Genomic DNA, 72,089 nt, shown 5'->3' with positions numbered 1-72,089 from the left:
CTTTTTTCTTCCTCATTTGAAGAATTTGAGATGCAGTAAGCAGAAAAAAATTCATAAGTAAGGACAAGGGCTATTTTAAGAAGTCAGATGTCATATCTGAATATTGAATTCCCTCGCACACATTGTATTTTTGTACTGAATATATTAGTCAACAAATCCCAGGGAAAATATACAATATTTGTCTTTTTGAAAATGGCTTATTTTGCTAAGCACAATGCTTTCTGTTTATTTCAATTTTTGTTTGAAACACAGGATTTCATTATTTTTTACACTTGCATAGTAGTATCCCATAATACATATATATATACACACACAGATATGTATATATATGTGTGTGTAATTTGTGCATATATGTGTGTATATATAATGAAATGAATACACATGCTATACGTATTTATATAGCATACTATATATAATATAATCTATGATATGGAATAAAAATATAAATACTATATATTGTACATATATGTATGTACAATATATATATATACACATATATGTCACATTTTTGTATCCATCATCAGTTAATGATCAGTGGAGTTGATTGAATATCTAAGTTAATGATAATTGAACCAAAACTGCATGGCGGTGAGAATAACACATTGGCTGATTTTATTTCATTTGAGTAGAGTTTAAGGAGTGAAATGCCTGAGGACATATAGTAGTCATATAGTCATATAGTAGATCCATTTTCAGACTTCTAAGGACTCTCTGTATTAACTTCCATATGCTTGCATTGATTCATATCCTCACAGTGTTTTAGGACACTTTTTCCTCACATCCTCCCAGTATTTTTATTTTGGATGATAGATATTCTGACTGGTGTGTGGTGAACATTTTGGTTTTAATTTCTCTTTCCCCAGCTTGCTGGTTATCCTGAACATTTCTTCATGTGTCTCTGAGCCATCTGCATTTCATCCATTAAAAATGCCTTTTCATTTCTTAACTGGATTGCTTGACTGTTTTTTTGTTGAATTTCTTTAGCGCTTTAAAGGTTCTGTATACCAGTCCTTTATGAGTCTCATAGTTTATAAAGATTTTTTCCCATTCTGTCACTTACCTCCTTGTCAAATGATGTCTTTGCTGTGCAGAAGCTTCTTAAGTGGATATAAGTTCATTTGCCTGTGTTTGTTTCTTTGCTTTTTGCCCTGTGCTTCCAAAATCTTTTCCAAAATGTCTTTTCCTATGTCAAATTTTTGCAGTTTCTTCAGTGTTTTTCTCTAGTAATTTGATTGTGTCTGCTCATATATTTAAATCTTGCACCCTTTGATATTGTAAGTCTCTCAACCAGAACATCACTGATGACAGCTGGCCTCAGAAATGGGCTCCAGTGTCCTAAACCTCCTGTGGTCCATGTCATGGTTCATTCACTTCCGCTAGCCCTCAACACTATGTGGCAAGACATGAGAGCTCACTTTAAGTTTGGTCATTAAAAGTTCCTACCATTGTGGGTGCACTTGGTTCTTAGTTGACCTGGTTGCCTTTGTCAATGTGCCAGTGATGAGGCAGTATGCACATACTGTAGTTCTTAGGTAACAGTTAAGAAGAGCATGAAAGCATCAGTCCTGATATTGAGTGTATGCATATCTTCAATGCAACACATGAGTGCACTGTGAGCACATGTATGTGGTTGTATGCATTGGGTGAGGAGTGCTGAGAGTGGAAGATAGAACACAGTAGCAAATAAAAGAAAAGAGTTCTAAGTTACATTTAGTCTCGTCCTTTGCACTGTTTCTGTAAGGCCTAGACAGGAAGACCAGGTCCCACCAAGGAAGGCAGACATCTGTAGCCCTCTTTCAACTCATCTATGGTTGTTGATAGTGTAAACTGCTGATCCCTACAAAACAAGTGCCTCTAACGCAAGACAATAAGAAGATTTGGTTGTGAAGGGCATTCAACAATCTTTGAAAGAATTCTGCTTAATCCTAATTTACACCACAACTTCTAAACTTTGTATTGGACTAGTTTGAAAAGCAGAGATCAGACAGACCTTATACAAACTTTGCCCATGAAGAGTCCAGTATTCCTCATTGAAGTGCTAGTTGAGGTTCCAGCCACTATGCTTTCAACCCAGCTTCCTGCTAAGGCACCTGGAAAGCCATGCATGGACTATGACACATGTGCCTTGGTCAGCCCTCACTCATGTGATATGCCACTTCCGTGTTTGGGTAGAATTATATCTGGCACTGCCGAAGTCCAGCTCCAGCTGAGTGCAGGACTCGAGAAAGGTGTGTGGCATAGGCATAGAGAAAATATATGGACCACTTCAATTCCAGGATCAAAATGGATGATGAGAGAAAGATGTCTGCTTCATTCATACAGAAGCAGTCACAAACTCTGGCCCAGACTGTTTGCATCACAGTCAAGTGGGTGTTTCCAAGGATACTTCTGCTGTTTGTTTCACTTGAAAGCAGCATGTTGTCCATCCTGACCCTGTGGTTAGGAAGTTCTCAACAGATGGTGCGTATCAATCAGAAACACATTCCTACTACAATCTGCATTCTACAACTTAATCTTGAATCAATTAAGGGAGGAAATGCATCACAGAAGGAGGGAGCTAAGGAACAAGGATGGTCAATGGGGGCAGCAGAGACAGAGACAGCATGAATTGTAAAAGGCCATTTTGCTAAGATGTTATCAGCAGCATCAACTTCCAAGCTGACATGGATAGTAAAGACCTACTCTGCAGAGGCAGACAATGCCTAAACAGATTACAGAAATCTCAGTGGGGTTGTCCGGTATCCATGCAAAGGGAGCTGAAAATGCCTTCAAGTGGATGCAGAGACATCCGCTGGGCCCTGCCATGCAGTGGGAAATTCCTTGCAGCCCTGCCTGCAATGGAACAGTGTTCTTCACACCTCATGTCTTCCATACTCATGGACTGACCTCGGTCCTTTGTCCCACCTGCAAGAACAGGTTCTCTTTAGGGGGAAAAAAAGGGGGCAGTGGATGAACACCCTAATGCTCATGAAGAATATGGCAACCCATCTGGTACGATAGCAGAAGGAGACAGAAAAAATTGGACAACTACACCAGCAAATGATGACAACAAAAATACATTGGAATGGAGACTTGAAGTTGACTAAGTGAGCTAATGAACATTCAGAGGGTTGCATCATCCTTGGATCAGTGAAATCGACAGCATTTCAGAACTATTCAAGCCACTTGGACAAAACTCTCAGAACATGAACTCATCGGGACCCTGAGCTGATATCAGGTAGTAGTTCCCCATTCCTGGGTACTTGGACACTTGGAAGGCCAAGTGTGGCTTCCCCTTGTACCTTTCCCTTTCCCCCAGAAACAATGAGAAGAAATTGCAATTTTGGAAACAATGATTTCACTCACTTTTCCCTAACCCTTGATCCTTCCCACCCAAATCAACCATGTAATCATCGTGAAAAATAAATAATAAAAAAATAAAATTCTGGAAAATCACTTTAATATACAAATATGAAATTTTCATAAAATATTAATCAAGTAAGAAAAAAAGAGTGCATTACTGAAAACGCTACATTCAAGTGCTTAATTAAAGAAATCAGAGTCTGGGAATTACACCTGTCCGCAGAGATAACTTGTTATCCACACAGACAGAACCATGGCCTGAATGTCTTCAATTCTGAGGTTTCTTGATAGAATTTTAATGTTTATGATGAGCATTTACACTAATCAGCTATGTTGTTAATTTTACTTTTGTACCTAAAACAGTGACAACTCCAACTTTTTCTTTTTCTGTAGAGAGCATAAACTTGGAGAAGACATATAGCTTTCAGAACTAGGATTGCTGAGTTAATGACCTCCGAAAGAAGAAAAATAAAATGTGTAAGGTCCAACCAAACAATACAAACTGCTGTCTGGTAGAGCTGAGCAAGACTCCGGGCTTTGTGGTGGACAGATCCATGATGCAAGTATTTTGTTAATTCCATTTATTCTCCTGTGATTGAAGCTACTCCAAATGTGCAGATATTTGTGTATGGTTACAGAGAATTGGCTGTGGAATACTGTGTGGATGAAGAACAGTAGAAGTTGTGGTGGGGACAAGATTGTGGAGACAGAGAGTGTAGGAGACAAATAGCTGACTAAACTAATCTAGGTAATACATTAATTTACTAAGTATTTTGCTAGAATCCTGAATCTCCAAGCTTTTCATAAAACAAGTATCTATCATGAACAATAGATTTCCCATACATCCTTCCATGTATATGCATATGATATCTACCCATACATATGACTTATACATAAGTGTGTATATATATAACATGTTTATACACAAAGTATTTCCATGTAATTTATGTATAATACACATTAACGTGTGAAATTTTCACACATCTCTCCTACTCTCAAAAGGGGAATAGGGAGCTCCTTTGGGCCCTTCATATATTGTTCAAAATAGACACAGTATCAGTAAGACCCTTGGTAGAAGACCTCCATCCTGTTTCACTTGATTGCTTTTGAATCTCAGAGGACCTGGAACTTGGCATATTTGGAATAACTTCTTAGTTGCCCAGGCAAGACAAATATTATTCAGTGCTTCACAACAAAGTATAGGCTCCTTAACATGCTCATCCCTATATCTTTCCTGATCGATGGTAAAGATAAATGAAAAGCAAAATGGACACACAATTTAAAAAGTGGAAGCATGTATTCGGATTGTTAATTTTAGGTATGAATTATACTCTCTGAAACTAAGAAGGACACATATTTGCATGTGGGCTTAGGAGATTATTGCTGCTTCTGTGAGTTTAGCTATGTCATGATAGGACCAACACTGTCCAGCATTAGCCATGTCATGATAGGACCAACATCTTCAGCGTTCATCTTCCACATTCCTCACTCTTAGGCTAATTTAATCTTTCTTTTGTGTCTACCTAGTCGGCCTGGTGGGTTAAGCCAACTTTTATGTATCTGGTTAGTCCCTTTTCTCCTTACCACATGACATTTTTCACTGGGCCAAATTTTTCTCTAGCTCTGGGACTTGCATGTGTTAATCCCATGAGCGCACTTTTACTATTCAAGAATTAGCTTAAATGTAGGTCTTCTCTTGCCTTTGTATCGCTAGCATTAGTGAATTCATTATTTTTTGCTTGGCATTCATCCCTGTGTAGGAGTGGGCATTGTGGTGCAGTGGGTTTAGCCTCCATCTGTGATCCTGGCATCCAACATTGGAGTGAAGATTCGATTCCTATCTGCTTTATTTTCAATCTAACTCCTGCTGATGTGTCTGAAATCACTCAGATTTGGGCTCCTAATATCAACATGGAAGGCCCAGAGAGTTTCTACCTTTAGCCTCACCAGCCGCTACAATTTTGGCCACTAGGTGGTGAAAAATCAGATTGAAAATCTCTCCGTGTCTGTCTCTCATTTGTCTCTCTTTTAAACTAAACCCTTAAAATTTTTGAATAAATATATTTTTAAAAATAATGTGTAAAATGGATTTGAACATACTTCTTTCATTATATTGTCAGCTCCAAGGGTTGGTGACACCTCTGTTTCTTTCATCCAGATGACCAAGGATTCAGAGTGACTTGTAGTGAGCTGCCCTGTAACATGGAAAGGCATATACACTCTGGGTAATAGGATGCAGATCAGAGCAAATACTATCAGGAAGCACACCACCATATGGAGAAGGCTGCAGGGTACCATGGCAATTACGCCATAAACAACCAAAGCTCACAGATGCCAGAGAAGGAAGGGGGAGCCTGGCAGGGAACCAAGAGTCAGTCTGGACACCTAGGCTATATGTCAAGTGTGTCTACACATGAAACAGCAGGAAAAAGAACGTATAGCACCTTTGAAGTCTGCAAAATTAGAAAAGTTCTCATTTTTTAAGCAAAAAAAAAAAAAAAAAAAAAAAAACCAGTCAGCTAAACTAACTCGGGTAATATATGAATTTACTAAGTATTTTGCTAGAGTTCTGAATCTCTAAGTTTTTCATATAAACAAGTGGGGGTTATGGGGAGTCGCCCCAACTAGGCTGCAGTTCCAACCAGTTTGCGTGAGGATCAAGTATGAAGTGGGCAGGATCGAACTGGACTACACCACCCATTGGTTCACGAGGAAGACAGGCCTGGAAACAGAACGAACCCAGCAATCCCAACGACCAGCATGAGCATAAGCTGATTGGTGTGATGGATGGTGTTGGACTGTGTACTATCAAACTTGCGCAAGAATCAGGCCTGGGATCATCTCAGATGAAATTTCTTTGGAGATCCCTCCAACTGAACTGCTGATCTCGGAACCCCAACCATGAAGAGACTGTCAGCCAGTGGATTCTGAATAGGGTTCATTGCGATTGGAACTGAGAGATTGGCAGCAATCCAGAATTGATGAACTATCAAAACTGTATAAGCAGGACCCTCAGAGCATGCCTCCCATTGGGGATCTGGGATGGGTGGGAGGTAGGGTGGGGCTTTTCCCTTTGTTTTTTTCCCTGACCCCAGATACAGGGAAAAATGATATTGATATGGAAAAAATGGTATTATCCACTTTCACCCTGTAGCCCTTGACACTTTGTTCCCTAATCAACTAAGTAAGATTAGTAAAAAAATAATTAAAAAAAATAAACAAGTATCTTTCACGAGCAACACAAAGATCAGCGGAGAGAGAGAGTGGTGAAAAATTTATTCATCAAAAATAAGAAGGCAGAATATACAGGATCTTTCATTGTAAGGAAAGAAATCAAACCGAGCATAGAAAAGTGGAAATGGATGGGAGTTGAAGGGAATTAACAAAGTGGAGATAAGAGGAACGTGCTTATTATTTAGACTAAAGTTCTCAAGGCTTTTGTTTAGGCTGTTTTTCCCATCTGATGTAATTTAGAGAGGGTTGGCTATTGGAACTCCCAAGTTATATTTTAGAGGTCACAGATTACAATGCTATACAAAAGGACATAGGGTAAACACTGATTACTGGAAACCCAGTTAAATACAATGAAGGGAATTAAAAAGGAAAATACGAAAAGCATAGAGAAAGAAACAGAACAAACAAGGCAACAGAAGCCATACCCAGTGTCTCCAAGTGTACACCACGTGTGCCCCTGGACACTCAGCACAAGACAAGAGTTAAGAGATAATTTTACTGACCACAGTTGTTGGGAAGGAACAAAAACCTTCATGAAGGCAAGAACGTATAATCAATCCATCAAAGAGCATTTTTATCCAAAATATGAAAACAAAGCTTGCTTGGGTACTTTCAGGTACACATGGAAAGCCACATAGCACAAATCAGCTTCAACATTAAATGATAAAAGAGCAAAATGTGAGACCTCATTTACCAGAGATCATCACTCAGTCACACCTGCAGCATAGGTGGGAGTGCACAGGTGCAGGCTGAGATGGCACAAGCATCGCTCCACACAAGCTGACCTGGTGGGATGTCCTGACTACAGACACAATGAATGGCAGTGTGAACAGCAACAGAGCAACAGATAGGATTGCTGTGAATTTTGCATCATGGCTCCAACAAAATGGTGGAATTACAGTTTTTGGTTGCATAACATTTGTGCTTTCCCATGAAATCCGCAAGTATGACTACTGAACTAATTGAGTATATTGAACAGATGCTCTGGTAAAATGTGTACACTTTGGCGGAAGTGTGTTATATCAAGAAAAGGGGCATCAATGCAATGTTATTGAGGTGACATTTAAACTGACATTTCTGGGAATGAGTGACATCTAAAAACTATTTCTGAAAGCATGAACATAGGAAATTAATTTGAAATCCAAAGGATTGATTCATGAGACAAAAATCTTAGGAAAATCTGGATGGTTGAGTAGAAATTTCCTGGGACAAAAATTAAGGAAGTACAAGTGAACACTTTGCAACATTTGTAATGCTACCGGTTACAACAAATTAGTTAACTTAATCTTCCCTTATACTACCACTAATATACCCATATGGATGCCACACCAACTCAGTTGTGCTGAATGAGATGGACTGTTTTGTCAGATAAAGATGTTATAATTTTCTAAGATTTATCTGTTTACTTGGAAACATTAGAGTGACAGAAACAGGAAGAGAGAGAAGGAAACCAGGGGCTATAGCCAGGTCTCCCTCTTAGTGACGGGAGCTCAAACCCTTGGGCCATCTTATAATCCTACTTCTAGACTATTAACAGAGAGCTAGCTTGGAAGTGGAGTGGCTGAGACATGAGGCAGCTTTCATATCAGATGCCAGCATCTGAGGCATTAGCTTTACCTGCTGTGCCACCATGTCACCCCCATAATGAAGTTGTTAATGACAATTAAGATTAAGTTCCTTATTAAATAAATCAGCACCAATGGCAAATATTCTTGCCCAAGATTTGGTATGTCCAGTCTCTTTGCTAAGATTCTACCTTCTAAATATGAAATTTTGAATCACAAGATCAAAAATAAATATTTGAGACTAAATTAGTGCAGAGAACTGGGGAAGTGCAAGTTCCTGACCGATTCACCATTGACAAAATTTTCTGCTTGTGTGACACATTTTTATCATTCTCTGCTAATATTGGTTCATCCCTTCCACATTTTTGGGGGGGGGTTTGATTAGTTGGGCTAATGGGAAATATATTTTGTTAGCTTTCTCAAAGAACCAGTTCTTTGATTTATTGATCTTTTTTTTTTTTTTTGGTTTCTATTTGATTTATTTCCTCCCATATTTTGGTTATTTCTTTCCTCCTGTCAATCTCGGGATTGCTTTGCTGTTTTTCTAGCTCCTTCAACTGTAAGGTTAGCTAATTACTTAGCTCTTTTTAAATTTCTTAACATAAATTTGGATTGAAATAAATACTGATTGAGATGAACTTTTCTCTTAGTACTACCTTGATCGTGTCCCCTAAATGTTGAAATGTTGTGTTAATGCCTTTATTTTTTCCAATATTTTTTATTTCTGATTTTATTTATTCCCCATCTCTTTGCTCATTTGATAACCTTGTGCAGCCAGAGTTAAGGTATTGCCCCCATCATGAAGCCAGCTCTAACACTATGCACCAGATGTGTCACAGTACATATCAGGGAAAACACAGGCAAGTGCATGTACCAACCTAAATTAAATCCAGATCACCAACCAAAAAAAGAATCTGGGATTTCAGCTTCCAAGCCACGTGAATTTTAGATATCACACTAGAGAGAGGACAGGACTGAAGGGAGACATCAGGCAGCCTCACCCATCCCAGGAGCATCCCTGCTCCCATTTCAGAGAGCTTTCCCTATGACTGCCTGTCTTCTCCTTCCTTCCTTTATCCATACATAGGGAATATATACATATTCCCCATCTCTTTCCTCTCTGATTGCAGACATTGATAGTTTTATAAAATGAGGTCTTAGACTTCTCTACTTTTTTGCTTAATTGAAGGATACATACATTAACATCGATATCAGTAGAAGGTTATTTTATAGACCTCCCCTAATACATGCACCATCATGTATGCCTGCACAGGACACCAGCACAATCTTCTACCACTTCCTACTTCTCAGGTTTATGACACTTTCATGGTCAAGGTGATGTCAATTAAAAGATCCCAATGAGCTTCAAGTTTTGAGCGAGATGAAAATATCTGCATTTTTACATTCTGAAACTTTCCCCAGTTGTGCTTGATTTAGTTGACGTCTGTGGATGTTTGCTATAGTTCAGATTCTGTCTCTATCCTCATTCGCCATCCTTACAGTCTATCCAGAAACTGATATGTATTCAGCATATGCCAAATGAGAGATTGCATCTTCAGCACAGTGAGATAACCTTGAGTTTGTATGAATTTCAAGGATCCAAATCTCAGGGCAACATGCAAACGAAAGAGAACCTCACCTTAAACAAACCATAGCCACAAGATTTTACCAAGAAAACAATCTGTATAGATGTTTTCTCTAAATAATTTTTTAGGAAAGCTCCTTTTTTTGGAAAAGTTTCAGTCATAAGATAAGCGAACACATACTGAATATAGCAATCCAGACCTGATTCCAAATAATGCACCATGCCTGAATTAGATAATGACACCTAATTAAAACATTAATTAAAACTAGTAATCCTTAACTAATTAGAGAATGAAAAAGTAGTATTCATATTTTTACTTTTAAACTACCTGAATTAATAGGTGTTCTTTGTGTATTTTAAAATTAAGTAAAATGGAAAATGGATATAAAAGGACATCTGTAAATACAAATGTTGCAATCAATCTTTGGTAATTGTTTCCAGAACCAGCTGGAGGAATCCTGTAGGAGTGCTGACCTCCTCACCCTGGAAAATTGCCAATCATGTAATCACTTTCTACTCACTCTCAAATCTTACTGCAGTTTAAATTAATCAAGTGTAGTTCTTCAACCTTTTCCCTGAACTTAATAGGAGTTTCAACGCACTTTCAGTCTCTGAGATTTCAGCTTAAAAACATAATACCCAAGAGAATGATTTAAATTGGAGCAGGAGTACAGGCAAAAGGTGAGAAATACACTGGCTGGAATTGTGAAGTTAGAAAGGTCCTTCGGTGAGTGTCCAAAAGGATGGGCTTTAGGGTCAAATTATTGCCAAGAACTTCCAAAATCCACATCTGATTAATTTCAAACACAGTTCCACTTGTATTCATTATGATGTACTATGAAAAACGTCTTCATTTGTTGGCTTATTTTCATTCTGTTGATCAAATAAAATCTTCCTCTGAGTATATATTTATCTGCTGGTTTATGCTGAAGACTCCCTCAACAAGCAGATGAAATGGAGGACAAAGTAGGCTCTCAGAGAACATCAGTGGATGGATTGAGGTCATTGAGTTCTTTGTGTGTTTTTGTGAAAGCACTCACTTCTTCTAGGGTTTCAACATATGTGAAATTACTTAGATTCAAAACTCCCACTAATTGCTTGATACATTCACATTCATCCTGGGAGAAAATCTTGTGTGATACACAAGTCTAGAGAGCCAATATTAGCTATGACTGATAATAAGCTTTCCAGACTGAATAACCAATATCTAACCTATTAGTTTCTACAAATACCTGCACAGAGACCATTAATGCTAAGAGTACATGTGGAAAAGAAAACTAAGAATGTCAGATTTCAATTCCAGCCTGAGGAAGACTGAGATGGTGACCATGTGTTCAAGGAAAGAGCAACTTTCTGTTTAAAAATTACTGTTTTGGAGTTCACACTCAAAGATTCCTTAAGGAAGGGACTATGGGGGAAAGACCTGGGGAAGAAGGGGGCCTGTATCAGGATAGTGCATATTTATTCCATGGTGAATTACATCTTTCTGCTCCAGTGTCTAATTTAGTTACATCAGAAGACTTCTTAAGGGTTTCCATGTTCTTAGCTGATGCTATAAGCATATTGAAGATTTCCTTTTAGTCAAAAATTCTACATGCAAGATGGAGGAAAGGGCTCAAACATACTAAAATCAGTGATTTCCCAGACAGTTACTGTAAAAGTCTTGCCTACCTTCCCAAGATTTGGCATAGGTTGACTAAAGGCTCCAAGGTCTTCATAGAAGATATAAAAGTGTGAAATTGCTGGTCAGCTATAAAGGAAATAAATGATTCCATTATTATGAAATGTAAGCAAACATCAACATGAAAGTTCTGGGCAATGTGCATGAGCCATCACCTATTAACAAATAGGAGGTTGATGACTTCTCTTTCTGACTCAAAAGAAATAGCCATATTATTGTCTGCCAAAGGATGCTTGATTGGGTAGTTGATGTGGCAGTGCAAGGCCTGCTGGTATTTCTACTATTCCTCTGTGTGCATTTGGGATTTGGTAATATCCACATTACACAGATTAAGACAAGAAACTACATTTCCCCTGTGTTGGTGGAAAAACTGTGAAAAGAAATAATTTAATTCCAAGTGAAGTTCAAGATGCTTTAAGTCCTTCCATATCATGGTATTCAGGGGGTTTCTACCAGTTTACTCAGTTAACTGGTGCAATACATGACCTCATGCTCCTACTTACAGATGGTATCAGTGCTGACTGCCTTAGATGGAATGAAACAGGGGGAGTTCATTTCAGTGGGAGAAGATACGTGACTGATTGGCCAGAGTGACCTAGATTATCCTATCTTTGAGCCCTGAAATAGGTTAAGGAAAAGAAAGAGAGACAAATCATTTTACAACAGACAAAGGGTCTTTCTGTCCTCTATGCAACTGTATCTACCTCATTCTGTTCTCTGAAAAGAGGACAAGATGAAGAAGTGGGTGGTTTGGTCTTAGAGCTAAGGACCACAAAGAAATGGAATCTAAGTTGCAAAGAAATCCAGTCACGTTTTCTTGTTTCAATCCTGAATTACATTGTACCACTAAGTTAAGCAAAGCTAAATGACATCTAAAACTCAAGGTCTCTATAGTAGAGCCTCTGGATGGGTGTGGTCACCCTCACCCAGTGCACCATGGATCACCTAGGGCTAGTGAAGGTTGAATGACTACCACCCTCGGTGATGCCTTCTCATATACTTCTCTAATCTTCTAAGGCATAAACAAACTGATTTGCTAAAATAATTAGAACTAGCAGGCTGCACTCTGATAACACCTCATTGTAATGCAATAGTTTCTGTATAGGTGAGAAAATTAGTATTCACTGTGAAAACAGGATTGATGCTTAGTTGTGTTTTAGTAGAATGACAAGTACTGTTAACAACATAGCTAGACACCAGGATGGTTAATATGCAGAACTGCCCAGGCCTTACCCAGATGGGTCCCAAACCTAGAAGTCTCTGGTAGCTGGCATTTGTCCCTGCCAGGACTCTGTTACAGACTCTACTTCAAGCTCCATTTGTATTTTTCTATCCAGCGGGATGGAGCCACTGGTTGCACATTGAACTTCATTCCCTCTTCTGCATTTGTACCCCACACAGATGTCCACTGCCTGACTCAGGAAGACTGTAACTTTCATCTCCTCTTGATCTCACTCTGCTTCTCTTCTGAGCTTATGAAAAACAGAAAGAGAATTTATGTCTGATGTTGTTTGACTTCTACTTTGTGAATATGGCTCTCTGTGGAAATACTTGGTGGTAGGATAAAGGAAATCATTTTAGCCAATTCTTGGAGTTACAAATTTACTGAAAATATTAGGCAACTGTATCCAACACATCTGATGGAGTATAAACACAGATGTCCTTTTCCTTGCCACCTATGAGATATGGCAATGGCTGGGAATGGCTGAAGGATTTCTCCTTCCCATAGCCTGAATCTGAGACTTGAAAATCATATGACTTCTTTCTCTGCACAGCAGTTTCTGACACATTTGCATTGATTTTTTCCCATAGTATAATATTCTGTTCAAGACTGATTGTTTTTCTTGCTTGTGGAATTTCTCTAGCACCATTTGTTAGGTTCCATTTCCTGTATGGAATTGCCTGTGACTGTTTGTCAACAATCAAGTAGATCCATTTGGCAAGTTCTATCTCTGAATTCTCCTCTGATCAACACTTCTGTCTGTCCCCACCACCAATAACTTGCATTCCTGATCACTCTTTCGTATGAGAAATGTTGTTTATTCCACTCTGCATTTTCAAAATTTAACATAGATTTTTGTCTTCCCAATATTAATTAGAATAATCATACACACACAAACACTTGCTTCAATTTTGAAAATAATTGTGTCAAATGTGTATCAATTTAGGAGAATCAGAGTGTTTTTTTATTGCCAAGTTGTCTAATCCAGTACAAAAATTATCTCTCCATTTATTTAGATCTTATATGATTGATTTATTCACTGTGCAACATTTTTTTGCATGTAAACCTTTAACTTGATTCTATATTTATACTCAACCAATATTTATTTAAGCAATTTAAAATACAATTTATATTTACTTGTGATGCTCATGTAATGTATTCTCTAAAGATTGATAAGACTTATTCAAATATTTAAAGGGAACATGATATGAAAACATCATGCTTGTGGAAGACTCCTCAAGTATAGAAAGCTTTTTTCCTGGTTATATATTTTGTATCTGGTTAATCCGCTTAATCTATTATTCATTTGAATACATATTTTTCCCATATATTTATGTTTTGGGGGAAGATAGATTTACAGAGTGAAGGAGAGACAGTGAGAAAGATCTTCCATCTGTTGGTTCTCTTCCCCAAGAGGCTGCAATTGTCAGGGCTCAGATGATCTGAAGCCAGGGCTCAGGAGCCAATTCCATGTCTCCCATGTGGGTGCAGGGAGCCATCCTCTACTGCTTTACCATGCTAGAAGCAGGAAGATGGATGGGAAATGGAGCATCTGGGACATAAACCAGCAGGCATATAGGATCTCAGTTGCATATAAAGCAAGAGTTAAGCCACTGAGCCCACAACAGGTCCCAGTTCACATTTTATTTTGCATAAAGTTGGAAGACTTTCTATATGTCATCTGATCTTAGTTGTTTTTTATTTGTATGTATTTATTTTCAAAATTGTTTATTTTGACCAGCTTTTCACATTCAACCTGATTTGTAGATATGCTTCTCCTCACTGCATTTCATTCTCCTTTGCTGTCTCTATCCATCTCTCTCATTGCTAGATTTCATAACATGTATTTAACTTACATTATAGGTAGAGGGCTTAATACAACCTGGAACAAGAAGTTTAGTAAACCAATCATTCTAGTTAACTTAGAATACAGACAATAGACCTAAAGAATAATTGGACATTAAATGACAATAAATTTTAAAGTAATCACAGTTCATTAAATCTTTGGTAATGTAATATTCTTATTCATTACTATGACAAAAGCATAATAAAAAGTATTACAAAGCTGTATTTGCAGGGACCAGCATTGAGAACTTAGTGGATAAACCTTTGCCGTTGTATGGGCCGGGATACCATCTGGGCACTGGTTCATGTTGCAGCTGCTCCACTTACCATCCAACTTCTTCCTGCTTATGGCCTGGGAAGTCAGTTGACAATGGCCCAAAGGCTCAGGATCCTGCACCTATGTGGGAGACCCAGAAGAAACTGTGGCTCGTTGTGGCTCCTAGTGTCAGATTGACTCAGCTCTGGCCATTGCGGCCACTTGGGGAGTGAAAGAGCGGATGGAAAATCTTTCTCTCCAGCTCTCATGTCTGAAAATATGCCCTTTAATAAAAGAAAATAAATCTTAAAGAAAAAAAATCCTCCATAAACACTGATACATAGGCTTGCTCTCTTGTTTTCTTCCTTTTTTCTTATTTATTTATTTATTTATTTATTTATTTATTTAAGTTTTAGCCCACACATATAAGGGAAAATATGCACTGTATGTCATTTTGAGTCCATTTTGCCAAAATAGGTATAATCTCATTCTTTTTTAAATAGGCAATTAATATTTTATTGTGCATATATACCACATGCTTTATTCATTAATCTGATGCTGTAATTTAAATTTTTTTCTGAATTTCAGCTGTTTACAGTGCCTCATAAAGATGGAGCATGTCCCACTCTGACTCATTGTGTTCTTAAGCGTGATGGAGCATGTACCACTCTGCCTGATTGTGCGCATGCCCAGTAGTGGGATTGCTGGATTACATGATAAATCTATTTCTAGATTTTAAAGAAGTCTCCACATGGTTAAACTCATTCCCATCCCCATCAATAAGATGTAATAACTCCCCATTCTAACAAACATTTGTTACTGTATATGTTTTGCATTATGAACAACCTAACAGGGGTGAGGTGTTATTTTATTGCATTGATTTTTCTCTTATGGTGTTTTCTTATTCTATCTCATTCTCTGTTTTTTGTTTGTTTGCTTGTTTGTTTTGTTTTGTTTGTTTCTGTGTATTTTGGGGGCGGATTAGGTAAAATTTCCAGTAACATTAAGTGAGGCTAGTGAAAGCCAGAATCCATCCTAGGCAAAGCAGTTCAAGCATAAGATCATCTGTAGACTTTCTACAAATAGTATGTATTAAGTCATATACGTTCTATTACTTCATTTTTGTATTCACTTCTTTTATCAACTAATGAAAGAGTTGGACACTCCAATTATGATTATTAATTTGTATATATATTTGTTCAGTTTTGTTTTATTTTTTAAAAGATTTATTTATTTATTTATTTATTTATTTATTTATTTATTTATTTATTATTGTAAAGGCAGATGTACAGAGAGAAAAAGAGACAGAAAGATCTTCCACCCACTGTTTCACTCCTCATGTAGCTGCAATGGCCAGAGCTGAGTCGGTCCAAAGCCAGGAACCAGGAGACTTCCCCAGGTCTGCTACCTGGATGCAAGATCCCAAGCCTTGGGCCACCCTCCACTCTTTCCCAGGTCAAAAACAGGGGGCTTGATGGTAAGTGGAGCAGCCAGGATACCAACCAGCACTTATGTTGGATCCAGGTGGATGCATAGCAAGGATTTATCCACTAGGCTATTGCATTACTATTTTATTTCATACTCAAATCGCTGCTCTATTGTTCATTGCAAACAAATTTAGGATTGTTTTTCAACTATTATTTTTAGTACCTGTCTATGATTGATATTTAATACTGTTAGATTGGATAGAGCAGAAATCATTCCACAACCTTGCAGAAATCAAGTGACATTCTTCTGCAGGAATGTTTACAATGCTGACTCACCATAACTTTATTTCAGTAAAGGGCACACCTGCCATGATGAGCACCCTGTGTTACTTACCACAAACATGTGCAAACCAAGGATCTGCTGCCTCTGCCTACATCTATGCCTGAAATGAAGGAAAATCCAGAGTTGTTTTCTGGCAGGGAATGATCTTACAGACTCCCCTCTGACACATAAAACCCTCTCCCTTAATCAAAAGTCTGTCTTCCTCAATCATCCCCAAACCTAACAAACACTAGTTATATTTAATATAGTTCTTGTTAAATTTGTTCTAAAATCTATCAGTTATGCTCATTTCATATTTCTTCCGTTTTCCTTTTATCTTATTTTTCTTGATCTTCTGGTGATGTTTAGACCTTTTATGGAATTCCATTTACTTTTTTGCAGTTGACTTTTCTAGCTTAACTTTGTCAGGTTTTTAATAGCATCTTTGAAGTAAACACGTAATATACTAGCTTCAACATATAGCTTATATATATATATATATATATATATATATATATATATATATAATTGAAAGAGACTTACAATGAGAAGAAAAAAAGATCTTCTATCCACTGTTTCACTCCCCATTTAGCTGCGATGGCCAGAGCTGAGCTCATCCAAAGCCAGGATCCAGGAGCTTCTTATGGGTCTCCCATGTGGGTGCAGGGTCCCAAGGCCTTGGGTCATCCTCCATGAATTTTCCTGCCCAGGAGCAGATAGCTGCATGCAAGCATTGTACACAGCTCCAGAAAGCTGTTGTAAATATTTATCTTATTCATTGTAATTATAATGATGTGGGCAAACCTAATATCCTACTGAACTTTCCCAATAGATATCTTGACTGGAGTGGAACAGATGTTCATATTATAACATATTTTTAAGTGCACATGTGAGTTTCAACTTTCTGAATATTAAATATGAGCAGTGTTTTCAAAGTATAGTAACTTAAAAAATGAGCAAGCCATTTGGTGTTTATGGCTTTTATTATCTTTCACATTTGAAAGCAAAATAATAAAATACAATAATTATTAAGTTAATATGTTTAACATATTTAATCAAATCAATTGTAACATTTCTATGCATTTATTAGACTTATTAAAAAACACTGAGTGCTAACTCAATAGAACAGTTTTCTGATCCATTTATATAAGAACACACTTGTGGGGCTCAAAGGGCGAATAGGTCACTAATTCAACAAGACGGTGACTAACAGTCAAGGTCACTATGTTACATGTGATGAGCAAGATGGCGGCAAATGGCAGAGCCCTGGGCATGAATCAGGGAGGGGATCAAGTTGTTTTAAAGAAAGACTGATTGGGGTCCCAGCACAGTGGCCTACCAGCTAAAGTCCTCGCCTTGAACACACTGGGATCCCATATAGTTGCCAGTTCTAATCCTGGCATCCCTGCTTCTCATCCAGCTCCCTGCTTATGGCCTAGGAAAGCAGTCGAGGATGGCCCAAAGCCTTGGGACCCTGTACCAACATGGGAGACCTGGAGAAAGTGCCTAACTCCTGGCTTCGGTTCAGCCTAGCTCTGGCTGTTGCAGTCACTTGGGGAGTGAATTATCGGACGGAAGATTTTCCTTTCTGTCTCTCCTCCTTTCTCCTCCTCTCTGTATATCTGACTTTCTAATAAAAATAAATAAATCTTAAATAATAATGATAATAAAGGCTGATTGACCAGGGCCATTTCTAACATGTCCCTGACCTTTGAGCGGAAGTTTCTGCAGCTGTGCTGATGACAATTCTCTCCTAGTTCTCCCCCCTGGAATTCCTGGAATTCCTGGCATGAGACTATGTGCTGTTTCTATAGAAGAGTTTGTATTTCCCAAATAAACCTGAACTGCTTAGATGCAATCCCTGCTGCATCAGTATGTCTCTCAGGCACCAGGACTCTGGATGGCTGGTACAGGCTCACCCCCTAAGAATTACGCTTTGATTCATCTATTTTATACACATATAATTATATAGGTTTGTATATGATTTGCTTTCAATTTTTAAGGAAAGTGTTACAAGCTTTATCATTTCTAAAGCTGTCATTTAGCATTTCTGTGGATTGATTTAATGTCCACTCTTTCCTGGATTGATTTAATGTCCACTTTGTTATGTATTCTTTAACAATCATTGCATTTCGATATGGTTACTGATACTATGGACAGGAGAAGGACAATAATGTGAGGTTCAGTGATACTCTTTTTAAAAAGAGTACTGCATGTTTCATCACATGTTTTGCTTGTGATGCTGTTCCTCATTGTACGGCTTGTCTACATCTCATATTCCCACAGAGCCTTTCTATGCAGAAAGTGGACCCCACATCAGAGTAGTTCTGGAAGTAATAGTTTCTGGTTGCTCATCCGTTAGGAGGCACATTGAGAATGAAGTCTTTGCCTGAAGAAGTGTTTGAGCACATTGGCATTGCATATTAAATGCACAGCTCAAAGAAAGAAGGGTCAGACTTGTATGGGTCAAGTGTGCACTATTCTTACACAGACAGAACAGTGGTGTGTGCTACTGTTAGAGTGCTAGTATAATGTTGGTATGTTAGAATGTTAGCATTAGGCAATGTTAGGCCCCTTCATGCCAAGAAGCTGCTGCTTTACTAGGTTGGGATGTGTCTGGACCATGGGAAAATTCTACTTTAGTGATAAATGTTGTTCCTCTGTGACCTTGTGAACAGTGTCACAAGTCTTATGTAATGAATGCACCCAGGTGCAGGAGGACAGTGGCACAATCATCAGGTCCCAGCAATAGGATGGGCCATAAAGATAATGTGTGTGGGAATGGAATGAGTTGTCTAGACCCAGCGACCTTAAAGGTAATGTGTGCGGGAATGGAGTGGACCATTTGAACCTGAACTTTACACTGATTGCTGTGTTTGAATGAAGTATGTGATGGCCGAAAGGGGGCCTATGTATTTGCTGGCCTTTTCTAGTTCAGGTCTGACCCCTCCTTGGCTGACCTTTGTGCCCCAAGATCGGTCTGACCCCAGCATGCTGGAACAATAAACTCTGCTTGCATTTGCATAATCAGTGAGGCTCTTTGCCGTTCATGGGAAACTGACAAAACCGAACACTAACACTGCGGACTAGAGAAAGAAAAAATACACACACAAGACTTTGGCTTTTCCAAATCACTCTTGTGAGTCTTTCTGAAAAGGAACACAACATATCCTCTAGATCCTTGTGCCCGATGTGGGTGCCAGTCACTGCGCTTGACTTTGCATAATTTGAAATAGAGATGGGGCAGCCAGCACATGTGCCATCAGTATAAGTTACACACCTCACTCTGAAGGCTTGAGTTGAAATGATCATTTTTTAACACTTTGGGCTAGATAAAAATATTTTTCTTAGTATCAAGTGGCTCAGCTTGTCACTCTTAATGTGTCTGGTAGAACATTTTGATTTGAAAACATAGCTTGCATTTTTATTTCACTGGATGATGATACTTTTGAGATTTTGAACAGGCATGAGAGCACCTGGATGTTCTGGTGAACAACACATTAAAATTTTATATAACGTGTGGTAATATTTGACTCTGAACTTTCTTTCAGTTCAAACCCTACCAAAATTCAGTGAGTCAATTTAATTGCATGGGAATTAGAACTGTTTGCGGGAGTGCTGAAATTGAGTGTGTAAGGATTTTTTTAGAATAGAGTTTGTTTTGTGAAATCTTAGCTCTAGACTATATATAGCAATTTGTATAATGTCAAAAGAAAAAAAAACTAAAACACAAAATTAAAGAAAAAGCAAATGAAAACTTTCCAGAAATTATAATATGTTCAAACATGGCAAATTATCATGTATTTAAAGGTAGAAAAAGAAAGTAAAAGTGAGAAAAGGAACTTTTACAATCCTTCCTAGAACCTAAATTTAATAATCATATAGCATTAAGTAGTAGGAACTATACCCGTAAAAACATACATACTCGTGATCAGAAAGATCATTTAGTCTTCAGGTCTGGGGTGCTGTGGTTAGCTTCATTTTATTTCTGAATGTAAACTTCCTCTGTCTCCAAAAGATGTCCAGACCTGAGCAACTGTGAGCCAAGTTTATGGGTCTGTTTCCAGCAACTCCGGGGGAAAATCATGGAATTTCACAATTCTACTGCAAAAGTATACACTTGTATTCTCATAAAAATACTGTGTAATGGAGACCAGAGTATCAGGAAAGAATTGCAGTATGCATTTCTCCTCCCAAATAAAAGTAGGTCCCCAATAAACCTGCTAAATATACATTGATAATGAGATGCTAGGCTCTCTACATTGCTTACACCTACAGTGTCATGACACATATAAAAAGCAGGACACTGAGATGCAACTAAAGCTGAAAGACTATATAACTAGCAAAGAGGGGACAGTGGGGGGGGGTGGGAAGGTGAAGGGAGGAAAGAGAAGGAAAGGATGGAAGCCTTATAACCTACAATTTGAAAAAAGAAAATAAGAATTAAAAATGGGCGGGGGGGTGGATGAACCTTTCAATTTGCAACCTAATGGTTCCAGCTGGAAACCACTATGCTTAAGTGAACTAAACATTGAAAAAGGAAAAATGTCATGTTCTCTCTGATATAACAGAATCAATATGAAAAGTATGTGTGTGTATTATATACACATAAGCATATATAACATGTGCATATATAATCCCATATTAATATATTAAGCAAATGCTTTCTATATTAATATACATGCATGACATAAGACTAGCACAGCAGGAAGTAAAGGAGCTATGCAGTATGCATCTCTATTTCCAAATGAAAGGAGGGCTCCCAATGAAATTTTACAATATTCCTTTTATTGTGATACCGGAGTTTCTACCTTTTGCTGTACTTCTCATGTCATGATACATTTAACTTACAAATTGTACAAAGATATTATACTATTGTGATAATACAGCAAAAATGGTGGGAGAAAAAGATGGGGAGGAAGGAAAGGTGGGGGAGGGAGGAATTCTTATACCTACAAAAATGTAGTGTGGAAAACAGTACAAATATTTTCAGAAGACTGTGATGATAGAGAAAGAAACTAGTGTACTTTGACATAATCTGAGGTTAACTTTAAATTTTTGTGATCTTAAACATCTATCAGACATAAATATAATCAATCATACTGGACAGTAAAACCAGGCATAAACATCTGTCAGCAAATTTAAACACAGTCTATCAACATTTATATACATGAACTAAGACACAAAATATGACTTTAATATTTTTTCATTTACATGAGTGTTTAATGTAAGTCAATTAAAATATAGTTGTCAAGGAATTCTTAATATGTAGACTCAACGCAACATGGACACACATATTTGTAACAAATATTTAGGCAACATATCACACAAAAAAAAGCAGTGTGTGACAGCTTTCTTTACATTACTTTTCTTTTTTATTTACTTATTATTTTACTACAATTAATCAATTAGAACTATTTCGTGACAGTGACTTAACTGTGATTTTTGATGAAAAACCTGATAAGTAATTTTAAAATTTCACATATCAACGTCTCAGTTGGAATCTGCAAATGAGAAAATACAACTTGAAAAATCACAACACAAAACAGCTTTACTCCCTGAGAAAGAATTGAATATTTGCGATATAAAGAAAACTACATCTGAACTTCAGAGCCCTTCACTAGCACTCTATTTGAAAGGTATTTTATTGGTATTACTGTAAATCTCGTATCCCTTATCACTTCTGTAGGATGGTATAACTGGCTTTAAGAGATACTGCCAACCTCATTCATTGGAACCTAATACCTACATACGTCATGTAGTATTTCCATGTTGGCTGTCAGTCACAGGACCATAACTATAGGCTGCCCTAATCATTGTTGGATGACATCTAAGTTCCCCATGTTTAATTCTCCCTCAGAATGCTCATCCAACCCAAAGAGTCCTTATGAAAGGCCTGGGATAAGAGTCTCAGGATCTTCCCTCCCACCCACTAGTACTGGAATAACTAAGGAAGGTATGAACGGCAGCAGGATGCCCAGTGTGCAGCCAGTTCAACAGACCAGTCCTAGGAGCCCACTGACCGCCAAAAGGAACATCTCCTTGCAGCAACAAAGTGTTTTATGCAGCTGATGCCACAGCGGGCGCACAGGAGACAGTGCCCAACTGGATTCTCAGCAGCTTCTGGGATGTCCCTGTGCTCCCAACCGCAGAGCCAGTTCACCAAGAGCAGCCTGGTGGATGCCAGCAGAGGCTGCTTGCCCAGTGAGAGAACCACACTGCCTGGAGACTACACAGTTACCTCAGGCTGGCTTGCCATTTTGTTACCAGCCAAAATTAGACCCTGACTGCTCCCAGCTGAACAGCCAATTCACCAGAGATGACAGCTGAAGCAAGCAGACACTGGTATTTATTTAAGAAGCCAACATCTATCTGCTAAGGAAGCAACAGACCTCTTTGCTTCCAAACATGGCTGTTCCCAAGCAGCCTGGCTTCTTAGAGAAACCTGTTCTTTCCCCAGCTCTCTTCCTGGGGATCTGGCTGTCCAGTGGTGAGCAAACAAGATCTCAATGTGATGTGCAATTCTCAGGTACTCTGATATAACTTGTAGAATTCCAAACAGTGGCTTAACTCCTGGACCAAATGTCTGCTGCTGTTAGTAGAAAAGTTTTAACAGCTTTACTGATACCTCTGTACTCAGAGAGAAATCCTAATATCTGGAAGATATTTTCCATTATTGCATGCATTTATTATTTCAGGACTAAAGAGGTCATTTAATTGAAACTGTAAGATCAAAAAAGATGTAGGAGGACGCAGAACTTCAGGGAACCCTGTGGGAACCTTCCCATTTTGTTTGGGAAGCCAAGGTGCGCACCTAAGGCACCTCAATCGGCTTGCCACTTGCTGCAGTAAACTGATAGAATGATGAGTGGCCCCAGGAATTCCACACACTGTACCTCACAAAAACTCACTATAGATATTTGAAGTGTATTTTGTTCACAATAATCACAATGACCCCTAGATCTGGCATTCTCTTAATATTATCAAGAAATTTCTTAAAACACTGACAAAAACTGTAGGGGTCCATGACACATGAGTGCCTGCACTATCAATTTCAGTAAATCCTCATCCATTTCACATTCCTGGCACTTCACAAATTCTCACACTTAAAGTTTCCACAAGAATGATAAAATGTGATACACTACATCCAAAAACTGAAAAACAAGAATCACATGATAGTATCAATAGATGCAGAAAAAGCTTTCGACAAAATCCAACACCACTTCCTACTAAAAACCCTAACCAAGGTAGGCATAGATGGAAAAATCCACAACATAATTAAAGCCATATATGAAAAACCCAACGCCAGCATCATACTGAATGGAGAAAAGCTGGAACCCTTCCCACTGAGATCTGGAACACGAGAGGGATGTCCACTTTCTCCACTGCTATTCAACATAGTCCTAGAGGTACTCGCTGAGGCCATAAGACAAGAAAAAGAAATCAGAGGAATCCAAATGGGAAACGAAGAAGTCAAACTCTCACTATATGCAGATGATATGATTCTTTATGTAGAAGAGCCAAGAGACTCAATACAGAGACTGCTAGAACTTGCACGAGAGTTTGGTAGAGTGGCAGGGTACAAAATTAATGAACAAAAATCAACAGCCATAGTGTATGCGAACAGCCCCAAGATGGAAAAAGACTTAACCAGCAAGATACCATTCAAAATAACAGAGAAAAGTATGAAATATCTGGGAATAAATCTAACCAAAAATGTAGGAGACTTATTCGAAGAAAACTACAAACTACTTAAAAAACAAATTGAACAAGACCTCAAAAGATGGAGTAACATCCCATGCTCCTGGATAGGTAAAATCAATATCATTAAAATGTCTATACTGCCAAAAGCAATATATACATTCAACGCAATCCCAATCAAATTGCCCAAAACATTCTTCATGGAACTGGAAACAATGATCCAAAAGTTCATCTGGAAGCACAAAAAACCACGGATAGCTAGAACTATCCTGAAGAACAGGAAGTTAGCAGGGGGAATCACAGTTCCGGACCTCTGGACATACTATAGGGCAGTGGTTATCAAAACAGCGTGGTACTGGCACAAAGATAGAGAGGAAGATCAATGGAGCAGAATAGAAACGCCAGAAGGAAACCCACACAGATACAGCCAAATAATCTTTGACAAAAAGACAAACGACAATCCAGGCAAATGGAAGGTCTGTTCAATAAATGCTGTTGGGACAACTGGTTAATAGCCTGCAGAAACAAAAAAATAGATCCACATCTCTCACCATACACTAAGATCAGATCTAAATGGATAACAGATCTAAACCTACATCCAGAAACCTTCAAACTTTTGGAAGAAAATGTTGGAAACACACTGGAACACTTAGGGGTAGGCCCTCACTTCCTAAAAAAGACTCCAAATGCAGTAGAAATCGAGACCAAAATAAACAATTGGGACCTCATCAAACTAAGAAGCTTCTGTACAGCTAGAGAAACAATCAACAAAGTAAAAAGGCAACCCACAGAATGGGAGAAGATCTTTGCACACGACATAGGTGATAGAGGGTTGATCTCCAGAATATACAAAGAGCTACAAAACAACCAAAATGTCAAAACAAACAAGCCACTCAAGAAATGGGCACGGGAAATGGGCAAACACTTCACAAAGGAACAAACCCAAATGGCAAATAAACATATGAAAAAATGCTCAAGTTCCCTGGCAATAAGGGAAATCCAAATTAAAACATCAATGAGGTACCACCTAACGCCAGTAAGACTGGCCCACATGAATAAAAGCACCAACGACACTTGTTGGCGAGGTTGCGGGGAAAAGGGATCCCTACTCCACTGCTGGTGGGGCTGCAGGCTGGTACAGCCTCTATGGAAATCAGTATGGAGAATATTCAAACAACTCAAATTCAACATACCGTATGATCCAGCAATAGCACTCCTAGGAATATATCCAGAACAATTGTTTTATGAGAAACCAACATGCACTCCTATGCTCATAGCAGCACAATCAGTAATTGCAAAAACATGGAAGCAACCAAAATGCCCATCAACAGAGGATTGGATAAGAAAGCTATGGTTCATCTACTCCATGGAACACTACTCAGCTATTAAAAAAAACAAAATGCAGTTCTTTGTGGCCAAATGGGCCAAACTGGAAACCATAATGCTAAGGGAAATGAGCCAATCCCAAAAGGTTAAATACCACATGTTTGCCTTAATTTAAGATGATATGATGTTATGTATAACATGTTATGTTTTGAATGTTATATGTTGTGTATAAACTAAATTGAAGTATAGGTGAGGTGGTCACAGAAGGTGGCTGGGAACTCGCATTTACTTTCAACATGTTGGTTACTCATTACTATGTCAATTAATTCCATAATGATGTAAATTTTCGCTGATGGTATGATGGAGCTTTCAATTGACTGGGATAATACTCTGCTAGCTCTGTCTTCAGACCAGAGAGTGTATACCTAAGAAGCCGTTGAACTTGACTGGACAATAAGATGCTGGACTCTATGTTTGGTGTATGCTTGCAATGGGGGAATCTCAACTGAACTTGAGCAACAAGGTGGAGGAATCCACCATGGTGGGAGGGTTTGGGCAGGGGTGGGAGAACCCAAGTATCTATGTAACTGTGTCACATAATACAATGTAATTAATGAAGTTAAATAAAAAAAAAAAAAAAGCAGTAATAAGACCCAAAGTAACTCACATGAGTCTCCAGTTCCCCTCAGCACCTGGTAAGCTTATGAATCAAACATCGGTTTCGAATTACCAGTTCCTCCCCATCTGACACAAGTCCACCAAGGGTAAGTCCTTCAAGTTTCTCAGGAAACTCTAAACTTTCTCAGATCAGGGCTTTCAGGGAGTCTCTCTTCACCCCTCTGTAATCGCACTGCACATTACTCTGGCAATAAATGTGCTAAATAAACTTTTTTTTTTTAAGATTTATTCATTTTATTACAGCCAGATATTCACAGAGGAGGAGAGACAGAGAGGAAAATCTTCCGTCCGATGATTCACTCCCCAAGTGAGCCGCAACGGGCTGATGCTTGCCGATCCGATACTGGGAACCTGGAATCTCTTCCAGGTCTCCCACACGGGTGCAGGGTCCCAATGCATTGGGCCGTCCTCAATTGCTTTCCCAGGCCACAAGCAGGGAGCTGGATGGGAAGTGGAGCTTCCCGGGATTAGAACCAGGGCCCACATGGGATCCCGGGGCTTTCAAGGTGAGAGCTTTAGCTGCTAGGCCATGCCGCCGGGCCCTAAATAAACATTTTAAACTGTGGAGCCATCAGGGCAGAAAAGGAGTCATACAGTCCCTTGTCTGTAAAGTATTCTTCATTCTGGACAAGTGGGGCTTCTCGGTAGTAAGTTGAGGTTTTCCTCTCCAAAGCTGAAAGGAAAGGTGAACAGAACCCCTCCCCCATCATGCTCAGGCTTGGCCCCCAACGTTCACACAGCACAGCTCCACCCGCCTCTCCCAGCCTGGCCCTGCTGACCTGCAGGAAGGAGCAGGCTGTGCTCAGGGACCCACATGAGCAGGGGGACTGACGTGAGGAGCGTCCTTCTCATGGGGCGCCTGCAGGGGGAACCTCCAGCTGGTTCAGGCAGCAGGAAGGGTCAGGTCCCCACAGCCCCGCCCCACAGCACCGGCCCCGCCCCACAGAGATGGTCCCGCTCCACAGCACTGGCCCCGCCCCCACAACCCAGACTCCGCCCATAGCACTGGCCCTGCCCCACAACCCTTGCCTGACCCTAGAGAGATGACCCGCCCACAGCACAGGCCCCGCCTGTCCCGAAGCCCGCAGCAGGTAATGCCTGTCTGTGCAGGCTGTAGCATGGCGGCGGTGGGCGGAGCCACGTGAGCAGCAGCCAATCCCCGCGAAGAGCGACCGTGGGGCCTTGTGCTGCATTGAGCAAGTGCAGGAGCAGAGGCAGGCGCGACCCCGCAGGGTGGGCCTTGATACTCCTGTGCCCCACAGCTTCCTAAAGGCAGAGCTCAGCTTTAACTATGTTTTCATTGAGATGGATGACAGAACTAAGGTGGGATACAGGTGGAGATAAGCTAAGGGAACTGGAGTCCAAACCTGAGTCCAACCCATTGCTTTTACTGGAAAGTAGCATAACTCTCATCTTGCCTAATTTTTTTTTTCCTTATTCAATTCCGTAGAGGACTTCTTCACTTAAAAATAAATAAATAAATATATATATAAATATATAAAAATAAATATATATAATAAATATATAAATATATAAAAATAAATATATATATAAATATTTATTTATTTATAAGGCAAAGAGAGAGAGACACACAGAAAAGATCTTCATCCAATGATTCATTCCCCAAGCAGTTGCAGTGGCCAGAGAGGGCCAATACGAAGCTAGGAGCCAGGAGTTTCTTCCAGGTCCCCCACGTGGGTGCAGGGTCCCAAATCTTTGGGCCATCATCTACAGCTTTCTCAGAGCACAGCAGGGTGATATATGGGAAGTGGGGCAGCCAGGTCAATACCTTAACACTAGTCCTAAACCTAACCCTATCAAATGTAAGATCTAATCCTAATTCTAGCCATAACCCTAACACTAATTCTAGCAAATGTAAAGTCTAACCTAACCCTTACACTAACCCTAGCAAAGGTAAAGCCTAAACCTAACCCTAGCAAAGGTAAAGCCCAACCCCTAAACCTAACCTAAACGCTAGCAAATGTAAGGTCTAACCCTAACCCTAACCATATAGTTTAGGGTTACTTGGCTATGGGGTCAGGCCCAATGTCTTCACATTTAAAATATTTCCACATGTAAAAAGTAAGTTTAAATCATTATACATTTAGTGTTTGACATTTAGTGTTTAGAATATTTCTTGATCAAATTCAGCAAATAAGCTAATGATCCACATAGCTGCCAAGGAAACAAAGTTAGTTGGAATTTATACTCACTCATAATAAGTCCCTTGAGGACGGCATGCATGCTGTGACCAGAGGTACTCTCTCTTTTATCATGTGATATACTGGGTTCACCTGTCACACTAGAACGTGAATCTGTGATGGTGAACTCAGGTGATTGGTCAGGGGTTATACTAGGTGGGTTTCCATTGCGGAGTAAGAGAGAGGTAATGAGGGACAGAGAGGGAGAGGGAATATATCTGACCTGTTAGATTGCCTGTGAAAGAAATAAAGCTAAGTTTGTTTGCATAGTTAAGTAGAATTTCCACCTATAGTGTCAAGGTGTGAATTTAAAGTTAGTTTCCAATGGCAATAATTGACATGTACAGTGAATGTGTTATTTGACGTTTATTTTTGATTGTAATGTGATGTATTTCTGCTTTTTGTTCTGGCAGTCACACTAATTTATGTTACCAGAAAAGCTTAATGTAGAAATAAAAGGCCATGAAGCAGTTGTTGACAGAAAAGTTTATTTGTGAATGGACCAGGTGAGCAGGGAAGGACGGGGAAGCATCTCTGAGAGAAAACTGGGAGGTGGGGTGCTTCTTGAATGGGGGAGGGAGAGAGAGACATCAAAGGTTTGAGGAAGAGTCTTGGGCTTTTAAGCCTTCTCTGACCCCTCCTTGGATGGGAAACTACAGGTAAAATGTTCCCCATTGGTGGTTTCTTAACTAGTTAGGAAATGGTGTTCAATGCTTGTGTTGCCCAACCGAAGGTGTGGCCAAGATTTAAGCAGGCCTGGATGGTCTCAATTTAGTTATAAATTAATGTCAAACACTTCTTTGGTTATTAATGAGAGTCATGAACATGCTTCTCTCTTGCATGTTTTTCTTTAGTATTATTTTCATTTCACATTTCAAGCTGAGTCTACCAGAGTATAATATTTATAACTTAAACAACTTTGAAAATTGAGTTCTGGTGATAGAGTTGGCTGAAACATAGTGTTTGTAATAAGTGAATTTTTATGATCCTTGATGAATAGTTTGTCATGTAATTAATCACTGACTTAAAATACTTTATGTGATAGTATGGCTAAGTCTTTAAGAAGGGAAACTGCCAAAGACATTGAAAACTTTGTATTTGAGAAAGTAAAAGGTTAACTAAGATTGAAGAATATCGTTGATTTTTGAGTCATGAAGGTGTAATAAAATCATATCTATTGCCATATTGACATTTTAAAAATTGGAAAAAAATGCAGGCAAAGTTTTATGAGTCCCTAATTCTACAATCTTTCAGTGGTTTAGTGTGTAACAAATTGAATGCAATGTTAATGGAACAGACAAGTCTGACAGTATTTATCTACATAACCATGTATATTTTTATATTTTTAACATGTTTTCATTCAGTTGGAAGGGTTACAGAGGGCAAGAGAAATGGAAAATGAGATATATGTACATGTATATATATATATATATATATATAGAGAGAGAGAGAGAGAGAGAGAGAGAGAGAGAGAGGATGAGGAGTGTGAGAGACCTGTTGGATCACTATCCAAACAACCACATTATTCAGGGCTAAAACAGGCTGAAACAAGGACCTGGGAGGGCAAGGGTCCAAATAATTGGATCATCAACCGCCGGCTCCCACAAATGAGCAGGGAGCTGTTTCCAAACTGGAGCAACCAGGATTTGAACATGCTCTTCTATAAGGGATGCTGGTATTCCAAGCAGCAGCTTAACCTGTTCTGCCACAGCACGCCCTGATGCTTCTTATTCATTTTGCGGGACTTCAAGTGTAACTATAACAAAGCAAAACATGTAATGCTATTGTTCAGAAAATTTTCATATATATATATATATAAAACAGTTATTAACAATAATGCACTAATACTCAGGAATATAATTTAAATGACATAAAAAATGAAATAAATCTCAATAATATAACTTTAATTACTCAAAAATAGCAAAATTGAATAGAATGCAAAAAATTGAAATGATAATGAACACTAATAAAACTATCAGTCCACAGAAAAAGAGAATTTAAACAATGTCTAAAAATTTAAAAAGTAACTATTACTATTATGGACATAACTGATACTCAAAAAGCTAACAATAAAGCATAAATATTACAGATGCAGTTGTCCTGACAAATTCTCCATTAGGATCTTACATGCCTCTGAAGCTAAACTCCAGAAAGAGACCACAGCCCCTGGGGAGCCATAGTTAAAAGCAGGGGCATAGGATCCAGCTGAGGTTTGTGACGTCCTTGGAGTTAACAATTTTCAAGTGCTCCTAAAGAGTTACATAACTGATTTCTAAGTTTATCTGCTTCTACAGGTACAAGACTGTGGGGGGTGGGTGAGCAGGGACACCTAGCTCCATTGGGGCCCTCTAAAATGTGCAGTCTGATGGCGTGAGCAGAGACACCCACTTAACAAGGATTTAAATGCACAAAAATTAGGGGACAGCTAGGGAGTCACACATTTCCTCCCTCACTAGATCTTGCATCTATTTCCTTAATAACAATATTTGCCAAGAGTATGTCACGTACAGATGATAAAAACACATGACATGGGCCCAGGACGATAGCGTAGTGGTTAAGGTCCTCTTCTTGCACGCAGGGGATGCCATATCGGCACCAGTTCTAATCCCTGCAGCCACACTTCCCATCTAGCGCCTTGCTTGTGGCCTGGGAAAACAGTTGAGGAGGGCCCAAAACTTTGGGACCCTGCACCCGCATGGGAGACCTGGAAGTTCCTGGCTTCTGGCTTTGGATTGGCTCAGCTCCAGCCGTTGCGGCTGCTTGGGGAGTGAAGCATTGGATGGAAGATCTTCCTCTCTGTCCTCCTCTCTGTATATCTGACTTTCCAATAAAAATACGTAAATCTAAAAAAATAAGCAAAAAGAAATGACAGCTCATTGAGGTTCTTTATTTCATTGCTCAGTCGTGCCTCAAAATTTAGCTACACCTCAGCGTAATTTTGGAGAGCATAATATCAAATGCTGAATGTCAATCAATACCCCAGCCACTTTAATAATTCTTTAGAGACGTGTGGGAAAGTACTTTTGCTAATGTAACACCTAATTTGTTTCTTGTAAACTATTACTATGCAAATCTGAAAGTAAAAGTGAATTTTTTTTTCCTGAGAATTAAGACATGTTTTGTTTTCTTGGTGATGTTTTTATTCTGGTTAATTAGCTTTATTCCAGTGAGCATTAATTGCTATATTTCTGCATCACTAATTTGACATTTTGGTATTGAGCCAGGTTTATTATCTTGAAGCTTCTCACCGTAATCTTTATTGAAGCTCAGACTATTCCACTGCTGGAGTAAGCAAGGCCATCTAGAAATGACAAGATTGAGGTTTTCTGTGACTTCTAGGAGAAAGTGATTATTTATTTGCTTCAAATCTGCTACTGTGATACAGTTTGTTCAGTAATATTTACTAAGCTATGATGTGTCACTTAAGGAAATCTTGAGATGAATGAGCAAGGCACTCTGTAGGAAATAATAGTTTATAAATGGAAAACTACTTGAAGGCAAATAAAAAATAATATTACAGAAAAAGGAGCTAATAGAAAAGTAACATCTCTTTGAATATTTTTCTTTTCATGTATCTGAAATGCAGAGAGAGAACAGGCAGACAGTCTGTCATCCACCATTTCATTGCCTGTATTCCCACATTCATTGAGGCTCGGTTAGTCTGAAGCTAAGAACCAAGTTCTCAACCAGAGACTCCCACAAGGCAACCAATAATCCAACTAGTTGATTCATCACCCTGCTTCCCACGGCGCACATCCACAGTGACTTAAAAACAGGGGCAGAGCTCAGACCCCAAAGCAGACATTCCAGCATAGGATGTGAGCATCTCAAGCCACATCTTTACTGTTGAATCCAATGCCTGCTCTTAAGAACAACAATTCCATAGACTTCTACATAAACAATTTGTCATGTTAAACTTGAAAATTCAATTCCTTGGGAGATGAGCTTCACATCTTCTTCATTTCTTGAAGTCTTCCCGCTGGGGCCCAGGCGCTGTAGCTTAGTGGCTAATGTTGTTGCCTTGCATTTACCTGGATCCCATATGGGCACTTCCCATCCATCTAACTGCTTGTGACCTAGGAAAGTACCTGAGGACAGCCCAAGGCTTTTGGACCTTGTACACATGTGGGACAACCAGAGAAAAAGCTCCAGGCCCCTGGCTCCTGTCTGGATTTGCTCAGCTCCAGTCATTACATCCAGTTAGGGAGTGAGCCAGCAGGTGAAAGATTTTTGTCTCTCCTTCTCTGTGTATATCTGTCTTTCCAATAAAAATAAATCTTAAAAAATGCATTATAGAAAATATAGTTTTAAAATATTAATTAAAATGCTTGATATTAAAAAACTAAAAATTTTCAAGAATGTTTGCACCAAAACAAGTTCATTTTTAAATATTTATATTTGTTTTATTTACTTGAAATGCATGGAGATAGAGGTTGAAAAGAGAGAGAGAGCGAGAGAGAGAGACAGAGAAAGACAGAGACCTTCTATCCACTTGCTTAATTCTCTAATGACTGCAATAGCATGGCTGCTCTAGGAACCAGGAGGCCCATCTGGGTTTCCCATGTAGCCAGAAGAGTTGCACTCACTTGGATCATCTTCAGCTTCATTCCAGGCACACTAACAGGGAGCTGGTTTATAAGCTGAGCAGTCAAGACTACAACGTGTGTTGCTGTCATCCTAGTTCGGTGTCACATGGCTGGGTCCCACACTTACACTTTAATTCCTTTTTATCACAAACATTTTAAATAAAGTCATAAAAAAAGAATAAACTATGCTCCATGAGAAAATTTAACAATAAGATATAGGTGTCACAAAATTATTCTTTGATAAAATAAAGTCCAAAAATTAGCAAGCAATTGATGACAAAGACACTAAGTTATAAACACAGAGATAACAGAAAGCAGAGCCCGGGTTATACAAATCAAGCTCCTGAGGTGCTAGGATTTGGGCATTTGTTTCAAAGTTGAATGTTCCCAAAGTCCATCTGCTAAAGATTTGAACCTCACAGTGCTGAGTTAATGGGACCATACACTTACGGTCTTAATCCAATTATGGAGAACACCGTGAGGGAGGTTATTGGATCTGATGCAAGTACCACATACGTGTTGAAATACTTGTGGCTCTGGGAAAGACCTCAAGGGCATGGACATACACATGCACAGTCCATGTTTCACTGTGTGCTGTTCCTTGGACTTCAGAATTCTGACAGCAAGATTATCATTGATTCCTAGAGGCAAAACAAATGGGTTTGGCCCCAGTTAGATTGTGAAGTCCCCAGAATCACAAGCCAAAATACATCTTGCTTCTTTTTAAAATATGTGACAAATACATAAAAATCGAAGGCAAAAATAGCAAATTGAAATTGTAGTTATATAATTACATTTGATCCATTACACTAGATGTTCTAAAAAAAAAAAAAAAACAGCTAGCACTTCAACTTTCCTTATCATACTGAATGCTAAATCTGTACACTATCGCCACTACTATTCAACAGGACCTTCTACACAAAACAGTTGACTTAGTAAAGGAAAGATACTCATATCAGGAAGTAAAAATAAAATTATCTGTATTTACACAGAACATGATATTCTAGGCTGAAAACTATAAATAATGTAAAAAAAAGCTGACAAGTAAGCTCATCAAAGCTGCAGAATATAATAGGAACACAAAACCCAGACACATTTTTATATGCTTTCAGTAAGAAATCTGAACTGTCAATTAAAAATTGCAACTTCAACAAGAAAATCCTTCAGAATGAATATTATACAATAAATGAATGGCTTCTCATCCGAAATCTGCAAAACATTGTTTAAAAACAAGTAACAGGGCTGTCACGCTGATAGAGCAGATGGAAACTGCTTGCAGCATTGGCATGCCACATGGGTGCAGGTTCATGTCCGCAGCTGCTCCGCTTGCAAGCCAGCTACCGGATGAGGATCTGGGAATGGAGCAGAGGATGGCCCAAGCACTTGGGCTCCTGCACCCATATGGAAAACTTGGATGGAGATCCTGTCTCCTGGCCTCAACCTGTCCCAACCTAGACCATTGCAGCCATTTGGGGAGCAAACAACTAGATGGAAGAAATACCTCTCAGAGTCTCCCATGATATTTATAATTTTTTTCAGAAAAATAAGTACATCTTAAAGGTCAAAGAAATAGAAAGTCACCTTTGTTCATGGATTGAAAAACATCTTCCTCTAAGCCATTTATAGATTAATCTGTATCAAATATGCAGAACTAGAAAAATCTTAATTTCATATAAAAATTTCAGAAATGCTTAGCACTAGATATTCATAATTGTTTTGAAAACAAACCAAAAAGATGCACCTTTCCTGGTTGCAAAATGTAAAGCAACAATGATTAAACCAATGCCATCCTTGAATGAAGTACACATATTAATCAGAATGCAAGGTTCAAAGAGATAGTTGCATAATCATAATACATGAATTTTCAACAATACATCAAGACCATTCAATAGAAAAAAAGTATATTATTTTCAACATATAATGCTAAAGAAACTGGGTATCTATGAAAACCATGAACCTTTATCACAGAATATAATTAAGTCAGGATTTATCTAAATTGAAGAGTTTAAACTGTAACATTCTTAGAAGAAAATACAGGCGAATATCTTCATAATCTTGGTTTAGATGATAAATTCTAGAACATGAAAGCATAGGATGAGGAAAGTGAAGACAAAATAATTCCAATTTCATCAAAATTAGACCATATATGAATCTCTTGTATCTAAAGGCGACCATGAAGAGTGAGAAAACATAGAATAAGAATTTTGAGTTATGTATCTGAAAAAGGATGATTCTCTAGAATATTTGATTAATTCTTAAGTCTCAGTGACAATCACAGCAACAAAAAACTCAATTAAAAATCAGCAATGAGCTTCTGTTTTCTCCCAGTGCTCATTAAACACGTGCAAAGATACTCAACATCCTTATTTATGAAGTAAAGTGCAAAACCACCATGAGATACACTTAACACTAATTAGGATAGCTATTGCAAAAGCACAACAAAAGGAAATATAGAGAAGGGGATTGAGTAGCTAATGGGAAAGTAAAATGAAGCAATTGCCATAAAATAAAACTATTCAGTACATAATCAAAATAGCTAATTCCATAGATAATTAAGTAGACATTAAAATGAGATATACACACATAATATACTATATAGCCTAGCCCTAAAACAATGTAATTTTGATGCATGCTATAACATAGAAGGGCCTTGAAAACAGCATGCAAAAAATTAATTGAAAATGAGACACAGGGTGCTCAATTCCATTTACATTTATTATATGGGCAAGCGTTCATATAGAGATAAAAAGTAAAACAGAGGTGATTCAATACTTTTTTATTGTCTTGAAGATTTATTTATTTTTTTATTGGAAAGTCAGATATACAGAGAGGAGAGACAGAGAATAAGAGACAGAGACAGAGAGCTTCACTCCTCAAGCAGCTGCAACTACTGGTGCTGAGCCAATCCGAAGCCAGGAGCCTCCTCTGGGTCTCCCACGTGGGTGCAGGGTTCCAAGTCTTTGTGGAAAGCGTGGCTACCGGGATTAGAACAGGCGAACATATGGGATTCTGGTGCGTTCAATTCGAGGACTTTAACTGCTACACTATCGCGCTGGGCCCGAGGTGATTCAACACTGTAGGAAGGGCAATGAGTAAGAGTTTAACAAGTAGAATATTGCTTTTAAAAATTAAAGCCTTGAGTATCAATGATAACAGAAAATTGTGACTGTTCTCAAAGCCACTAAATCATAAAAGGATAAAATGGTAAAATGGTAACTTTTATGCATACACCCATTGTTTAAGAAGAAATAGGAAAAACTGAAATTGCTAGACTGATAAAGAAGACTTACAGAATTTCCTGCAGAATAAATTAATTTAAGTAAGGACAATGAATTTGACTTTAGAACCTTAATTGTAAATTGCTTAGATTGTGCCTTTATATCTATTACTCATTCCACTGTCTGCAGGCAAAACTTGACTTTTTCCTAAAATTCAGCTAAATGCTACAAATTCTATTAGTTCCTAATCAGTCCTGCAAAGAGCAATTCAACTTATTTTCCCTCACAGAACAATAGTCAACTCTGTGTGCATGAATTATTCATTCATTTAATAATAACACTTTCAAATACCTGTTCTTTTCTCAAGCATCTTGTGACTGTGAGGTACCCAAAAGTCTTTTCACTGAGGAAGCATTAGGATATACCAACTTCAAATACATCTAGTGGGTACATTTTTCACTTGGAAATTAATCTGAGGTCTATAACTGTGGAGAAAAGCCATTTGGACTGTTTCATTCTACATGCAGCAAGTTAAAGCATTATTTTGGGAAGATGTTCTCTTAAAATCAAAGTATGAAATTGGCTTTAATCACCAGGGTAACTGGTCTGTGATGGATCTAAAGAAGGAAGCCTTCTGCAGTACAACTTCTCTTGTAATTAGCTACTGTATTTTCTAAACCTGTAATTCTTTTTGTGTCATTCCTAGATTTCATTAGCGTAGCCTAGAGATTGATTTGTCCTTTTTTTTTTATTTTTCTAAAAATTGCAAAGCAGTGTGCTTTTGCATTTTTGTGGGCTTCATTCTCTTGTAAAAGTCTCCATGTACATGTAAATACAGTACAACTGTATATGCTTTTCTTCTGTCCATCAGTCTTTGTAGCCAGTGGGTTCCCAGATCCAGTCAGTGAGCCACATGCCGTTTAAAGCATGGAGGAAAGAGGAGCAGGCACTGGGGCACAGTAACAGAATCCACAGAATGGAACACCTGGATCCGTTATGGGAGTGCCTGGTTTGATCTCTGATTATTCAGCACTTTCAACAAGTATTTAGGTGCCTGCACACATATGGGAGAATGGGACAGTTTTTCCTGCCTTCTGGCTTCAGCCTGTTTAAGCCTCATTGCTTACAGGCATTTGAAAAAGTGAAATAGTGTATGAAAGATTCCTTTGTGTCTTAGGCTCTCCGTCAGTTCCTGTTACTCTGCTTTCAAATATATAAACCCATCTTAATACACATAATACACATAACATATACATACATATCACAAATACACACATAACACACATACACTCAACCAAATGCAAGCAGGGAGATTATCTTCCCTATATAACTTTTACCAGAAAAACCTACATTTCTCAAAAAAAACAAAAACCAAAAAACAAAAACGTACATCATTCCTTGTGTAAGGCCAGTTCTCAAAAAAACTACATCATTCCTTGCGTAAGGCTGTACTATTTTCACCTCTATATCAATGTCAACAAGCAAAATGTGTGGAACTTGTTGGCTGAAGCTCTGCTCTTGTGATGAATGAGAATGGAGAGGCAAGCAAAATGAAGTCTTTGAACCTGTCAGATTTGGTTAGTAAAGGTGATGATTTAGAAATAGTTAAGATGTGCATTTTTTCTGGTTTTATAAAGCAAAAAAAAAAATCTCCAGCATTAAATTATCAGATATTCATATTCCTTGTAGATATCCAAATATAAATATTTATTTTACAAGTACTGATGAAGAATAAAGTGATTTCCAATGTATAGCATTGGGCTCAATGAGTTGAATCAACCAACCATTATATATGTACACCTTCAAAAAATACACACACAGGATCTGCACAAAGCTGAAATTCAGCCTGCATTGAAATGAAAAGTCTGAGAGACTAAGACCAAGACCCAGAAATTGATGTTAAAACCCTTCTCTAAAGAAGAGCTCAAATCACAGTCAGGATTACAGGTACTGAAAAGTAAACCATGTGGTTTTATTTAGGACATGTCTTTTGTATGTAAATCCCTGAAACCTGTGAAAGGTGGCCAAAATTACCAGGTTTAGGAGTGAGTTCAATAATGAACATCAAAACAAACCTAGGAGAAGTAGGATACAGAGTATGCGGTCTTTGTACATGTGACCCAATTCCTGGAAACAGGTGATGCTCAGTCTATTTATTTATTTGCCCCAGTTAGACCGTGTATAGCACAGACTAGAGCAGCAGAGAGGAGTGGCCCAGATCATGTGGAGACAGACTGATTGAGAGGATGCCTGTCTGTTTCTGTCAAGTGGTCTCTTCTTTGCCAAGTGGCTTAGATCCCTGGCCCTGAGATCCCCATGGAGATGAGTCCAACATTGAATTTTTCCAGTGGGCTTATTTTTAAGATTAAATGAGATCATAGAAACAAGGTCTTTACAGCATCTCCCGACAGTCTGTGTGTATTTTCATAATCACTGCACAATAATAAATGAAAACTGGAGAAAAGTAAAAATGCATGGATAAGAATATAAGTAATATTAAGAATACATTTAGAAGTAGGTATTGTAGCACAACTTGTTACCCTGCCATTTCGTATAACCACATCCTATTTCAAAATGCTTGTCTCTTTCTCAAGTCTCTGCTCTTCTGTGTGTCAACCCTAACCCTAATGATTTGACTGGAGGAAGGTGAACTTGGCCAAAGTGCCTGGGCTCCTTCCACTCACCTTGAAGATTCAGGTGTGCTCCCAGCTTCAGCCTGGCCAGAGCCTGCTTTCAGAGTCATCTGGGGAGTGAACAGGCAGAAGGAAAAACTCTAACCCTCCTTCTTACTATTTCACTCTGCCTTTTGAGTGGCTAAATATATTAAAAAATAAAGAGAGAGAAAAAGTTCTAAAACATATGCTCATTTTTTAAAAATGTAGGTCACAGCATATTTTTAAAAGATTTATAGGTTTTAATTGGAGAGTCAGATATATAGAGAGAAGGAGAGATGGAAAGCAATATCCTCCACCCTCTGGCTCACACGCCAAGTGGCCACAACAGCTGGAGCTGAGCCATTCTGAAGGTAGGAGCCAGCAAGTTCCTCCAGGTCTCCCGCTTGGGGGCAGAATACCATGGCCCTTAGCCATACTTGACTGCTCTCCCAGGCCACAGGTAGGGAGCTGGAAGGGAAGTGGAGCAGCTGGGACATGAACCTGCCCCCATACAGGATCCTAGCGCATATAAAGCTAGGACCTCAGCCACTAGCCGACTGAATGGAGCCCTGAAGTTCACAATGTCAATTTATCCAATTTCTAATTTAACCATTTTAGTCACAGCTTTTATTTAAGTCACAGATTAAAAAAAAAAAGAATCTGCTCAATGAGTGAGTGGGTGTGAAACATTCAGTGGTGGGACAGTTGTTTCTTCCAAGTGTATTTACAATGAGGAGTATTCCTGTTAGGTAAAAATGTCCTTGGACACAACAGATAGAGCAGTCCACTGCACAGCACTGATTTGAGCACAGAAGGTGAACCTCTTGTTCTTTCTCACTCACTCAGAGTCTATCTGCAGAAGAGCAAGACTCTCAGATTCAGGGCTAGTGTTGTAGCACAGAAGTAAAGCTGCCCCCAGGAATGCCAACCACTACAGCAGGCACAAGGCTGTGTCCCAGCTGTGGCCAGCTCCCTGCAATTACCTGGGAAATCATCAAAGATGGTCCAAATAGTTGGCTCCTTACACTCATGTAGGAAACCGAGAAGAAGCTTCTGGCTTCTGTCCTGAATGTTGGAGTCACCTTCGAAGTAAACCAATGGATAAATGATGGGGAAAACATTTTGAAATCCATGCAGAATGTTTGCACCATACACATGTTCTGGGAACATTTTTTAATGATCCTATATGCATACAAACAATAAATCCTTTGAATAAACCACTCCAATTTATTTTCCTGCAAATACACAAGAACACAAAGGGCCGATAAAGCATTAGTAAAAGCCAAAAGTATAGAAAGCCTGGTAAATAGTGTGGTGCTGCTGTTTTCAAATATGTTTATAAACAAAGTACTATACATCCTTGACAGTAACATAGGAAATGTGAGAGTGTTTATATTCTTGTAAGTTGTAGTCGACTTAACACTGCCAAGTTAATCTAAATGAGTCTCAACACTTAATAAGCATTAATTTTGATTTAGAGTATATTCTTAAAATCAACAGCTTACAGGATGCCATGGATATGCGTGTGCAAATAAATAGAATGGGGAAGGGATTTGCAATTCCAAATGCCATAATTATCCGGATACAGGTTGAGTATGTGTTATCTAAAACGTGCACAGCCAAATCTACTCCAAAAGCTCTGTTTTTGTTTTTTGTTGTTGTTAATGCTCTTTGTTTATCCTTTTTTAAGTTTTGGAAATTTTTTCATGAATATAATGAGATTCCTGAGGGATGGGACTAAAGTCTAAACATAAAATGTATTTATATTTTATACGCTCCTTATATACACAACCTGAGGGGGATTCACTTTGGTGCTTTTAATGCATTTGCAATTTATCACATGGAGACAGATGTGAAATTTTCCATTTGTGAACTTCTGTCAGTTCTCAAATGTTTCGGTTTTGGAGCCTTCTGGATTTATAATTTTTGGATATTGTCAGAATGCAATAGGTAAGAACTAAGTTTTATTTAAGAATTAAAAATATAGATATATAAGTATACATATGAACACATACACTATATGTATATACATACATATATAATCATACATATACATTCATACATACATATTTATAACATTTCATGTGTATTAAAAAGTTTATATTCATTGACTGTTTTGACTCAGTGACACATTTTAAGAGGCAGATGAGCTATACATGAAAAACTTCATGACATAATCAATATTAGCTTTCTTTTCTTTTCTTTTTTAAAGATTTTATTTTTATTACAAAGTCAGATATACAGAGAGAAGGAGAGACAGAGAGGAAGATCTTCCATCCGAGGATTCACTCCCCAAGTGAGCCGCAACGGGCTGATACGCGCCAATCCAAAGCCAGGAAGCAGGAACCTCTTCCGGGTCTCCCCCGTGGGAGCAGTGTCCCAATGCATTGGGCCGTCCTCTACTGCTTTCCCAGGCCACAAGCAGGGAGCTGGATGGGAAGTGGAGCAGCTGGGATTAGAACCGGCTCCCATATGGGATCCCAGCGCATTAGGGCAAGGACTTTAGCCGCTAGGCCATGCCGCCGGGCCCAGCTTTCTTTTCAAAAGTTTATAATTGTCCATCGCAAGTTATCTAAAATTCTTTGAAAGCATTTAGAATGTAGCCCAAGCCAACAGATAAAACACATTCCGAACTACCATGACTAAGTGAATTTTTAAAAATAAACTACATTACATTGTTTTAATTTTTATTGCACTAATCTGGATATAATTGAATTTGACTAAAACACAGTCACATAGCCTGGTGAAAGTCAGAAGAGCCCTTTGGATTGTGGAAGACTCTACTTTCCAACACACATCAAATCACCATACAGGGTGGGATTTGTACTTAATGGTCCACACAAGGCTTAAGATGCCTGTGTCTCTTAAAACATAAATGTACTGGAGCTTAACCTCTCATCATGACAATCTCTCATAAGGCTCAACTGATTGGGTTCCTACCACACACAAGAGAGCATTGTGTTGTTTTCAGGAGTTTGGGCCATGACTTGGTGGATGGTCTGTCTCTTCCTCCCTCTCTTCCTGTTTCTGTTTCTCATTTAAATTCATGAGGGAATTTTTTTTTTAAACAAAACTAAATAACTTTTTTTCTACATATCATGAATAAGCTCTAGTTTTTAATTGTAATTCCTTCAGCACCACAAGGGGTCACACACTAGCATCTTTTTCTTTTTTCCTTTGTTACATTTTATTATTATTATTGTCATTTTGTGATACAGTTCCATAGGGTCCTGGTATTTCCTTTATCCCAGCCCCAATCCCCACCCACCGCTACCTAGTTCCTCTATATCATTACTAAAGTATAGTTCTTCATACACAGTCCTATCTCCATCATTGCGGGCATGGACAATGGCAGAGAGTCCAGAATCCTGTTGTCAAGATACAATGAACAGTTTAATTATAAGTCCATCTTTGTCTGGAAGTAGAAATGCATATTGCATAATAAATTTATATATTTTTTTCTATTGTTGATTTTGTATTATGACTTTCATTTGAGGAGATGTACAGTAGCTGTGAAATGGAGACTAACATCCAGAGGTGAGGATACAATGTAGCATCTTTTTCTACAAGGTTTTCAATTCCTATTTGCAGCACTCTTGTGATGTATTTTTATTTTTGTAGCTTGTTTGTTAACATCATGTTGATGAAAATCTATTGTTTTTACCCGGTTGTAGACTATGTTCACAGCTTCTATATTTTAGGGGAAGTGTAGCAGGGACTGATATTTTTATATATGGAGATAAAGTGCTTTACATCTCTATGCATACAGACCAAAGATGGACTCCCAGTGAAAGAATTGAATACATCCTAGCAATAAGATGATGAACTCTGACAATATCTATGCCTACTGTCAGGAAACACTTCAATAATAACAAGATGGAATTTGACTGTTCATGAATGACAACCATTGTAAAACTAGAGGGGAAATTAATGGGATAGTTGGACCTTAGGGAAGGACACAGGCAACCCCAGAGGCTATGGAACTATATAATAAAACAAAACAAAATATCTTTAAATGTAAAAAAAAAGTAAATAACCAAAGCCAAACTGCCTTTTTTTTTTTTTCCAGTGAGAGCCTTGGGGTCACCAGGCCTGGCTGTCACACTCTCTTTGCTGGTCCCTCCTCTGATGGGAGGCTAGGCAGGCCCTAGAAACATGAAACAGAAGGAAGCAAGCAGAAAAAGTACTCTGCAGAACACATATGTGGGTATAACCCGAGATTGTTCTCATCAGCTGGGTATACGCCTCTACCTGTCTACCTCTTGTCAGGTGGGAGCTGGTCTGCTGGTTGTAAGATGTTTGTGATTCAGGCTTCCTTCTGAGTCAGGTGAGAGTAGAGAAGCATGGGGAACTTTCTTTGCCACTGGATCATCCCAAGATGCCAATGTTCCATCATGTCTCCAGTCTCTGCATTAAACTAAGATCCTGTATTCTAAACACAAAGACTGAACTAATGCTTTAATAAAATTTGTGTTTTCCTCTGACCTCAAAGCGAAACATGTTGTGAAGCATGCACAGTCACAAGATTGAATCATCAAAATCAGAAATTACAAGAAAAAATGAGGTGCATCCATCATAGGTATGATTAGGGATGTTTGTCTTGAAGGTTGTATTAAGTCAATATATATTTTTTAAAACTTATAAATATAATTTAGCAGCCAAAATGTTTTAAAACAACATTAAATTCCTCCTGTGGTTACCAAAGGTAGCAGAGTTGGTATCTGGATCATGTCCCTTCAGTAATGACTTGGCTCTCTAGGAACTGCTTTCTTTTTTCCTTTTTTTTTCTATTAACAGGGATGCTTGTCCATTCTGTTGTGCCCAGAAATACACTGAGTATCACTGAGGCAAGAAGATCCTGTGCACTCACTTCTAAAATGCCTCTCTTCTTCAGATAACAGCTTCAACACACATGGTCCAAAATCATACAAATAATAAATCAGATGTTAAAGATTGATCTTTAAACATTATAGCCAACAATACCACACTTGCCTATGATCTCTCTGATATAAAAACACATCCACACTTCAGTGGCCACCAAGTATTTAAACCTTTCTTTTTTTTGTTTGTTTGTTTGGGTTTTTTTTGTTTGTTTTCTAATGGGATTAGCTGTGTGATCTCAGTCTGAAGGTACCCATGATGAGGGCTGATGTTTTGGGTCAGAAGCTGGAGATGCCTTCTGTATTTCTCCTTGTTTTCCTCTCTGTGAAGTGTGTGTGGGGTGCTGGACTCATTCACAGAATGTTCCATGGGACACAGAGATATTGCAGCTCACACTCAGGTTCTGGTCATGCAGCTCCTTTCCTTTCCATGTTTCACCAAGGGCTGCCTCCACACGTTGCCTCAAGGGTCCTAGAACAACCTACATTTTCAAATCCCAAGCTTTGGTTGCTTCCAGCTCACAGGTAACAGTAGAGGTCTGAGCTGAAACAGGATGCCTTTGCTCTTCCATTTTTACAAGTCTAGTTCTCAGAGTTCCAGAATGGCCACGGCAGTGGAGGGGTGTTCAGAGAAGCTGATCTGTCTAGCGAGTACACTGACTAAAGTTTGGAATGGATATACACATGCTAGTCCAACCTGGGTTAGCACTAAAAGCTAAGTGCTTGTTGTGGTGCAGTGAGAGGTGAGAAGAACGGCTGGGTCACTGCCACTTCTGTTTTCTCAGTTAGTATTTGCTTTCTTCCATTTATATATCATTTGCTTCAACTTCTCTGCATAAGTAATGTGTGATTCTACTCCATCGACTTGCCTACAGAGAGCACATTGCAGTGTTTTTATGGAAATTTTCCTGATAAAGGATAAGAAAAGGATGAAGGGAGGAATTAATAAAAACAAGAATGAGATCTCTAAGAATTTATTCCTTTATTCAAAACACTTAAGGGGGAGGTAGCTGTGCCAGTGGTTAATGCATCAGCTGGGATACTTGCATCCCATATAGGGGTGCTTGGGTTGGATTCCTGGCTCTGACTCTGGATCCCAGCTTTCTGCTGATGTGGATCCTGGGAGGCAATGTGATGGCTCCAGTAACTGGGTTCTTTCCAGCCACATGGGAGATCTGGATTAAGCTTCCAGTAGATTAAGCTTCCCAGATTTAGCCATTATGGGGATTTGCGGAGTGAAACACTAAATGGGAGTTCTCTCTATTTCTGATTCCTACATAAATAGCAGTACTACTTTATTATTTGATAAAATAAATATTCATTAGTTAAAAAGGCACAGAGGTACAAAATTATTCTAAGGAGTCGGAGGGAGGAACCTGAACAGATCCTCTGACAGGACACTGACTCTACAAATAAACGCAAGAAGCATGGAGGTAAATAACCCAGAAGAGGCTTTGGAATGTGACCCACTGGAATACACTTGGCTCGGGTTGGGGCAGACCAGGCTGAGTCAGTTCACGTCATCCACTGGCAAGCCCAAGTGCTGAAACTGTGTGGGGGCCTGGCCGTGTTTGGTTGCGAAAAAAAAAAAAAAAAACAGTACAAAACACAAAATGCCAAGGTGAAATGGCCTGTGCTAGCAGGGAATGTAACACCCGACCAGCACTCCTCCCACTGGTTTAGGTGAGGGACAAGAGTGTGATGGGCAGAGCCAGGGAGAGATGCGATACTCATTGGTTCCAATAGAGGTCGGGGCTCAGAAGAGAACCAACCCAGGGGTTAAAACCATCAGCTGATCGGAGTGATGGACGGTGGCGGGCACTGTGCTTACTAGTAGTACATGTAGGAGCCTGGACTGGGAATGCCTCAAAGTTTTTTTTAGGGGGATTCCCCTGAACAAAATGGAGGAATCAAAGCATTAATCAAAAAAAGATGGAAAATGGAGTAGATGAATCAACCACCTCAGCTTTATGCTTGCAGCGGAAAACTGGACAAGGGGAAACCCTAAGACGGACTATGTCAATCAGTGGACTCTGCACCAGCCTCATCATACCTGGACTGTTGCTGATGATATGTTGGTGCTTCTAATTGATCGAGGTGACGCTCTGCTGGCTCTGTCTACAAACCTGAGAGGGCCTCCCTAAGAGGCGGTTGAACTTGAACTGGACAAGTGGGATGCTGGACTCTGTATAGTGTAAACTTTTAATTAGGGAATCTCAACGGAACTTGAGCTGTGGTTATGCATCAAGGTGGAGGAATTCATGATGGGGGAAGGGTTTGGGGTGAAGGGGGGGGAATCCCAGTACCTATGAAATTGTGTCATGTAATGCAATGTAATTAATGAATAAATGAATATTTAAAAATAAATAAATAAATAATATAAATTTAGAAAATGAGAAAAGAACCTTGCTAAATTAATGCTGTCAAATTCAGGATTATGCACATGACTGATTCCATCCATTGCCATCTCTGTGGCTCTGTCCAGTCCACCATATGAACTACTTCTCCATGTGTCTCTCCCTGTGCTCTGCCCACCTGTGAACAGCAACCTGTGATCTCACAACACGCACCTCTGACTGCTGTGCCTGGAATAGGTCTCACCTAAGAGAGTCAACAATGCTGTCATCTCCTTTACAGAGTGTGCTCTCCTTGTTTAAAGGTTGCTTTCTCATTGCCTTCTTTATAAGCCTCCTCATACAATGAATTTGGTCTTGGTGGATTGAAGTTTCTTGTCCTGATACATCCCTCTTTGGCAGAAACTCTGTGTTTTCAAGGTTCTCACATGGTTCTTGATTGTCCAATACAATGTCAGAGAGCTCTGACATAGCTGAGGCTGGACATATGCTCATGCGTTTGGGTTTGTTTTGTTGTCACCATGAGATATGCACCTTTGGAGACAGTGTTTGTTGTGTAAAGCTTCTAAGCAGACACACGGAGTGGCTCAAGCTTGTCACACAATCAAAGCTCAGTTCTGCTGAATCCAGTCAAGACAAGTTAAATCCCAATCCACACTGAAGGGTAAGGAAAAATAATTGTATATAATGGTGCTTCTTTGATATTCAGAGGTTGTTTTTAACATCAGTGTTATTGTATCAGTGCCTAATTAATTGGTCTTTCTTGATTCGGAATGCAAGATCAGTAAGTAGCTTATTTATCAATATCTTAATACTGGTGTGCAGATGGACTAAAGAAGTAACATTCTTCTTGTAATGACATAAAGGAAAGTAGCAAATGTCTTACATATGCAAAGCATTTTGTGTTCAGATATGTCTATGTGGATATGCTATAAGAAGAAAGTGATGTGTTGTTGGATTGCTCCAAGCAATGTCTATTTGGATAAGCTCTAAGGAGAATGCAAGATATTGTGACATTGCCTCAAGCATATTGTTATACTAGGTCTGAGACTGGTCTTCGTATTCAAAGAAAGACAAAGGAAGTGTGCATGACGTCATGAAAAAGCACCTGGAGTGGAGCTCTGAAAGAACATGAAGTTTGAGCAAGCAGAAATCAAGGTGATACAACTGAGGATCAGGAACAGACATTCCAGAAAAGCAGAGGGTGGCGTCCTAGACACTGCATTTGGAAAGAGTCAAGGATGAGAGCTCTGAGAAGCCCACTTGTGCCAGTACATGGAATAAGGCACAGAACACAATCAAAAATCTTCATTTCCAACCAAGAAGTATCAATTTCCATCACACATTGAAGACTGCAGGAATGTTGTCCAGGTGGAGTTGTACAGGCTGACCTTGTGGCATATACTTAGGAAAGCTGTCTCCTAGGATGAGGGCATCCTGACTTTTTATTTTTAAGGATTTATTTATTTTTATTGGAAAGTCAGATACACATAAACGAAGATCTTCCATCTGCTGATTCACTCCCCAAGTGATCCACAATGACCAGAGATCAGCCAATCCAAAGCCAGGAGCCTGGAGCTTCTTCCAGGTCTCCCATGCAAGGGTGCAGGGCCCCTAGGCTTTGGGCCATCCTTGACTGCTTTCCCAGGCCACAGGCAGGTAACTGGATAAGAAGCAGGGCTGCTGGAACATGAACCAGCATCCATATGAGATCCAGGTACATATAAGGCAAGGACATTAGCTACTAGGCTACTGTGCTGGGAAAGTGTCCTGATTTTAGTCCAGTTTGGGCCATTACAGCCATGTGGGGAGTGAAACAGCAGATGGAAGATGCCTTCCTTTGCTCTTTTCTTTATCTCTGTAATCCTACCTTTAAAATCAACAAGTAGTAAATCTTGTATTTTTAAAAAAGACTTATTCATTTTTATTGTAAAGCCCGTTATACAGAGAGGAGGAGAGACAGAGAGGAAGATCTTCCATCCACTGATTCAATCCACACGTGACTGCAATGGCTGGTGCTGTGCGGATCTGAAGCCAGGAACTTTTTCCAGGTCTCCTACATGGGTGCAGGGTCCCAAAGCTTTGAGCCGTCCTCGACTGCTTTCCCATGCCACAAGCAGGGAGCTGGATGGGAAGTAGAGTTGCCAGGATTAAATTCGGCACCCATTTGTGGTCCCAGCACATTCAAGGTGAGGACGCTAGCCACTAGGCCATTGCTCTGGGCCCACATTTTTTTAAAGGAATATTTCACAAAGTTTTAGAATGCAACATCCTGAGGTAAAGAGGGGACTACCCGGAACAGCATCAACTCTGCTTTGACCTCCTAACAAATAATTCCTGTCTACTCTCCCCCAATGTTTATGCTGTGTAATTGGATGAAACAGGGCAGGCAACTCTCTAGGTTGTGCCACAAAAACTGTACTCCATTCACCCTGGGCAGATGGTTCCCATCTACTATAGATAACAGTGTTGCTTTACTTAGCATATTATTTGAGTATTCTCTCCATCCAACTTCTGCTCTTTATCCATCCAATCTGCTCTTTAGGAGCCAGTCCAGTTTGCTGAGAAGGTGAGAATCCATTGTTTTTCTAACAAGATGAAATTTTTGTGCATAATGCAATATAGCCTGTTAAACTTGTGCAAGGAAGATGGAACAGAAATTCAAGTTCAGAGAGATGAAGACATACAAAATTTTCAACTGTTAAAGAACTTATTCACACATATTATAAGCGAATTTTAACAGACACATTCTGATATTTGAAGTCTATTGAATGCATTCTTCTAATGAATGTATAAAATATCCATAAAATTGCCTTGATAAGTATATTAAATCTACAAATTTTGTTTATCCAATGAGTTATTAAACTTCCTAATTGGTATACTTAAAAAGGTAGTAATGGAATACTCTTTTTAAAAAAGATTTATTTATTTTTATTTGAAAAGCAGATATAAAGAGAGGAGAGACAGAGAGGAAGATCTTCCATCCAATGATTTACTCTCCAAACAGCCACAACAGCCGGTGCTGTGCCAAACCTAAGCCAGGAGCAAGGAGCTTCTTCCAGGTCTCCCGCACGGGGCCATCCTCGACTGCATTCCCAGGCCACAGGCAGGGAGTTGGGTGGGAAGCAGGACTGCGTGGATTAGAATTGTCAGCCATATGGTATCCTGGCATGTTCCAGGTGAGGACTTTAACCACTACGCTATCATGCCAGGCCCAGAATACTCTTATTTTAATGTGTTAATGTTATATTGCTGCATGTTACAACCCTGTGACTAATTACGATGAGGAAGAAACATTTTATTTGTGACATTTACACTTATAAGGAAGGATCGTGCTTATTAAAACAGTTGGCGGCAGCAGAACAAACATTTGAGCCACTTGTGATGACAGTGTATGAAAACATTTCCCTTCTGAAATTTTGGAAAGTCATCATGAACAATGCATCCAGACTTTCCGGTGTACATTTCCATTCTTAATGTTGTAGAAATAAGTTTCTTTATCTAATCATGTGACTGTTCTCCACTTAAAAGTTAGCTAATGCATCCAATACAAGTGCTTTTCTGTGTGGTGTAATCCTTGAAAAGATGTTAGTAGTGATTGGGTTAAAATACGTTCTTTTACCCTTTTATATATGGGTGAAGATTATTTTCAGGGCCAAAGTAGTGCTTCTGCTTCTTACTGGGCTTCATTCTATTGACAGAACACCAGTCGATGGAGCTCTGCAAGTTTAACAACTTCGTTAAAGACAGGGTTTATCCAGTGGAAACAGAGAATACATATGATTCAGAGTTCAACATCAAAATCAAATTATCAAGAAGGGAATGTATGAGAGAAAGATTGAAGTAGCAAGCAGCACAAAACCTCTGCACTGGATAAAGAATTAATGTATTGAGGTAAAGAGCTTAGATGAAGCAAATATAAAACTTAAGATTGACTCTTACATTATTAATATTTTCACACATATTATGTATGTCCCATGATGGCGTGTAATAAAAAGAAAAATTTGTATATTTAGAGCTCAAGATTCTTGCTACAGCAAATGAATGTTAAAATGATTAAAATTTTTCTAACATATGTAAATGTAGTTTCAGAACAGTTCTATAAACAAATATAATCTTATGTATACATTATTAAGCATTTTCTCAACTTTTTAACTAATTCATTTTTAAAAAACAACTGAAAAAGTTTTGCAGATGTGAAAAATCATCACTCAGAAAGAATAAGATACAGAAATGAGGAGAAAATGAAGCAGAAATAGAGTATCCAGAGCAAACAAAATTCCCTGTATTGCAGGGTTTGTAAGAATTCTTTAAAAATATCTAATTAATGTGTTGGAGTTAGTCAAGCAGATGATATATATGGTAAACTAAACAAAAATTTGCTGTGAGAAGTCAAGTGAGAATGCAAAGAGTTTTGGAGATCAGTGAACACTTAAATCAATAATTAGCTAGGATTTGCTCATCAATGAGCTCCCGTCTTCTATGAAAAGTGTTCTGCCAGCCATGCCTGTTTCCAAGCCCACCACTTCCTCTTGGCCAACTGCCTGTACCCAAGTCTCTGTTCAGTTATGAGAGGAATTGGCACATATTCCCACAAGCTCCAGTTGGCCTCTAACCTCTTCCATCCCATAAAACACGCATGAGCTCATTAGCTGCTGCTTCTAGTCAATTCACAGCACAAAGGGAGACAGAAAAGAGGTCCAGGTTAGCGCAGGTTGTACAATGTGTGAAGACACCACCCAAACACTTCTTTGTTTTGTTTTGTTTTTTGCCTGCTGCATCCCAGAGGTAAAGAAGTGAAAACAAATCCTTCTGCTACAAAAAACCTAGAGTAGTACACAGATTTTCCTTTTTCATTTTCCTGGCAGGAGATAGAGTTAGACATAAGAGTCTCCTTATGGGAGAAGAATAAAAAATGAACACAGCTGCAAACCTCAGGAAGCCCGATTTGTCCAGGTGACACGGGGTGGCTATTAGAAGCAAAATTGCATTGTCATTTTTAAGACACAGATGTAAACATGGTAAAACCAAAGTTGATGATAATGGAGGGATGTGCAGAGTATTTACAATAAGCAAAATATTTCCTGCATTATTTTTTTCTAAATGGAACAATATGCACAGCACCTAATCTCTTAATTAATCTATTAATTAATTAATTATTTTTTTACAATTTATTTTTATTGGACAGTCAGATATATAGAAGAGGAGAGACAGAGTAAGTAAGATTTTCCGACTGATGGTTCATTGCCCAAGCGGCCACAACAGCTGGAGCTGAGTGAATCTGAAGCCAGGAGTCTGGAGCTTCATCCAGGTCTCCCACTCAGGTGCAGGGTTCAAAGCTTTGGGCCATTGTTGACTGCTTTCCCAGGCCACAAGCAGGGAGCTGGATGGGAAGTGGAGCTGCCGGGATTAGAACTGGCGCCCATATGGGATCCCGGGGCTTTCAAGGCGAGGACCTTAGCTGCTAGGCCACGCCGCCGGGCCCAAGTTTGTACTTTTAAAAAGATGAAGTTTTGGCCCCAACGTGGTAGCCTAGTGGCTAATGTCCTTGCCTAACATGCACCAGGATACCAAATGGTACTGGTTCTAATCCCACAGGCCACACTTCCTTATCCAGCTTCCTGCTTGTGGCCTGGGAAAGCAGGAGAGGACGGCCCAAGGCTTTGGGACCCTGCACCCGCGTGGGAGACCCGGAAGAGGCTCCTGGTCCTGGCTTCGGATTGGAGCGTACCGGCCCGCTGCGGCGCACTTGGGGAGTGAAACATCGGATGGAAGATCTTCCTCTCTGTCTCTCCTCCTCTGTGTATATCCGGCTTTCCAATAATAATAATAAAATCTTTAAAAAAAAAAGTACAAACTTGAGCTACTGGTAAAATATTTCTGCTATAACCAAAATCTTACTGGTGTGTGGATCTGTTTATCAGAAACACTGTCTGAATGGCTACAGGTTCAAAATGTGTGATAGTATCTTATTCATCTCCTTCAGTATTCCCCTGTCAGTTCTTAAGACTCTGCTTTTTGGGGGATGGCAAAGATCACGTTTTCAATCTGCATGGGTAAATGCTATCCGGGCTTTAATGTGATCAGCATTGGATTTTAGTGTTGATGCCTTTGTAACAGCGATCCTTCTTATGGATTCATTGTGCATACTGCTTCACTTGCTTAGGTCTTCTTTAGATTTCCTCAATACATGGATGATCCTGTCAGGAAATCTCACTTGGTCACTGTACTGTACAGTTGCAAGACTGTTGTCATTTTGCATGTGGCACATTTTTATTATTTATTTTTTCACTTTTCTACTTGTTTATACAGATGTTATCAATTATTATTTGCAGTTAAAGTAGTAATTCTACCAGTCCATGTGATATATTACAATAATTAATAACTTTAAGTAAATTTTAATGTCAATAATATGTCCTGTATATAATGTTGATTCTTGTTTTTGGAAAGTCTTGTTTTTTGTAAATATGATTGCAATATATGCCTTTTGTCAAACTTACTTTTTGAGTTTTAATATGTCATTTTTTATTTTGATAAGGTTCAATTTCTTCTTTTTTAAATACTATTTACTTTGATATTTACACAGTTGGTTAGGTGGGAAGGTTCTTGGGTTAGGGAAAAAAAGAGTGGGAACCACTCTTTCCAAATTTTCTTTCTCCCTGTATCTGGGGAAAGGAGGAAGATAGGGGAATAGAGAAGTCTCACCAAGCCTCCCAATTGCCTCTTTACCTGGGGATGGGGAATGGTCAGCTGATGTCACCCCAGGGTGCCCGACATGGAGCATGCTCCATGGGTTCTGCCCAAGCGATTTTGATAATTCAGAAATGCTGTTGATGATGCCACTCTAAACATGAGGAAATCCTTCCAAAGTTCATTGGCTGACATACTCCATATTAGAGTCTCTAATCACCTAAATATTTGGTGTCAACCCCTAGCAAGGGTAGAAGACCAATTCGTGTTGCCTGCTAGCCTCTGCTATCGCACCATATGTCCTCTAGAAACCACAAATGGATTGCCATATCCTCAATGTGAATCTGGGTATGTTACCCACTTCTTTGTCTAAGACACTGAGAAGGTCCAATTCTTACAGATGGATTCCATGGTTGGCAATTACAATGGCCTTTTCGATGGAAATCCCTCAGAAGTCATTGATCATCTGCAAAATACTCCCTCCACAATTCTCCCTCCCCAAAACACCCCTTTCACCTTTGCCTGTTTCAATCCATAGTCCCTAGTCCTGGGAGCACATGGGACTCCCAGTGCCAAATGGCTCTTGCATGGATCAGCCATAGCTGGGCTGGGGGCCTGTGGCACCAAATCCTCCCACATGTTTAAAACATAATAATAAAATAAAATTAAAATAAAATAAAATAAAATAAAATAAAATAAAATGAATAGAATCGAATAGGTGACTATGCTGGGACACTGATGTAGTTCATTAAGATTTGGCATTAATCAGGCTCTGGATGCCCAACAGCTATTGTCTACTTTTCTCCCAGCTGTGCAATACTTGCCTGTGTAACCCAAGGAAACTGAGATTGTTGCATACAGCTGGGGTTCTTATCTAATTGGGCCTTTTTGTCTGCTTGTTGTATTATTTCTAATAGATACTTGCCCACCGCAGTCATAAAACTATCACAGTATGTTTTGTAATCGAAATTTATAATTTTATATTTTGTATTTGGATTCATAATATATCTCATATCACTCTTTCGTGCAAGGCATAAAGTATGGATAAAGGCACTAACTTTCCATACTCTAATTTAGTAGTTCCATGCTCTATATTATGCAAATTATCCATCACTACTAATTTACCTTGGCTCACTTATTGAAAACAAGCAAATTGACTTAAAAGAAGTGCACCTTTTCATGACTGTTTTCAGTTTTATTAAAAAGTATTTCTTCATTTAAAGACATACCAGATCAAAAATGGACTCCCAATGAAACTGTTCAATATTTGACAATAGGATGCTGGACTCTCTGCCATTGTCCATGCCCACAATGATGGACATATGACTTTAGGAAGAATGATACAATAGTAATAATATAGGGGAACTCAGTTGGTGGGAGATGGAACTTGGGGTAGGGGTAAAGGAAATCCCAGGGCCTGTGGAATTGTGTCATATAATGATAATTACAATATAAAAAGTAAAAAACAAAAAAACATATTGTATTCATTTTAAAGGCAGAATGGGAGGGAGAGAGAGAATTTTCCATCCATTGATTCACTTCCTGAAGGGATGCAACAGCAAGGCCTCAGCCAAGTGGAACAGGAGCCAGAGTCTGCATCTCCCAACATGTGCAAAGTCTTGAGGCCTTTGGCCAGCTTTCATTGCTCTGCTAAGACCATTAACAGACATCAAAAGTGAAGTGACAGGGTCTCCAACTGAGACCCATATAAGATGCTGGCATTCAAACCAGTGATTTAACTCATCATCCCACAATGCTGGTCCATGAATTGTATTTACACCTACATTACACACTGCATTCACTATTGTAACTTTATAGAAAGCTCAAGTAGTGCAAAGCTTCTTAAGAATTTGTTTGTTGGGCCCGGCGGTGTGGTCTAGCGGCTAAAGTCCTCGCCTTGAAAGCCCCGGGATCCCATATGGGCGCCGGTTCTAATCCCGGCAGCTCCACTTCCCATCCAGCTCCCTGCTTGTGGCCTGGGAAAGCAGTCGAGGACGGCCCAAAGCATTGGGACACTGCACCCGCGTGGGAGACCCGGAAGAGGTTCCTGGTTCCCGGCTTCGGATCGGCGCGCACCGGCCCGTTGCGGCTCACTTGGGGAGTGAAACATCGGATGGAAGATCTTCCTCTCTGTCTCTCCTCCTCTCTGTATATCCGGCTTCCCAATAATAATAAAATCTTTAAAAAAAAAAAAAAAAAAAAAAGAATTTGTTTGTTGGGCCCAGCGGCGTGGCCTAGCGGCTAAAGTCCTTGCCTTGAAAGCCCCGGGATCCCATATGGGCGCCGGTTCTAATCCCGGCAGCTTCACTTCCCATCCAGCTCCCTGCTTGTGGCCTGGGAAAGCAGTTGAGGATGGCCCAATGCATTGGGATACTGCACCCGCGTGGGAGACCCGGAAGAGGTTCCAGGTTCTCGGCATCGGATCGGCGCGCATCGGCCCGTTGCGGCTCACTTGGGGAGTGAATCATCAGATGAAAGATCTTCCTCTCTGTCTCTTCTCCTCTCTGTATATCTGGCTGTAATAAAATGAATAAATCTTTAAAAAAAAAGAATTTGTTTGTTTTTATTTTCTTTTATTTGGTTTGCTTATTTTATATTCATATTTATCCTTGAATTTAAGAATTTCTTTCTTAAATGCCATTGAAATTCAAATTGAAAGATTTCAACTATCAAAACAAAATCTTGACAAGTTTTGAGTATTGCATTGAATACAGAATTACATCCTTAAAATATATTTTCTTACTTAACTGTACCTTCATTTACTCAAAATATTTTCTTATTTTCATGTAAAATCAGAGCCCTCTTGATACATGTATTTTAAGAATACGATTTTGATGTTGTTATAAATAGCATGCATTTTATGTCATTTTCCAATATCTTTTTTTAAAATTATTTATTATTTTTACTTCATTAATTACATTGTATTATGTGACACAGTTACATAGGTACTTGGGTTCTCCCCACTTTAAGGTATATAGCAGCCGGTCCTATATACAAACTAAAATTGAAATGTCAATGAGCTAATCATAGGTTGTGGTTAGGACTTGCTTTTTTTTTTTTTTTTTTTAACATACTGGTTACCCAAAACCATGTCAATTCCATAATGTTGCAAATTGCTGTTGATGTTATATTGGGACTCTTAATTGACTGGGATGATATTCTACCAGCTCTAACTTCGGACCAGACATGGTCTCCCCAAGAAACTGTTCAACCCATCTGGACAATAAGTAGCTGGACTCTATGCTTGGTATACGTTTGCAAGGAAAGAATCTTGAATGAATTTGAACTGTAATACTGTATCAAGTAGTGGGACTTGTCTGGAGTATGGGATGCTGGACTCTATGCTTGGCAAATACTTGCAGGGAGGGAATTTCAACTAAACTTGAACTATGTTTTTTTTTAATTATTTATTATTTAACTTCATTAATTACATTGTATTATGTGACACAGTTACATAGGTACTTGGGTTCTCCCCACCCCTCCCCATACCCTCCCACCATGGTGGATTCCTCCACCTTGTTGCATAACCACAGCTCAAGTTCAGTTGAGATTCCCCCATTGCAAGCGTATACCAAACATAGAGTCCAGCATCTTATTGTCAAGTCAAGTTCAACGGCTTCTTAGGTATACCCTCTCTGGCCTGAACACAGAGCCAGCAGAGTATCATCCCAGTCAATTGGAAGCTCCAACATACCATCAGCAAAAATTTACATCATTATGGAATTAATTGACGTAGTAATGAGTAACCAATATGTTAAAAGTAAATGCGAGTTCCCAGCCACCTTCTGTGACCACCTCACCTATACTTCAATTTTAGTTTATACACAACATATAACATTCAAAACATAATATGTTATACATAAGATCATATCATCTTAAATTAAGGCAAACATGTGGTATTTAACCTTTTGGGATTGGCTCATTTCCCTTAGCATTATGGTTTCGAGTTTGGCCCATTTGGCCACAAAGAACTGCATTTTGTTTTTTTTAATAGCTGAGTAGTATTCCATGGAGTAGATGAACCATAGCTTTCTTATCCAATCCTCTGTTGATGGGCATTTTGGTTGCTTCCATGTTTTTGCAATTACTGATTGTGCTGCTATGAGCATAGGAGTGCATGTTGGTTTCTCGTAAAACAATTGTTCTGGATGTATTCCTAGGAGTGCTATTGCTGGATCATACGGTATGTTGAATTTGAGTTGTTTGAATATTCTCCATACTGATTTCCATAGAGGCTGTACCAGCCTGCAGCCCCACCAGCAGTGGAGTAGGGATCCCTTTTCCCTGCAACCTCGCCAACAACTGTTGTTGGTGCTTTTATTCATGTGGGCCAGTCTTACTGGCGTTAGGTGGTACCTCGTTGATGTTAGTTTGGATTTCCCTTATTGCCAGGGAACTTGAGCATTTTTTCATATGTTTATTTGCCATTTGGGTTTGTTCCTTTGTGAAGTGTTTGCCCATTCCCTGTGCCCATTTCTTGAGTGGCTTGTTTGTTTTGACATTTTGGTTGTTTTGTAGCTCTTTGTATATTCTGGAGATCAGCCCTCTATCACCTATGTCGTGTGCGTAGATCTTCTCCCATTCTGTGGGTTGCTTTTTTACTTTGTTGATTGTTTCTCTGGCTGTACAGAAGCTTCTTAGTTTGATGAGGTCCCAATTGTTTATTTTGGTCTTGATTTCTACTGCATTTGGAGTCTTTTTTAGGAAGTGAGGGCCTACCCCTAAGTGTTCCAGTGTGTTTCCAACATTTTCTTCCAAAAGTTAGAAGTTTTCTGGATGTAGGTTTAGATCTGTTATCCATTTACATCTGATCTTGGTGTATGGTGAGAGATGTGGATCTATTTTTTTGTTTCTGCAGGCTATCAACCAGTTGTCCCAACAGCATTTATTGAACAGACCTTCCCATTTGCCTGGATTATCGTTTGTCTTTTTGTCAAAGATTATTTGGCTGTATCTGTGTGGGTTTTCTTCTGGTGTTTCTATTCGGCTCCATTGATTTTCCTCTCTATATTTGTGCCAGTACCAGGCTGTTTTGATAACCACCTATAGTCCAGAGGTCCGGAACTGTGATTCTCCCTGCTAACTTCCTGTTCTTCAGGATGGTTCTAGCTATCCGTGATTTTTTGTGTTTCCAGATGAACCTTTGGATCATTGTTTCCAGTTCCATGAAGAATGTTTTGGGCAATTTGATTGGGATTGCGTTGAATGTATATATTGCTTTTGGCAGTATAAACATTTTAGTGATATTGATTTTACCTATCCAGGAGCATGGGATGTTACTCCATCTTTCTAGATCTTGTTCAATTTCTTTTTTCAGTAGTTTGTAGTTTTCTTCAAATAGGTCTCCTACATTTTTGGTTAGATTTATTCCCAGATATTTCATACTTTTCTCTGTTATTTTGAGTGGTAGTTTGCTGGTTAAGTCTTTTTCCATCTTGGGGCTGTTCACATACACTATGGCTGTTGATTTTTGTTCATTAATTTTGTACCCTGCCACTCTACCAAACTCTCGTACAAGTTCTAGCAGTCTCTGTATTGAGTCTCTTGGCTCTTCTACATAAAGAATCATATCATCTGCATATAGTGAGAGTTTGACTTCTTCGTTTCCCATTTGAATTCCTCTGATTTCTTTTTCTTGTCTTATGGCCTCAGCGAGTACCTCTAGGACTATGTTGAATAGCAGTGGAGAAAGTGGACATCCCTCTCGTGTTCCAGATCTCAGTGGGAAGGGTTCCAGCTTTTCTCCATTCAGTATGATGCTGGCGTTGGGTTTTTCATATATGGCTTTAATTATGTTGTGGATTTTTCCATCTATGCCTACCTTGGTTAGGGTTTTTAGTAGGAAGTGGTGTTGGATTTTGTCGAAAGCTTTTTCTGCATCTATTGATACTATCATGTGGTTCTTGTTTTTCAGTTTTTGGATATGGTGTATCACATTTATAGATTTCCTTATGTTGAACCATCCCTGCATTCCAGGGATGAATCCTACTTGATCTGGATGAATGATCTGTCTGATGTGTTTTTGAATTCTATTGGCTAGGATTTTGTTGTGAATCTTAGCACCAGTGTTCATCAAAGAGATAGGTCTGTAGTTTTCCTTCTCTGTTAGTTCTCTGTCTGGTGTTGGGATTAAGGTAATGTTGGCTTCATAGAATGAGTTTGGAAGGGTTGCCTCTTTTTCTATTGTTTTGAAGAGTTTGTAGAGGATTGGGGTCAGTTCTGTTTGGAATGTTTTGTAGAATTCTGTAGTGAAGCTGTCTGGGCCTGGGCTTTTCTTTGTTGGGAGGTCTTTAATCACTGATTCAATCTCTACTTCAGTTATGGGTTTCTTCAGGTCGTTTGTTGCCTCTGGGCTAAGTTTTGGCAGGTGGTAGAAGTCTAAGAACTTTTCCATTTCTTGGTGATCTTCTGATTTGTTGGAATACAGTGCTTTGTAGTAATTTCTAATTATGGCCTTAATGGATGCGGTGTCTGTTGTTATGTTGCCTTTTTCATCTTTGATGCTGGTAATTCTTGCCTTCTCTTGTTTTTTCTTTGTCAGTCGGGCCAGTGGGGTGTCTATCTTGTTTATCTTCTCAAAAAACCAGCTTTTTGATTCATTGATTTTGTGTATGTTTTTTTTTATTACTATCTGGTTGATTTCCTCCCTTGTTTTGATGATTTCTTGTTTCCTATTTTGTGTGGGGCTCTTCTGCTGTTGTTTTTCCAGTTCCTGGAGGTGTATGTTTAGTTCCTGTATTTGGCACCTCTCTTGGGCCTTGACATGAGCTCCAATTGTGATGAGTTTACCCCGTAGCACTGCTTTGGCAGTGTCCCACAAATTTTGGAATGTTGTGTCAGAGTTTTCATTGGTTTCCATAAATTTTTTGATCTCATCTTTAATTTCTTCTCTGATCCATTGTTCGTTTAATAGCATATTGTTCAGCCTCCAAGAGTTTCTGTATTTCCTGGGGCATTTTGAATTGCTGATTTCCAGTTTCATTCCGTGGTGGTCTGAGAGGGTACATGGTATGATTCCTATCTTTTTGAAGTTATTTAGGTTTGCTTTGTGTCCTATCATGTGGTCGATCCTGGAGAAGGTGCCATGCACTGCTGAAAAAAATGTATAATCTGTGGCCTTCTGGTAAAAAATTCTATAAATATCTATCATGTCCAGTTGTTCTATTGTTTGTATGAGCTCTGTTGTTTCTTTGTTGAGTTTTTGTTTTGTTGATCTGTCTATTGTTGTTAGCGGGGTGTTAAGATCACCTACTATTATTGTGTGCATATCTAAGTCTCCCCTTAAGTCCATGAGTAATTGCTTCACATAGCTAGGTGCGTTTGAATTTGGTGCATATATGTTCACAATGGTAATTACTTCCTGATGGATCAGTCCCTTCACCAATATATAATGTCCTTCCCTGTCCTTTATGATGTGTGTCAGATTGAAGTCCACATCATCTGAAATTAAGACAGCTACCCCAGCCTTTTTTTCTCGTCCATTGGCATGAAATATCTTTTTCCAACCTTTCACTTTCAGCTTCTTAGAATCTCTTCTAGTTAGATGTGTCTCTTGTAGGCAACAGATAGTTGGGTGCTGTTTGATAATCCATTCTGTTAATCTATGCCTTTTGATTGGTGAGTTCAGGCCATTTTTGTTAAGAGTTAAAATTGAGAGGTTGTGATTTTGCCCTGCCATACTTGTTTTTGTGGGTGTTGATATCTGTGCAATTGTCCTTCCTTGTGTGGACTTTAGTGGGGAGACCTTCCTGTTTGCCATCTTTGCTTATGATTCACCTCCTTTTTTTCTGGATTTAGTGCATTTCTAAGGAGATTTTGTAGAGCTGGTTTTGTGCTGGCATATTCTTCTAATTTCTCTTTGCTGTGGAAGTATTTGATTTCGTTCTCAAATACGAATGAGATCTTTGCTGGGTACAATATTCTTGGTTGACAGTTGTTCTGATTCAGGATTTGGAAGATCTTTGTCCATTCTCTTCTTGCTTGTAAGGTCTCTTCAGAGAAGTCAGCAGTGATCCTGATTGGTTTTCCCTGGTATGTGATCTTTTCTCTGCTTCGTACTTGTCTTAGGATTCTTTCTTTGTCTTCGTTGGAGTGGAACTTGAGCACCATATGTCTGGGTGAAGATCGCTTTGGGTCATATCTGCTGGGAGTCCTCTGACCGTCCTGGATTTGGGCTGGGTTCATGTTCCCAGTGTTTTGAAAGTTTTCCTGTATGATTTCGTCGAGCACCATTTGCATTCCTGACTCTTTTTCCGCTCCTTCAGGAAGGCCGATAATCCTAATACTCGATTTTCTGAGGTTGTCTTTCATTTCTTGTATGGTCTTATTGGCTTTGTTCAGACTTGTCTCCAGCTGTTTCATGAATTGGGTATGTTCGTTTTGTGTGTCTTCCGTTTCAGAGATCCTCTCTTCTGCTGTATTTGTTAGGCTCTCAATTTTGTGCTCTAAGTCAAGGATTTTACTTTTCATTTGTTGTATTTCTGAGGCTATGTGGTTCTTGAATTCCTTGAAGTCCTCCCAATTCTTCTCATTGTCTCTGACATATTTTAACATTATTTTTTTTGAATTCCTTGTCTGGTAGATCTTCTATGTCTTCATCTCGCATCTCTGAAATAGACATTGGCTTTTGATCCTTTATTGGTAGGGTGTTGGCTCTCTCATCTGGATCATTACCTTTTCTGGTATTTCTTCCCATTGTGTTAGTGTGTTTTTTTTTTTTGAGAGACCTAGGCACCAGTGTGCTGAGGGGTCTCCAAGCACTATCCTGTAGAGATCGGAGTCTGCAGGCGTGGAGTAGCATGGTGTGGGAATTTTCAAGGCACTTCTGGTGCGTCTCCAGAACACTGGACCTCAGGGCGCCACTTCCAGGGCCCAGCGGGTTCAAAGCGCACTCTCAGCTCGTCCCCTACAGGTATGCTACCACAGGGCTTGGGGGATGGAAGGCACTCTCTGTGCGCGCCCCCTGTGCACGGGATCACGGGGCTCAGAGTATTCTAGGTGCTTTCTCGGTGTGTCCCCAGTGCCAGGGACTGCAGGGCGTGGAGGTTCCAGGTGCTCTCTGGGAACGTCTCCTGCACGTGGGTCCGCAGTGCTCTCCTGGTGTGTCTCCCAAGCACGGGACTATAGGGCGTGGGGTGTTCCAGGTGCTCTCTGGAAGCGCCTCCTGCACAGGCCCGCCCACCCCAGCACTTGCAGGGGACCGACCACCCCAGCGCTAGCACGGGACTGCCCAGCCCAGAGGCGTGCTTGGGTTCCTGTGGGATAGCATCGCCCAGCTGAGTGCCAGACCGCAAAGGCACGGGGGAGTATTCAGTGTGCCTTTTGCCTTTCTCCTCAGCGCACAGGACCACTGTGTATCACCTCCCAGACACAGTTTTGGCAGTTTCAAGGCACTCTCCCGGTGTCCCTAGACACTGGAGTCTCAGGGGGGAGGGGCGGGCAGATGAGCATCAAGGGTGTTCAGACTCTGTGCATGCCCCTGGGGGCCCAACTCCCGGAGCCTCCATCCCACCACTGTCCCTACTCAACTCACTCAAACCTCAGGTTCTTGCAGTCTGCCTCTTCCTCTGGTGGGAACCCTCGCCACGGGTGCGTCTCCCGGCTACTGTCTGTTGCAGGTCCCAGCGGATGCGGGTGGATGGAACCTGGAGGCTGCAGCTGGTGCAGGTCCCGGCTGGTCTTGGCGACTAGGCTGGGCGGATGCCGCCGGGTCCCGATGACTCCAGGTCCTGATGTCTGCAGCGGGCGCAGGTCCTGGCGGGTCCTGGCAACCAGGGTGAGCAGGTGCCAGCGGGTCCCGATCACTGCAGGTCCTCACGGCCACAGTGTCTGCAGGTCAGTCTGCTGGTCGACTGCGGCTTTCAGCGTCTGCACTCAAAGGTGACTCAGCAGGTCAGGAACGGAAAGTCGTCTTCTCTGCCCTTTGTTTTGTTTTTCCCTGGTTGCTCTTCCGAGTTGTGTGGATTTTTTTGGCTCCACACTGTCCAGGGAACTTCACGTTCTTCTCCCTGTAGTTCTATGCTGCTCCACTTACGCTTTTGTCGCGTTCTAGCCCTCTCTGTCTGTGAGCTCGCTCACAGTCTTCCTCCTATGTTGGCCATCTTGTGAGTCCCTCCTTTTCCAATATCTTGGCTAATTGTGTGCTCACATTAAATTGACTTTAGAAAATCATTTAGGGCCCGGCGGCATGGCCTAGTGGCCTTTTAGATGGATGTAGAACAATTTGGTCTAGGTTGAATTGCTTGAAATGAGAACTGTGTTTCCGGGCAGAAGATAATTTTTATTAACATTAAAATTTGGGAGGGCAGAGGTTTTCAGAGATATATGAAGTTTTGTTTGTGGTTAAAATTTTAGAAAGGACAGTTGCATTTTGTGGCAGGTGGTCATTCTGATTAACATTCAAACTTGTCAAATGAGCTTCCTTTGTCATAATCAAAGAACATTTTAGTAAATGTTAAACTTCTAGGAAGGAGAGTTCTTTTGCTGGCATATGACAATCATTGACTAGCAGGACATTTCTGGAAAGGAATGCTCTTTTTCATAGCCAACGAAAATTTGGATTACAGGTATAATTGTGGATTGAGAGTTGGGGTTGTCTTTTGTAGTATGAAAATAATTGGTTAACATCAAGATTTTGAAAGTAAATATTCTTGGGCCCAGCGGCATGGCCTAGTAGCTAAAATCCTTGCCTTGAATGCGCCGGGATCCCATATGGGCACCGGTTCTAATCCCAGCAGCTCCACTTCCCATCCAGCTCCCTGCTTGTGGCCTGGGAAAGCAGTTGAGGACGGCCCAATGCATTGGGACCCTGCACCTGTGTGGGAGACCTGGAAGAAGTTCCAGGTTCTCGGCTTCAGATCGGCGCACATCAGCCCGTTGTGGCTCACTTGGGGAGTGAAACATTGGATGGAAGATCTTCCTCTCTGTCTCTCCTCCTCTGTGTATATCTGGCTGTAATAAAATGAATAAATCTTAAAAAAAAAAAAAGAATATCATTTAGAATTTATGCAGGAAATGTCACTGACTTAACATTTTAATAGCTGTGTCAAGTTTCATTTATATGCAACAAATAACTCATACTTCAAATATGCAATTTGATAATGTTAATATATATATGCAGATTTGTGAAATAAATACCAAAATGCATTTTCCCTAAAATTTCCTCCATTCCATCCAGTTCCTGCTTCTATTCCCTCTGTCTGCCATCTCCCCTCCCCCAGAGACTGTCATTAAACTTTTGTCACCCTATAAGAGCTACTTCTTGGTTTCCTGTGAATGAAATCCTACTTTTGAAATGTTGCTTCTTTCAGTATCATTTCCTTGATATTCATCCATTTAATTGAATTTGTGAATAAAACTTTCCTTTATATTGCCAAGTAATATCTTGTTCTGCAAGTATACCACACTTTATCCATTCAAGATGTGATAGATGTTTGGTTTATTTTCAATTTGCTGCTCTAGCAGATGTTGCTAATATCACTCACTTAGAAATCTTTACGAGGACACTTTATTTTTCTTGAGTAAATGCTGAGAAGTGGAGTAGCTCTACCCAACTTAAGAGTGTTTACTTAATGCTTCATGAAACATTTAAATTGTTTTTTAAAATGACTGTGATATTTGACATTTTCAGCAGTGAGATTTCAATTGTTGCATATCCTTACCAACACAAAGCTTAGCTGCTCTTGCAGATGACAAGTGGTATCTTTTCTGTGGCTATAATTTGCATCTCCTTAATATTAATGGTGTGAAGCTCTCTTCATGCAGTTGTTTACCATCTGTGTATCTGCTTTGGCAATGGTGTCTATTCAAATATTCCAGTGATTGTTCTTGCCATATTTTTGGTCTTCTCTCCAATTTTTTATTGGGCTCTTAGTTCTTTTTGTCAGAGTAATATATGTAAAGTATTAATCTAAATGTTAAGTAAATGGAGGCTACAATTGACCAGTAACTGCTTCCAAGGCACCACAGCACATACTTAGTGATATAGGTCTCACTACAGCCTGAATTCAGCACTCAAAAATAGATCGGATGTTTGATTCACAATTTATTATATGGAGTCATCAGAAGTTGTCACTCTTTTTTTTTAAGAATTATTTTATTTTTATTGCAAAGTCAGATATACAGAGAAGAGGAGAGACAGAGAGGAATAGCTTCTGTCCAATGATTCACTCTCCAATCAGCCACAACAGCAGGTGCTGTGCCAATCCGAAGCCAGGAGCTAGGAGCTTCTTTCTGGTCTCCCACATGGGTGCTGGGTCCCAATGCTTTGGACAGAACTGCTTTCCAAGGCCACAAGCAGGGAGCTGGTTGGAAAGTGGCGCCACTGAGATTAGAACCTGCACCCCATATGGAATCCCGGAGCTTTCAAGGTGACTACTTTAACTGCTAGGCTACTGAGCAGGCCCAGAAGCTGTCACTCTTAAAAAATTGCTTAGATTGGGCCCGGTGGCATGGCCTAGCGGCTAAAGTCCTCGCCTTGAAAGCCCTGGGATCCCATATGGGCGCTGGTTCTAATCCTGGCTGCTCCACTTCCCATCCAGCTCCCTGCTTGTGGCCTGGGAAAGCAGTCGAGGATGGCCCAAAGCTTTGGGACCCTGCACCCGCGTAGGTGACCCGGAAGAGGTTCCTGGTTCCCGGCATCGGATTGGCGCATACCGGCCCGTTGCGGCTCACTTGGGGAGTGAAACATCGGATGGAAGATCTTCCTCTCTGTCTCTTCCTCCTCTCTGTATATCCGGCTTTCCAATAACAATAAAATCTTTATAAAAAAAATTGCTTAGATTTCCAAAGCTGTAATTTCGTTAATCAACAAAGTGGCTTTTTTGAAAGAGTTTGGTCCTTTCATGGTCTCTCTCTTTGTTCTTCTGATATGATATCAAGAAGACCTTTGGAACAGTGAGGGAGCTAGGAATAAAATAAGGAGGGGGTGGCCAAGAAGGCAAATGAGCAATGTGTTAAAGGAGGCCAGTGTCATCAACTCTGACTTACATGTGCATGTGCCTGCATGGGCTGATGGGACAGATCCTATAAGAAGAGGAAAACTTGACAGTGTAGGAAGGAGAATGGAGAACTTCAGGGGAAATCAGATCCAGAACCTTAGTGTGGGGAGGGGGTCAATCCTAAAGTACAAGGAGAACTGTAACCTTCACGGTCTTTACTCCTGTCTTTTCCTGTCCATGTATTTTCTGTTTTTTCATTTCATCATGAGAATCTTTACAATAAAAGCTATAAAAACCTTAAAAAAAAAGGCCTTTGGTGATTAATATTACATTAAAATTCTATTCAAGTAATTATCTCATCTAATGTTCTGTTAAAGAGGCACTAAGTAGGCTAGCATGGTTACCTATGATTGTATGATGACATTCCTGAGTTCCTAGAAGTGGCTGCATTTCCAATTCAACTCCACAACACATGTTGTTTGGTATCTTTTTAACTTTCTTCTTCTGTTCAGCATTCAGTTCAGGGAAGCCTGGATCACATCAGCCTTGGTGTATCTGCTGATCTGAATTTCTCTGGTAGGTAAATGATCTCCTGTCCTATTTGCTGCTTTCCATTTGCATGGCTGTTTTTTGACTACACAGGCTGTGACATCACAGTGCAAGAATTCTACTTCTGACGATGACTCTATTCACCTACTCAGAACTCAACACTCCTCACTTGGATACGTAGTGCTTAGGCTAGAGTTCACAGCGTCACCCCTGGAGTTATTTATCACTGTGTCCCTATCTGACACACTACCTTGGATGATCTTCCTCTACTCCTCACTTGCACTTCAACCTTTCCAATGATAAAATCTTTTTTTATTTTTCTAATGACTTAAATTTCTCTACTGTATCATGTGTTTTATCTTTAATATCTCACTGTCTTCATAAATCCTTAATCATATTAATTTATTTAAAATACATGCTTATTAATTTCAACACCTGCATCACTTCCAGTTTTTTCATGACTCTAACTCTAAGTCACATTGGGCAAAGTGGAAAAGAGTCAGTATATCTGGGTGCTGTTTTCTTTTGTGTAATGGTATAACCTTTTCGTTGGAACTAAGTGGTGAAATAATTGCATCTATAGATTTTGTTATATTCCTTGTTAAGAGTGATCAATTTCAATCCAATATTTTTCCTTGTGAATTCGTACTTTAGGCAGTTGTTTTCTATGCACACTAGTATTGAATTTTAATAGTAGTACTATTTAGCATAAAAATTTATTCTCTGTGAATAGGTCTAGTTACCAATATCTATCCATGAATTCAGCTTTCTGTTATCTCCTTAGCCTTAGCTTCTCTTTACCAGGGTGAAGAAATTGCCCTTAGGCAGAGGTCTTTAGTTAAAATGTTATTGATTTACATGTTTTGGTCTTTTAAATTTTTTTTTCATGTTACAGTTCCACAGGGTCAGAAATTTCCCCTTCCTCCCTTCCCTTGCCTCTCAGCAACAGTCATTTGTCCATTATTCTGTTCTTTAAGTGTATCATAATATAGGTATAGACAATAGTAGAATGTTCAGCATGCTAAAATACAATATCATTACATATATAGGAAAACAGCTATGCACATATATTCATCTAGCATAATAGTATAATAGAGACTAGCATACTGAAAAATAAATACATATTGCAATATGCATCGCCACTCTCAAATAAAAAATGAACTCCAACGAAACTGTTAAGTGTATCTTGACAATAGGATGCTGGGCTTTTTACCATTGTCCATACATGCACAATTTTTTTAAAAAGAATTATTCTTACACTCTGTGTTAGCATTTAAAACTTAATGCCCCAATTTTTATTTAGATTTTTAAGATATATACAAATGCAGATTTACAGAGAAAAGGAGTGACAGAAAGCTCTTCCTCTGCTGGTTAACTCCTCAACCGGTACAACAGCTGGAGCTGAGCCAATCCAAAGCCAGGAGCCAGGAGCTTCCTCTAAGTCTCCTACATGGGTTGAAAGCCATGTTCTACTGATTTCTCAGGCCACAGGCAGAGAGCTGGATGGGAAGTGGAGCAGTCAGAACATGAACCAGTGCCTGTACACGATCCTGGGTGCAGCCAAAGTGAAGATTTAGCCCCTGAGCCACCTACCAGGCCATAGTTTTTATTATGGCACTTGAGTAAATTTGTAAATATTTCATCATGTACAGATGAATAAGTCAATTTTGTCTAGTTTGTACATTTGATTTTTTGACATTTGAATTCCTGCAAGTTTCATGGGTAGTTTTCTCTCATATTTTGTTCTCTACATTTTTAAAACATAGGCTTAAAGCTCTGTTAATGTGTATATAATTAATATGCAGTAACTTTAATATATAAAAAAGTTTGGGAGTCCTGATTCTTAGGTATGGTTGTTTTCCAAATATGACTACAGGCATTGGCTGCTACTTGAATTGTCACATTTAAAAACCAGTTGTTATGGGACTGGCACAGTGGCATGAATAGCTAATCCTCCACATGCGGCAGCAGTATCTCATATGGATATTTGTTCCTATCCTGGCTGCTCCATTTTACAGTTCCTTGACTATGGGCTGGGGAAGTAGTGCCTGGTGGCTCAAGCCCTCAGGCACCTGAACCCACATGGGGAACCTGAAGGCAGCCATGGCCCCCTCACTTTTGAGGGGTTCAGCTCTGGACATTGCAGCCCTTTAGGGAATGACCCAGCACATGGAAGATTTCTTTCTCTTCATTTCTCCTTCTCTCACTCTGTAAAAATAATCAATAAATCTTAAAATTGCCACATATTGTGGCTGCATTTTAATTTTAATGTGTAATCTCCACCAAGGTTTGCTGTGGTAAAAGCTTCGTCCCCAGGGTAGTGCTGTTGTGAGGTGGTGAAAGCGGTAGGAGATGTGCTCTTTGGTTCGGGGGGTGGTGATCATGACAGAATTGTTGCAGTAGCCTGAGTTTGGATGACATTAAATAGATGCAAAAATTTGTGTACAGTTGAGCTTACATTGGCATAGATTCAAACTAGGTTGTAATAAATTTCTCACTGAAGTCCTCCGGGGGAATCTAAGAGTGTCATGATAAATATCCTAGAAAGGATCTTTAAAAAAGAATTAAAATGCTATTTCAAGAAATTGCTATTTTATAAGACTAATGCAAGGCCTGTCTCTCCAGGATCTCTGCCTCTCCTGTAAAACCTTTCCCCTGTTGTCAAGCTGATCTTTTCTGAACATGGTACTGTTTCCTTGAACTCCTGGAACCTCATGGGTTACCAAGCAATCTGCTGTAACAGGAAAATGAGGAGCACAGATTTGAAGAGATTTCTGTTTGTGTTTTTCACCTTCAGAGGGCGTTGTTTGCTGTAGTAACTGCCTGGTTGAGTGCTCTCTTCCCTGAGAAGGCAAAGTAACCCTCCTGACTTGCATCATATCTGACCATATTTGACTTGCCCATGTTTATAGGAGGATTAATTTTGCTCCAGACCCTGGCGTATAGTTAGGTGCTGATCTAAAGGTGATTCAAAGCTTTCACAGAAAAATAACTTTAAAATAATATTTTGCTGCAAAACAATTTTGAAATTCATATATGCCAAAAGTTTCCAAAAACTTATTGGAAAAATATATGTATTAAGCAGAAACTTAAGCATGGGTTTCACTTATTGCTTTGCATCACAATAAATTTTATCTCTCAGTCTCATTTCTCTAAAAACTTGAAAAACCCACACCATTATTATTGTGGTCTGCTCATTATAGTTCAAAACTCTTTTTGACATTCTCATTTTTAACTTCCATTTTTTTTTTTTTTAGCTAGAAGATGGCCTATTGCCTTCACATCATGCACGTTCCACATCCTGTTTGGTTCATTTAGGAGATATTGTTCAGCTCGGGCCCTCTTTGACACTGTAACAACAGTAAGTATTCAGTGGCTTCTAGGATGCAGTTTTACTAAGGACTGTGGAACTCACCCAGTTTATATTTACTTATTTTCAAAATCAGTTTAGGTTTAGACTTCCATTCATTATGTAGAACAGTTTTGTTGTGAAAACACTTTGAGCAAAAAATCAGGTACATAATTGAAGAACAACACTATACTTATTATACACTTAGTTTACTAGGTAAACCCAGAATCTGATGATAAGAAGTGTTTTAATTATAATACATAGTAAACCTGCAAGATAATTTCATTTCGCCCCTCCAAATTTTTCAAGAATTCCCTTTTCCCTTTTCTTGCTAACTGAGCCAAAGTCTTAAAATATTGAGATACATAAAAAAAAAAAAAAACAACTCCTCACTTGTATGAAATAGAAAAGATCAGAACATTTAAATGATTATGGCTAATGCAAAAGGCCATTAGAAACCTGGAGTATATTCTTATTTTCCCAAAGGATGATTTTATTAACCTCAAAATGTGTTAGATGATTTTTATGCATCTTAGTTAATTTATTAGAAGGTGCTTAAGATTAAATAGCATCAGCCCAATTCCACAGGGAATTAATTTTTGCTCTAAGGAACCAGAAGTGAGGAAGATATGAAATAGATGTTGTTTCAGGGGCAGTTGAAATGAGTTATAACAGCTTTTCATAAATAAGTATTTTTATGCCTTTCCTTGAGTGGTATTTGTGCATCCCTGAGGCAGAGTTTCTGTGCATTGCTCCTGTGGGAGACCAGGAGCAAGAGTGTTGATTACATTTTCAATATCCTGAGTGCCTCGTATGCATCTTATAATGTGTTGTGCTTTGTAGCTGTGAAGAAAAACTACCCAGGAAAGACCATCATGTAGTACTGCCTCTGCCAGAGGAGATGGGCCAGAGTTTCCAGAATCCTATTCAATCACATATTGATCGGAAGCCGTCAATATTACCGGTTGTGGGGAGAAATGTAAGATGTCTTAGGAAAGAGCACAGGAACTTGTATATATGTAATCTACAAAGGCTCCACATATTTTTTGATAAACATGCACTTGTTATAAACATGTCATGAGGTGTAATGTGATATCATTTACTGAATCCTCTGTATATTCATGCTCTTTTTCTACCTTTCACAAGATGAACAACAGCTTTTTGTAAACTGGAGTCAGCCGATTGTGCTATGGAGCATAACTTTATCCTTTATCTGTGTTTTACTACCCATTGTTCAAACTCTCGCTCTGCTAAAATATGCTCAGCTGTAAATGTTGTATCAGCCAGATGTTTAAAAAATGTCCACAAAATTCAGGCTCTTAGGAAGGTTCCTGTTGAATATGCAAATCTCCACATTCTCACTCCAGCCACTGACATCATTATTAAAACAAAATAGAGATAATCTTTACAGGCACCTTTTCAATTCCCTTTTGACTCCTCTTCTTTACCCATAACCAAAGTTGGAACTAAGTAAGGATCAGAGAAAGCTCCTCTCTCTAGTCCTGAAGGAAGTTTACTGTTCTTCTGTTTCTGCAGACTGCTCAGGGCTCCTGGCTGTTGTTCCGATGATCTGGGATCCTGCAAGGAAGGATTTGGGCTTCTTCCATCCCATGTGGTAGATCCAAACGGGGGTGGGTGACATCAGAGTTCTCAGTCTCTGAAGGCACTCCAATTCCCAGTGGTCTTCTTATACTTTTATACTAACTCCTTCAGAATGTAGACTTCAGTTACTGAGTATTAAGGTAATCCAATTAATGAGAACATTTCAAGTTGTCCTTATTTTTCACAATGCTTTTAAAAGATATATTTAGTTTTTTCATTTAATAGGCAGAGATATGAAGTGGAAGAGACAGGGTGAGATAGGTCTTACATCCATTGGTTGATGTTGCAGATGACTGGATTTGACAGGGTTGTACAAGGCAGAAGCCAGGAAATTGTAACTCCACCAAGGTCTCCCATTTGGATGGCAGCAGCCCAAGTACGTGGGCCATTCTCTGGTGTCTTCCAAATCAAAATAATAGAGAGCAGCTTGGGAGATAAAGCATCCAGGGACTGAACCAGTGAACTGAGAGGAGGTACAAGGTGGTGGATTAATCCACTGTGCCGGTCAGGCCCAGCTGGGAGGGGAGAGGAAGGAGGCAGGAGGGAGGCAGATGGGAGAGAGGGTTGACTGGTGCAATCAGGACAGGAAGCCACAATATCCAGAATCCCCTGCCTGGCCCAGAGTGATGTATGGGCCCGACTAGGCCAGAGGGAACCTGTCAGAACTCACATTACCACATGAGGAAGAACTTTTCTACCTGTTAGACATCACCTCATTTCCTGTTTTGAGCTGAGTATGTAACCCCATTTCACGATCCTTGTGTGCGACTTCCCTGGCCTTCTGCCATTGTTGGGAAGGGCCCTTGAAAAAAACTCACTTTGAGCCAAATATTCATTTTATACATTGCATTACCACAATGCTGGCCTCTCTCATTAACCAACTG

The sequence above is a fragment of the Ochotona princeps genome, chromosome 2, assembly GCF_030435755.1.
Source record: "Ochotona princeps isolate mOchPri1 chromosome 2, mOchPri1.hap1, whole genome shotgun sequence".
Taxonomy (NCBI): Eukaryota; Metazoa; Chordata; class Mammalia; order Lagomorpha; family Ochotonidae; genus Ochotona; species Ochotona princeps.
The sequence above is the reverse complement of the archived record's forward strand: the minus strand, read 5'-3'. Positions refer to the sequence as shown.